Raw genomic sequence first — 72,089 nt, 5'->3', positions numbered from 1 at the left:
TCATGCGTCCACATTCTCTATGGACTATGATTTTCTCCTTCTTTTTTTCACTACTATGTTCAATTCAATATCTGAATGAATATTTATGAATGAACCAGTTTATATTGACATATAGAAATCGTTATACTAAAAAAGAAAAAAAAGTGGAAAGACTGAATGAAAGAAAGCTAGAAGAAAAAAAAACCAAGTAAAAGAAAGAAATAAAATGAACAAAAACGTTAGAATGAAAAATACTTTTTTGATCATGTCTCGTCCAAAAACCTGCTACTGTTTTTCTGGCTGAAAAAAAAATTGAAGTAAGAGAGACAAAGAACTTTTGTATTCACGTTCAAATTCAATCGAACGCTCCTTCTTCAATTTAGCGTCAAATATGGTTGCAGTTTGCGAGTCTAACACTAGAGGTCAGTAGCTTTTATATCCCACCATTAGGAACTGACGTGATGTTCATTCACTGTTGTATACAGCACTAAAGAAAACAGTGAGACAAAAAACTTGTGGAAATAATGGATTCGTACAAGTGAGACCATAGTTCTGCTCCATGGGCCTTGACCTCTCATGGGAATTTGTGATCAAGCTATGCCACTGCATAATTTCACTCTCATCATCCCCCCCACACACAATAGCCTCCGACACACGCAGGAACCTTAAGGTCTTTTTTTTTTTTTTTAATCAAAACCAAATTCCTTCAAAGCTCTTCAACAAAGCTTGAAGCTCTTCAGCTCTTCTACAACATTTCTTTTCACAATTTGACCTGTTTGAATATGTTTTCCTTTCAGGCAGGAGTATTGAAACAAAGCAGCTTGTTTTGATCTGACAAGGAGATTTAATGATGTAAATATATGGAAGGAGAGTTTGATCCTGAGGTCAGGAATCCTCCAGGTGTTGGTGGAAACACAAAGTGGCACAAGACGGACACGGTCTGGCAGAGCAGACTGAAGGTACAGCGAGGGGTGGTGGAGTTGTGGTGTCTGATGTGGTGGGATTATATAAACAGTCCGTCCATTGTTATTGTCAGGTGTGACACATAAGACTAAAGCAATAACAGTGCAACATTTGGAACATTAAATCAATGTTCATCGGGTCGTGGCTCCTTCAAAGGCAGCAGCATGTGGAGCTCACTGAGGTTCTCTAAATGAACGTGATCATGCTCTTTTCCAGGTCACAGTGAAGTATTAGTATCCATTTGTACTGATAGTGGAAATACAAGTGACTATAGCTTCTTAAACTGAGGAGCATATTCAGTGGAAGGTGGGATCACAGTCCCAGATATCTGGGGTGAGAGGCTGGTGACAGCCTGGACAGGCAGGTGCATCAAAGGACACACACCCGTGTGCTGCTCCTTACACATATAAACACACTAACACACCTTTGCTCACACACACAAGTGGACACGTTTAAATCTTTATCTTTGCCATAACCCTTTCCCCAGCCTCTCACCCCAGACCTAACCATCCAAAACACATGGCTCACCTTAACCAGGACTCTGAACCAAACTAAAACCCAGTTAGTTTTCATCCTCCAATTGTGGCTTAACCTCGTGGGGTCCGGTCCTCATAAGGATAGTGTTTTGTCAAGAATTGGTAGGATACAAAGTAGGATAAGCAAGCCCACAGACACACACACACATATGAACAAACAAACCTGTGTGCGTTACATTGTTTAGCATTAGGAGACACTGCTAATATGATGTCAGGTCTGTCAAAAACAGGTTCTTCCCACTCAGATGTCCGTAAAGTCGATCACTAAAACAGAGTTGACAAAAAAAAGAGGCTATCTGAAGTCGCGACTAGCATCCCATCTGCTAGCAACCACTTTTGTTTTTTCCAAAATATTCAAACCCACTTCAGCCTCAAGACGAGGACGTCTTCACCCATTTCAGTGGAGAAATGTTCCACAGACTTTGTCAAAGCGCTAGCCTCCCAGCCATTAGCGCTAAGTGTGGACTGACCGCCACATTTCCCCGACTGACAAATTTTCCGACATTTAAGTTGGGCTCGTGACAAAGCATCTCAATAGCTCATTGTTCTGAGCCGCTAACGTGAGTCGGGTCTTAGGAGACGTGTTTCTGCCTCCTAAAAAACGGAGAAGATGATCACCTGTAATAAGAGATGCTGCACCTCTAATCTTCAACGGCCATTAACTGTAATTACCTTCTGCACATGCTCAGTCGGCGCTTTTCATGCGGCCGAGTAGTTAAGAAAATGACGACGAAAAGGTGTGCTGGCTCAAAAAGGGCACTTTACATCTATCACAGCGCCAGGAACTTGTTTATCATTGATTTTTCAAGCCAACACAGGGGAATCCTCCAATGACAGCCATCATCCCTCTGCTATTGTGGCCCTCAGGCGGGCCCCTCCCCTCCCCTCCAGGCAGTTTTCTGGACACCTCGGCGTGATGGTTGACGCTAAGTGATCATGTTCCTGCCTACTGGAGGCACAGTGTGGCTCTTGCCAGATGGCAGAACTGCTCTCCAAACATGCATCTGTGTGATATCATACAAATCCTCGGCCTCCGCCACAATCGCGCCGCACATCTGGTCATAATCACATTTTGAACACTGGTTATGCAATAATCTGTTTTTAATGTTTGAGCACTTTGGGCCAAGCTGCGACAGAGATAAGGAGATTTGCAGGCGCAACATTGGGAAAAGTTTGAACAGATTTTAATGGATCTTTATTGAAACGGATGAAACAGAAAACGGCTCCTGAGGTGAGTCAATGAATGAACGCGTTTCATTACTGTGTGTCGGACCCAGGTGACATGTTCACGACAAACCGAGATATTATCGCCATTCACTTTCTCACACTTTTTTCCATTTGTGTCAAACTCATGGCCCAGGTGCCAAATCCGGCCCACCGGACTCACATTTCAAGTGGCCCACAAACGTTTTCACCTCATACTGACAATTCTCAAAGGCATTGATAAAGTAGGAGAGAAACCCAAACTCGTCTGGATAAGGGCCCCAAAACACAGAGTGGATTCACGTGTTTTGTGATCTTCTCACGACAAAAACTCCAGAATAGAATAAAAACTGCGAAACCACTCTCAAGTATGACTTGCTCAAATTTAGAAATCGCCGACTCAGACGAGAGGGAGCGAGAATGAGCACCGGGTTGGAGCCCGACGAGTTCACGGTTGAAAATGAGTTGTAAAACATTGTGCTGGTTTCGACCATTGTCATGGTGACGCATCAGTGCAGTGTGTGGTTTCAAAGTGTTGGAGAGTGTTCAACCAAACTATCTAGAGCCTTCTAATTATATTTATACTGTATTATATAATGGTAAATTGCGTTTATTTATTATTATTATTATTTGGAAAGCTAAGTTAGTTCCTTCGTAATTTTATCCAATTTATTTAACTTGGTACCTGCTTTTAAGGAGAACACGTTTCCATTTTTATGTACTCAATACTAAACTTTCATGTATGTAAATATGTTCTTGACTATTTAGGCAACATTCAAAATCACAAATAGTAAAAAAAATAAAAATAAATAAAAACATAACTACATTGGATATTCTGTATTTGTCCAATTGCTTCAAATTTTGTTCGGCTTCAGCCACAAATTTTCAGTTCGCATCACTAAAATACATTTTCTTTTTTCAGAATATCTAGTGATAATTCCATTCAAATTGCTGCACGGTCAAGTTGAACGCACAGCGTGTTTATTGTACGACTGCTACTGAACCAAATGTCTCCAAGAGCCTCTTTGGCTGTCGTGTTATCCTTTCCTTTTTACATTCAAAAGGTCTTCGTGCTGAAGACGCCGCCGAATCTTCCGAGGAGGAATGTCTTGACTGCTGCTATTCAGAGTGTGAAGGTGAAGAGTGTTAGGCTCAAGAGGCTGCCATCTCCACCAGGACTACAGCCCGGGGTCGAACACATGATTCATGATTCCAGTGATAACTTGAGCTGCGGTGTAGGTGGGACTTGATCTTTTGTTCTGAAATAGTCTGAGTTTGTCATGGTGGCTCAGGAGAACAGACCCAAACATTGAGATCGCTGCTGGTTTACAGGGGACTCGAACAATGAGGGTAAATTTTACAAGGTTTAAGACACCGAAATTTACAGAAAACAGGGCACAAACCAGAAATGAGGAAACAAAGGACATTGCCACCAAAACACAGAGCGAGGGAAACACATGGGGATGGGGGAAAAACCTGTAACAGAAAATAGGCGAATTAAGTCAAGCCTAAATAACGGGTACAACAAAAACGCACTCGGATAAACTCACGAGGCCCAAACAACGAAAAGAGCTCGGTGGTGGAATAAACACACACACACACACGCGAGGAAGAAAGCCAACAAGTGGAGTTGCAGAAACTCTCACACAAAGCTAGGGCAGAAAACAAACAAGGAAGAAACCAAAAAGGCGGCAGAAAAGACGTGCAGAAAAGTTATCAAACACGCCTAGGAACAAAGTCACGAGAGGATGAACTTTACCGGTGGACAGGAAGTAACCATCTGGCAACACAGTCTGGAGACCAAGATGTTGAAATCAGTGGAGCTTGATTAGCGGATGGGTTCCAGCTGCGCTGTTGCGAAGGTGGACAGAAAACAGGAAAAAGAAAGCACAAAAGAAAACCAGAAGTAACAAAATAAAAGGACATGGAAGCTGAACATAACAGAAACAAAAATATTTTCATTGTACCCCTAAAGTACGGTCCTCTATAAGAACCATGTAAAGCCCCTCACAATCTGTTGTCACGACTAAACCCCATTTCACTTGGCTTGTAAGCGGACCCCTTTATTCCTGCTCTTATCTGGGAACAAAGTGGATCAGCCGTCTGGGAGAGCAGTCAAACAGAGATCCAGGGAAGCACCTGGCTCTGCACTGCCATCTGATTAGAAGAGGTTGCAGGCCAGACCGAAGCAGAGCAGGCCGGGCAGCAGATCTGGCTAATTCTATTGTGCTGCTGGCCTCCCCTCCCTCCGAGGCTTCTACAAGCAGGTTTATCACTCAGCGATGCCACAGCACAGCCCAACAATCCCTCATCCAGTCATGAATGAGTCTGCCAGAGAAACATGAGCTTCACTGCTTTGAACACGTGATGCATTTCAAGAAGACCCTCAATGGAGGAGATGCCAAGAGCCAGATCGATCGGATACCGTTGTGCGGACACTAGCGCTGCGTTGAAGACATGGAATTCTGCCTTATTTTACAGATCCTTAAAAATATTTACTTGTGCACTCGTGCCGACCATGAAGTTGGATGGGTGGATGAATGGATGGAGAAGATACTGAGTGATAGAGTCTTCACCATTACTCCTCAATGAACAAGGTGTCAAACCCAATCAGAACTGGGCAAAGAGGAACATCTATTAAACTCATTTAATAAGGAGGGCTAGACTTGTATCTTTGGCTCTGAGGAACTTCAACTGTTGCGGTGTTTGATCACAAGCTAGAACTATAAAGGCGTTGGGTCAGTGCATACCTTCGCCTAACCTTCGCCTAGCCTCTCTCTCTCTCTCTCTCTCTCTCTCTCTCTCTCTATATATATATATATATATATATATATATATATATATATATATATATATATATATACACACACACAGTGGTACCTCGGTTTTCGAATGTCTCGGACTTCGAACAAATCGGAGTTCGAACAAGAATTTCGAGATTTTTTTGCTTTGGATTTCGGACGAAAATCGAGAACTCAAACGCCCACGAAAAAAGCCGGAAAAAACATGACGTGCGCGGACTGATCAGCTGGCCCATGATGTGCTTTGTTATTGTGTATAACGCAGCCTCTGTATGCAGACGTGTCCCGTTAGCTGCATTTACTGACTGTTTTTTCTTCATATTGAGGGGTAAAACCTTTCCTGTCTCCACACTGGACCGTGGTAGAGAGTCACAGGGGAGGTGCTCACTCTAGGACTTGACTCCAGGGTTTGATGTCCTGTTGTGGGCTGGAGCTGGGACAGGGATGAGGCGAGTCTGGGACAGAGCGTGACTTGGTTTATGACTTTGTCACAGCCAAACTGCACAGAAGCGCACATTCAGAGCTGGACACGCACCGGGCACCTCTTCACTTCTGGAGAGACGTCACTCACTCGGCAACCCCTCCCACATGCAGCGGCCACACACATAGAGGAACAGCGCACCTGCAGCAGACACTCTACATTCACTCCTACAAAAGCCTATTTTAAGGCTTGGAACGCATTATTTCTTTTTCCATTCATTGTAATGGGAAAAATTTATTCAGATTTCGAAAAATTCGCTTTTCGAACGGCCGTCTGGAACGGATTGTGGTCGAGAACCGAGGTACCACTGTATATACACATGGACGAAGCCCTGTTATACTATTGTACATTAAATACATTAAAAATTAAATTCACTTTTGTCGTAAATGTGCTCATGACTACTGGTTATGTGAGGCCAGCAGAGAAGGCCTTGCTGGCCCTGACGGCCCGCCGCTGCTAGAAAGGCTAACAAAAACCTTCATAAAAATATTTTTGTCAGGTCAGCTCTTTTTGACAAGGTCAGGGTGTGGCGAGGTACCGTCACAGATTCCCTTTATTGAGCGTGACGACGCTCTTCAGAACAACATTGTTCCCTTCTGTCAACAGCATCAAGATTTGCAGTCATTTCACGGCTTGTATCGTCACCACATTTGTCTCCCTTTGATCACTTGTTCGGCCGACGCCTCTCAGATCGCCCACAGATCAACAGCCTTGGGGAGCAGCTAGAGTGGAACGCAGTGCCTCAGGACATTATTCAGAGAGTCGTCTGCTCAATGAGGAGACGTTGCACTTCTTGCATTTCTGCTAAATGGTGGTCATACATGCCGCCAGAGCACATCTTTCTTTCATGGCCAGCTTTTCTTTTTGCCGCTTCCTGCAGAATCACACATGGGAAAATGGATTGATCTGCCCAGGCTTGTGAGACTAACGTCAAGAACTCTGCAACAGTCGAAACTGAAGGTGGGAAAACTCACCCGGAGATACATGCTGATATATATAACATGCACATGAATAGAAATCCGCTTTCATGTCACTCATGATGAAAACATTTTGGAGGATGAAACTTCCAAAACACAACATCCCTAACAAAGACACGTGTGTCGATTGTTGACTCAATATCAACACCGCTTGCACTGAGGAAAAAAAAGGGGCAGAAGGAAGGCAAATATACAGTATATAAAATAACATGGCTGTTTATACAACAGGTTCATGTTTCGTTCAGGTGAAGACATGATAATCCATGAGTTAATATTTGAGCTGTTGTTTTCACTCCCATCGGTTGTGGGCTATGAAGTGACACATATTTTTTTGCCTATTGAAAAAAAAAAAAACTGTTACCTAAGTGGCAACCTTTAGATTCAGCGATTGTAAAAGTGCTACAACAGAATCAATGCAGAAGCAGCTCGATGTTCAAATTGGAATATTTTGTTTTTACAGTGCGAATCCGGAGCATCTATCAGGCTCTTTGTGCTGTGCTGAGTCCCATTAGGCTGTTTAAGAGGAACATTTGTTGAAGGAGTGTAGCACTCAGAGGCACGTCGTAGCAGCGCAGTTGTTTTATAATGTCACCAGCTGTTATTTTCAGGCTTCATCCACAGCTCCTGTGTTTCTGCGATGATTAGGTGCATTTCAGACCGATGAGGACTGGAAATTGTATTGAAAAAACATTTTGAGTCAAATTTGCTTGTGTGTTAATACTTCTTGGATCTGATGGAGCATTTATTCACTTGTCAAGGTCGAGACTAGAACCCAAGTGCAGTCACTGCAGTCCACCATAGGGGCCCCAAATCTCAGGTCGTATAACTCATAGTCATCCAGAGCAGGAAGTGATCAAAAAAATCAAATTATCTCGTTCAAAATGTCCAAAGCCTGACTGTAATCCAAACATGGAGAGAAAACATGAAACAGAACTGGACAGTGAACGGTGATGGTCAGAAACATAGGCACTAAAATGAACCAAATAGGTCAAAGTCAGACACCAGGGGTGAAAAACGGCAGGCTATACATTAATACTACCAATAACGTGACCCTATAGCTCTATGGATATTATATATTTTGTCAAAATAACTAAAATAAATGCTATAAATCTGAATAGTGAATACTTTATTCAATTTCAATTTTCAGAAAACTTGGGGCTCTTAACCTTGTTGATCTCGGGGCCCACGTTTCCCAGAACAAATGAACCCGAGGCCCATTCAATAGAACTGATTCATAGCTCTTGATTTCATTTGTGATCAACAACCATATTTAATCTACTTACACGTAAACAAACCAAAACCTTGTGATCCTCGCATGGATATTTATTTGTCATCGAAAAGTCCAACTAGCAGCAGAACCAGGTGCAAGTCATGTTCATCAAATTTACTAAAGAAAAATTAGAACAAAATTAAACTGTTGAGAAAATTGAAAAAAAAAAGAACTGAATAAAATAAATATAATAAAACCATGTCTAAATATCATAAAATAAAAATATTTTATTTAAACTCCAAAGAAGGTGAAGAAGTAAAGTGTAAGTCAATTCAGTGACACACTACTGGCACCATATGTGGCTAATGTATAAAACTGAGCGTCTCACGGTCCTCACGGCCCAAAGGTGTAATACAAAAAAACCTCTAGCGGCCCTCTAGGAGGCGCTCATGACCCCGGCCCTATGGTTAAGAATCACTGCTCTACAAGTTACACAGCGTTTCATCAAAGGTGTCTATGATCATTTTATTTATCTTTGATTTCAGCTCCAACTCCTGCGACTTGACCTGTCAGTCAGCCACACTTGACCCCCGGCTGTGTCCGGAGACTCGGTCTCAAGGTGGAACGGCGGAGACATGTAAATGCTGCACAGTCGAGAGGGCCTGAACATGGTCCTTTTTTGGAGAGTGAAAGGTAAAGAATCCTGCGCCCTGAGGCGGGTGTACTTCAGTGATACGACCCAGTGATGATCTTGCTCCTCTGTAAGTACCAACACATGGCTCAGAAGGTCATTTTCACTCTAAAACATATTTATTTAAACATTTTCTAATGTCGCCATGATTCCATATGAAAGTCTTTGTGCATGAGGGATCCTCAGACAGAGAGAGCAAGGCACCAAAACAAGGAGAACAATAAAAGCTGGGAGAAGATCTACTTAAATCATCGGCAGGAGACTCGGCTCAGAGCAGCTGCTGCCCCAGGATTATAAGATTTAGCTGCTTCTACAATTGAGAGGGAAATGAAAATGAACACTGTGTGTGTGAGCAAGAAGGTTATTGGTTAGAATCCAGCTTTTGAATGGGTTTGAAGGACGGCTGCAATGGCTCATCAACTATGGAAGTAGTTGTCAATGAGTTTATGAGCAGACTAGTCGTGACCTCATCATTCTCGTAGCACAGACCTGGGCAAAGTGCGGCCCGGGGGCCAAATGCGGCCCTTTGACTGTATTCATGTGGCCCTCCTGGAGTCAAACTATAAAACCGACATTGTTGTTGTCCCTGGCATTTTTTGTCTTGTGTATTGTTTTTTGTTTATTATGATGCTACTGAAACATAACTTTCTCCTTTGATTATTTTTCTTAACTGTTCGTCTTCTCCGAGGGAGTATTTCTTGTCCCCTAAAATACATCAGAATTGAAGGTAGATCTTGAAATCTATGCGACACATTGAGAATCTGTGGTTTAAATGACATAAAACGCAACAAACCAACATTTTCTGTGCATTTTCATAATTTCATAATCACACATGACGTCACTGTAAGACGACTATCAAAATAGTTGCTAGTTTCCGCCCTAGTTCAAAGTGATTATGGCGCCTTTCTGGTGTTGTGTCCTCCCTCAGAATGTGAGAGTTTGAGTGTGTAAATGGTCGCATGGCAAATAAGTGCCCCTTCCAGGGTGCCCCCTGCCCTTCGCCCTGTGTAGCTTGGATTACATCCAGCTCACTAGCTATGATCCCTGGGCCTCACTGATACTTGGCCAACACTCCACACTGCCAGTTGTAGAAGATGAGTTAACTGGCACGCCATGTTGACATTAACTGTAGAGCTTAAAAGACGTCAATTGCTGGTTATCAAAGCTTTAACCCATGTTTGACAGCTACCCTGCAGCCAACTTTAAAATACAGACTTTTTGGTTGATGTATTTGCTTTATCCTACGAGGAAAAGCAGTTTGTTATAGTACAATGCACACTTAATTGAAATGGTGGCTTGTTCTAAACAATATATGACAATCGTGAAACATCTCAGCAAATGTCAGAAATGGAGGCATTTATGTGTACTGACAGAGAAGTATGAAGAACATGGCAAACACTGTGCTGAACATGCACAGACTGGTGGTGCAGGTGCCGATAGACGTCTGCAGAGGCAAAGTCATTCATCCTCGTATATCACTTTCTTTTGAGGGATTTGGTGTCAAAACATTGGCTGCAAATAGATGACTTGTCCTGACAGGTCTGGCTTTTCTTCAATATCTCCACGAACTCTCTGAGTCTCGGCCGCATGGAGCACAGCAAGGATTGATCACAAATAAAGCTTATTTGCTCGTGAAAAATATTGCAGGTATCAATCATTAAGTACTGGATAAGAGCTAATGACGCCAGGGTCAGACCCTCCCCTCCTTCTTCTGGAACTTACCGCCAAGACCCTGCTGCACTTCCAGCCTACAAATCCTCCTTAAAATCTCTGCATGGAAAATGGAATTCAGATAGAGAGAAACAAATTGGAAGATCACTTAGATTGACTCCCAGTTGTTGCAGGAATGGTTGGCAGCTGCATGTAGTGGTTATTGAGAGGATTCACTTCTGAAAGTCTTTAGTGGTGGAGTTCACGGAGTTCAGTTCGCAAGTGATTTGATAGGTGGTGCATCACGCCAAGGCCTTATCAGGCTACAGGGGTGAAGAAAGAGCTGAGCCAAAAGGCAAACTTTGTCCCTCTGAAGAGATACTGCTGATCCAGTGACCTGACCTTGGAAATGGTGGTGGCGTAGCAAAATGATAAATGGATGGAATAATCTCTGTTAATGGAATATTGTTTGTCCATCCATCCTTCCGTCCATGCCTTAAAAATCCCAAAAAAATCCTGGTAGTTTTCTCGGTCCTGGGGGGAAATGAGCATGTTGGCATGACGGCTCAGAAAACTGAACAATTGTTAGTTTGTGCAAGTTTGGACGATTAAAATGCGTGTAAACAGCTTAGTCCGACTATGGAGAGAACCACATGACCTGGATAATGCGGTTCATAGCTCGACCAAGCTAGCATGTAGCCGAGTAGCTCGACTACAATGAGGGTGATGTTCCCCAGCGCGAACCTGAGCTATGCAACCTAGAAGAACAAACCCCTAGACCAGCAGATGACCAACTTTTTATCAACTGCGAGCTACTCCAAGGGCACTGAGTGACCCGAAGGGCTACCATAGGTTCTGTACTCACTTCTGAAATCACCATATATAAAGGACGATAAATGATATTCCTCTCAAATACTCGAGTTTTCACAATAATTACCATTGGAGTAACAAAAAAAGCAAACTATCTCACACGCAATCTTTCCGGTGTGAACCCAAGATATTCCTCCAAACATTGTAAGACATTCCTCTCTTCCTATTCCTATCTTTCTGAGGTCACCACATTGACCTAATAATAATAATAATATTATTATTAGGTGAATGTGGTGTATAATATTATGTAATTATTTACTTAAATAAATGTATGGAGAAAGTAGCCCAGCCATACCGAGAACATGCAAACACCATAAACAAAGCTTTTATGTGAACCACTAAACCACAAGCAATGTGTGTGAAGCGACGCACGAAAGGCATACTGGTTGCGTTCCAACAAAGTTTGGCAGACATTTTGCTCTGCACTACGGAGGATTTGCATTAGCTGTGGTGCATGATACAAGGGTTGGAACTAGGCTTAACTATAGAGTACAAAATTTTCTGATATTACCAACAAAGTTGGTTCTGTTGAATAAATGTCAAGCCATTTCTATGTGAATGCTGACTCAGCGCAGTGTTGCACTGAGTGAGATGCTGGGACGCACCTTGATGATGTCACAACAGGAATATTCTGTCCGTGTGGTGTCACTTTTAACAAGCTCTGTCTTCGCACCATCTTCGGTACTCTGCCTCTGTCTTTGGTTTTCTGACAGTTTTAAGGACTTACCTGAATCCTGGGGCCTGAACATTTGTCACATAAGCTCGACTGCCGTAGCAACACTTGTCAAACGGAAACAAACTGCTTGAGATGATATCAAAATGGTGGCGAGAAGCGACGGTGTCTAATCCCGTCCGAATGAGTCCCTTGTATTCTGGGCTACATTCTGTACACATCAGCAAGGCAAAACAATTGGGGGATGGTTGTGTTACAAGCTTAAAACATCAAATTCAGATTTTTTTTTGGACACGCGGGCCACAACTTCTGAAGCCTGTAAACCCACATGCATTTCATATCTATTACCATTCAGTGTTTTGCCTTCTCTGAGCTCGGTCTGTCTGACCCCTCAGCCCCTGACAAGCACAAGTCATCGCTTCCTGTGGTTCAAATATACAAGGCTGCAGTCATTCGGTAGCATGAACTCGCTCTCATCAAAAACGGCTCAAATCTTCACTGATATTCCTCACAAGTTCCTGCTCTTCTGTGCATGCAGCCAAGCTTGTTTACATGGTTCTTCTACTGTAACTTTGTCATGAGCTGCTGCAGGTGTGTGACACAGTTATGACAAAGCAAGTCTGCATCACTGTGTCATTTATGGTTGAAAAAATGTGGACACATTTGGTCTACACATCATAAAAACTGTATTTCTTCTTTTTAATTCCTGCATTGCTGAATTTATGTCTGATAAAGGTTTTGCATAAAAGATTTTGGAGAAGCGTACACTTTTCCTTTCAGGTGCTTTTAATAATGTAGTGATTGCACTACAGTTTGTTTTCTTTAATGGATTACTTTGTAAATCATGCGCCTCCCTCCATGACACATTCTTTCACCAACCTCATGCTACTTCCACAACAGTAAATAAAATCAATTTAATCTATTTTTGTCAACAATATTTTTATTAATGGTTTATCAGCCACAATGACACAGCATACAGTCATACAAAACACATGCACATTTTGGGTGTAATATTAACAATTAACAATGAGAATAATAATAGCTAGAAAGTTAGGAAATGGAGGATGAGCTTTAGTGTAAAGATTCAATCACTTCACAAGCACAATTCAATCACAAGCTGGTAATGTGGCTGTACAGTGAAGAGTTGTGGTGAAAACAAACACGAGATCAACGAAGAAAAAGATCAACACAATCAACTGTATTTTCATTCTAGTTATGTCCCCATAATAACTGTTTAGCACTATTTCCTGCATCAGAAATTCAAGTGGCGTCTGACTGCTGTGGAGGCTACAATTCCGGAAGCTGCTTCGGGTGTTCGGCTCCACTTCGGCTGTTCGTGCGGGGTGACGTCACCCATTTGCTCCGCCCCGTCACAAACTCGCTCTTCGCGTTCATTTCATTCCTCGTCTCATTCCGAGCATTCTTCGCATCTCTGTCAGTACGATTCACCTACATCTTGTTTTCCGGCCCAGAGAAACTTGACATATCATTAAAAAAACACCAAGTAACATCACACTGGCAAAAAAGGGGGACATATTAGATGAGATATCAATAACGAGGTAAGTTTCAATGGCAGTTGCAGGTACTCCAACTGCTCGTAGACTTCTGCTCGTGGAATTCTAGTATGTGCATTTTCTCAGTGTTTTTACTCGAAATTAGACCAGTGAGAAATGTTTACAGTGAGTAGGTCGTGTCCTCGCTCGCCGAGTCTGGTCGCTATTGCAACAGGCACTTGGAACATGGAGCTCCGGCTCTGACATAGCAGCGAAATCTCTGACATTTTTTACATGTTTGGAAAAGTCGCCCGCTCAGACGCCCCATATATAATCTCCCGGCTCCGCGTGCGCGGTCTCACAGCCTCGTCGACTGCTTTTCGGGCGAAATAAATCAATATCGACGGCGGAAAAGAAGTTTTGTGGAGGAAAAATGACGTTTGAAAAGCTCGCTGTTCTCCCCCTTGTTCTCTCAGCCGGGAGTTGGAGCATTTTGGGACCATCTCGACGGAAGCCCAGCCCGGGGACTTGTTGCTTCAACACGCTCGACTTCGCGTTTTCCAGCTTGGGTCCAAGTTTTGAGTGAGTATTTGAGCGTTTCATTCGCTGCTTCTTGTATTGTTCCCCACCCGGCTTCGGGGGAAGGGGACCCCGAACAACGTTCCCAGAAAACTACCGATATAATCCCACGAGCATCAAACTCAACTGGTTGTTTGATGCAAACAAACACGTTTTTAGACAACTTGTGTCAATATATATTTTAAATCAACACGCGAATACTAATACGTCTTAACCTAATACAAGATAAATAGTTTGATTTTGAGTATTTCCACCTAGTCACTTCATGTTGATTTTGTTGTCGTTTTACTGAGGTCAGTGCTAAAAGTCAACATAGTAACAGATAGTGTTGTTTAATGAAGTCATATTGGTTATACTTGGGTGAGTGACGACCAGGGGAGTAGAAATAGCAGTAATGCCTGTGCTGTGTATTTATACATTAAAGATGTCCTCCCTTATAATTATCAAAACCCTTGCTCAGCTCAAACTACAGACTCTAAAACTGCATCCAGCTGTGAGAGCATCTGCTACACCTAAATATTTCACCCCTCACTCAGTCTGTTCTTACACTTTCTTCAAGTCTTGTTGCTTTTTATGTGTTAAAAAGGTGATTACTGATACAATATTGGTTTCATGTAACCTGTAAAAGGCATTAACATCTAAACATATCTAAATAGGAAGACTATCAAATCATTTGTTGATAATGAAAAAGTTATATTGCACTGAATTGCTTCGAGAAGATACCTGACTATTCGATTGCTCTATAAAAAGTGAGATCCGATGCCACAGTCGTGTTGAGGATTTCCCACCAGTTCTGTTTGTGTGGTTATTTGGTTTTCTCTGAACAAACAGCCAAGTCAGGTCACGAGGTCACACACCTTGCTGATGTGATTGAATCAAAGTGTTCACTCATTCATTAGTGGAGACCAGGGTTCATGTTCATATAGTGCTCATGGTCCATTTATTCCATGATAATCTCTAATATTCTTTAAAAAATAGTTCTATCTTAAATGAGTTCCACTGTTGTTTGTGTAAGTGATCTTTCTCTTCATTAATGTTTGACTTGTTATGTAACCTGGTGAAAGCAAACGCTCCCATTAACAAAACAAAACAAATAGTTTTGTCTTACAATATTTTTGATTCAGCTGTCATGAAGGTTGTTGCTTCAGCTTAAAATGTGCATATGCAGGTGTAACCACAAACTTGTCACCAGGGGAATGGAAACATATCATGTCGGCTTTATAGCTTTGTTTTTAGTGAACGCAACCAGTGGACGAACGTGAGTGCACGTTGAATTGTTCTCTCACCTGCAGCAGCCACGGTTCATTCTAAATTTAAACTAACTATAGTGATTTATTCTATTTTTTGTCTGAGTTGTTAAGTTTAAAATAAGCACAACACTATTAATAAATGTTGGACACAGGAACTGGCATTTTATTTCATGATAGATCTGTGCTAAAAAGATTCAGGAATCAGCAACACTTAATGATGATTTAATATGGCTTAAAGCACGTGTCTAGTTCATTTCTTGAGAAAGTTTTTGTTTTTAAAGCATGAAAAAAGGACAACCTTTATGGTGCAGAATTAGTAAAACAAAGCTAGAGTTTAGTCTGCTATGAGAAAATGGTGAAACCTTGATGCAGAGTCCGTTACTATGGCAACCAAGCCAAACCATGTCAGAATGTTTTTTATTGTCTGAACCCTTCATTTATTTCCATGTGATCGATTTCGAGGCGGATCATACATTTCCTCGCCATTTTATTTTCATCCCCGCTTGATGTAAACTGTGTTAAATTTTAAATTCGTTTTCTTTGAGTTAAAAATGTCACCTCGCAAATACGCACTTAAAATCTCTTCATACATCCCATTGATATTGTGGTTGTGTGGACATATTTGATTCACTGTATGTAAATAATGAAATGAAAGTCAGTACATCAAAGATAGTAATTATATGGAGTTTAACAAGTTACTTCATGTATTTAAAAGCAAACAGATTTATATAAACTTTACAAAATACTCGACCTTTAGCTGCTGATTTTATTAACCATACTAATACAAAATTACTGGACACCTTTTCTCAAATAAGTGGCAAATAACTCAGAAGACAAAATTATTGTAATCTGTAGATTATTTTATTCAATTATAGCAACAGTTTGGCACTCAATTGTTGGTCTTGTTGTTTGGATCTTTTCTTCTGTCAGACAGCCGGAGAGCAGATCGCATGTCCACAGGGTGGTAGCTTGTTTTAAAAGTCTTTCCTCTCAAAATCCTGATGATGACGTTTGCTCAGTTGACGACTCACATTTGCCTTCAATGAAACTACAAAATGTGCTTCATTATGGGTCTCACGTTTCCCTCCGTTGTTCTGCTATGCTAATTTATATATTTCAGTGTGCTATCTCTGAAAACACTGTTGTTGTCGTCCAAAAGAAGGACATATACAGTATGAGCACATGGGAGCCTGTTGTTGTGTGCGGAAAAATGCCCAACAGCAAGTCAATTCCCACTTGACTGTTAAACAAAGGAAATCCTTGTCATTTTGTGTGTGGCACAATCCAAAGAAGAACGCTAAACATGTTGAATATCTGTAATTTGTGGTGCTTTGGTGCTTTACAACATGAGAGGCATGTGAAAAATGAAAGATATCGTCGGAAAATTCTCGCTCAAGTTTTGAATCGTCTTCGTTGCACATCTGTTGCTGAGCTGTGGGGCTGACACCGTCTGGTGGCACGCGCGTGAAAAGGGATGCCGCAGAACCGTTTTGGCGATTTAAGTAGATTCCTAAATATGTTAAGGTAGAAAGAAAATGTTGCTTATATTAATTGCAGTTTGCTGACTCAAGCAAGCATCAATTTTCATGGATGCTTTGCAGTGGTTTCCCTGTGAAAATGCATTTTGAGGTTTGGAAAGAGCTCATCTGAATTTATCATCCAACCTTTTCCTTTTTCTCTGAACTGGACAACTACTTCATTGTTTCAGCTGTAAATGAAGTGCAGTGGTGTTATTTTTTATTTTTTCCCAACAATAATAGTGTTTTTCATGTTCAGGGCTCGGAAAAGATCTGCGGTGTGTAATTTGTCACAAAGTGACTAATTGTGTAATTGGACGTGCTCTGTGGCAGGAGAGAATCACAATACCAGTGCTCCGGTCCTCGGAGCATGCCGACTGTTTGTGCCCTGAGGTAAACCCTGGTCTAGAAAGAGAATTTTAGAGTGCGCACTGCTGCTCAGCAGTTTGAACAGGGCCATTGAGGCCAAAACACAGAGCCACCCAAAAGGAAAAGCTGGCTCAATGCCAGTGACGTCATCTAAGTAAATCTGCTCCATTCTGCAGCCATAAAATGACTGCCAGCTACCGAATGCACTTTGCCCCTGTCAACCACCTAAATGGAAGCAAGTTTGTTTTTTTTCTGGCCCTGTGCATATTTCCAGAAGGCTGGCAGGGCTGGAACCCACTCCCACTTGACTTCAGTAATGCTAGACCTTCATTCACGAGGCCCCAGTGATCTATGGACATTGGCTGTTTCACATGAAGTACCATATGATTACACATCTCTGATCTTTGAAGTTACACCACTTTAATGCAGCAGCTCTGTAATAGCCCCCAAGTTGAAATGTTTTCTCTGAGAAGCAGAGGACTGGTAGAACACAGTCTTAACCGCTCGTCATTAAAGGGCCGTTGTTGGGGAACATTTATTTAGACTTTGTCCGTTCCCTTTTCGTCTTTTGATAAAGCGAAATGCATGAGCCACTGAATGATCGCACAGATGGAAACCATGTGTACTCCGTGAATCATTAGATGAGTCAGACTCTGAAACCACTTTAAACGTTTTTGCGTTCTCCTCAGCGTTATCAAACTTGACCACAATGAAAGCAGGAAATCTGGGTTACAACTACTTCCTCTCCCTCTGCTGGCTACAGTCATGCTAGTTGTGTTCAGCTTCACAAGAGAAAGGAAGTGGTGGAACAAAAGCTCATCGTCATTCATTTATCTTAACTGTGTTGTTTGTATCCCACGTTCACAAATATGCTTTATTTCGTGCCTTAACAATTTTTTTTCCCTGGCCGACATTAACGGATGTCTCACATGAACCCTATGACTATTATCTATCTAAATAATATTCTTGGTTGGAGTCTCAGAAATGCTTAACATCAAGTGTAAACATGAAATAATCAGCAATTTTGCTGAGCATTAACAGTGTCCCTACTGAACGGTCTTTCCCAGACATGATTTTTTTCACTTTGTGGGGTTGCGTTAAAATGTTTAGTTCGCTGTGTTCTGTTTTAATATTTGCTATCACACTGAAGAACCTGCCAAACCACACTGTGCATTCACACAACTTTGTTGACATACAGACTTTCACAAGGTTTTTAAGGGGCCCAGAAAAAATAATTGTCGGGCAACAAAACAATAACACAATGTTATACACAATAAATTGAGTTGACATTTTATTATTTTGTTATATGGAAAAATATTTATATTTAGCATATAAACAATAGTAGATAGATTTTGAATAGGGTTAGAGATGCATTGTTCTGTATAATGCAGCCAAGTAAACACAAGTAATAAATAATAAATTACTTTTTAGATCCTAACTGTGGGCGATGTGGAAACAGTACCTTAAACTGTATATGGAACCTTTGTCGACAAAGAATTTGGTGGTGTGAGAAGTATGTCAGTGAGGCGTTGGTGGCTCTCCACGCAGAAAGACGGTATGAATTGGCAGAAGCAAATGCAAATGGCGGCCTTCATACTCATCTCTGTGATTTGTTTTTTCATGCTCGTTCGCACGCGTCCTGAATGAGCCAGTCGACAACCGTCAGCCTGCTCTGCTCTCATAACTGTCAGGAGATCCTTTATCTGACGGACCTTTATTTACAGCTTTAATTTCCTGAGCTTTATGTGTTCAATTCCACACCGCTGTGACATAGACATAAGCTGTCAGGAATGCACTGCAAATTTTTGATAGGCAAATGTCTTCCCAGCTTTTATTACATCTTATGTTTGAATGCTAAACCCTCTAATGCGTCTGGTGCGACAGCAGTGTTAGTCTTTTAAATCTACCGTCCATTTTCTCTGCGTTGTTTATAGTGAATGACCTGCAGCTATGCCTGATTCTATCTGATGTGTTCCAGGTCATGTTGTTGCCACCTGTTTCAGAGTCAGAGAAGAGAGAGGGCTGCTTTGACAGAACCTGTAAATCAATCCCATTCTCTGGCAAACAAAGATTGATCTCACAGTGGCCTGATGGTGGCTGGTCGCTGGGATCCAGGTCTCACATTTAAGTGTGATGTTATTAGACAGATACATAGCACATAAGCCTGTTGGTTTATAAAACCGCATGAAATAAACTCTTGTTTGCATGAAAATTTGAACTCTATTAGTTAGGCCTTAAAAAGGATCCTGAAATATAAACAAACACACTGAAATGCATTCAGAAAGATATATCACATTCATATACAGTTGCACATATGCACACCCACCGACACACTCGATTCAGAACCCACATATTTTCATAAAATCAAATACATCTCATATTCCTCATATTCAATTCGAATTTACAAGCGCTAGTCAGCTTGAGTCAGTTATTCCATTATGTTCATGTAGACCTTTAAAAAGCCTTTAAAATTATAGGTCACCTCTGGCTTGACAAAAAAAAAGAGATTTCCTGAACGTGTTCCAAAATGTGTTGGGTATTCAAATATTCCCGTTCAAGAAGAAATTGAATTTCTGGAATATATCATTATGAATCTAGGCAGTTGTTTGCTGTTGCTCCAGATGAAGCACCTTGACATGGGTGTTATGATTACGCTACGGCCTGGATAGGTCTTTGTAACAAGCACAAAACATTGGCACGGTAATTATAGTTTTACACACTGTGGCCGTAACTACTGTGTGCCATTATGGGGTGCACAAAAGTCATTCAGGGAATCATTATTGAGCCCTCCGAGATAGTGGCACAAAAGAAATCCACATGGAAAATTACATTTGAGACCTCATCTGCTATTTCATTACCTTGCTGTGTCTGATGGGTGAAATGGCTTCTCTTAATTCAAGAAGCTGGATTCCAGCTTGGTGAGTGGTTTATGTAATCTCACAGTAAGTCTAATTTCCCATAATTCCATGTAACAGCTACGAGTCTGCTTAGCTACCACATTCACTTATGGCACTGCACACCATTTCCACCCCATATTTTACAAAGAAGCCCATTTCTATGGGGAACACACTGCAAACGTAAGTATGCAATTATCCGTACACACCAAGTGTTTCCGTCGCTGACATTCATGCTTGGAGCAGGGAAACATTATTAGTCCAAGGATTCTGAGAGGCGGAAAGAGAGGGATGCTTAGTTGCTCATGGCAGAAGCATCAATGTGGTTCAGGACTTATTGTCAATGCTGCTATTGTTGAGTAGTAGAGGTCAGCAAACAACATTTGAACCTAATGTGTCTCTCACCTCAGTTTCATGTGATACGGTTTTTGGGTGTTCATTGCAGAACATTTTTAAATCGTAAAATATATTAAAAGAGATTTTTTCCCCTCTATATTTTATATAACTTTATTGATTTGGGACTTATTAATTTCTACAGAAGATATAGTGGAGCATTTGCATGTTAAAGCAGATTCAATCGGACCAAAAACATAAAACTAGAATAAAAGAAAAGAATGTACATTTTGAATCGTCAAAATTCAAATTGTGGTACTTATGTACCATTGGAAAACCGAAACATAAAGATTTGTTTTTCTGTATTAGTTTTATATTTCAATATTTTTTTAATATAGATAATAATAATAAAGGTACTGTAGGTGGTTTATATCCCTTAGCTTTTTCCTTTTTTTTATGAACAGAACCTTTTTATTTCTCCCTAATGATACAGATATGTAAAAGGTACTCGGATACAATGTAGAAGGTACTCGGAACACAGATGTGAAAGTTGTTTCTAACAGTGTTGGAAGAAATCACTCCTCACTTCACTCCAGATGTTTGTGCTTAAAAAGAACGACTGCTGTAAAAATCTGAGTGAACTGATCATCGGTGGTTCATTACTGGGCTTGAATCAGAATAAACACTTCTCCAGTTTCAGCCGTTGTGGTTCACATTGGTCCCCCCCCTTCCCTCCCTTGTCATTTTGTGAGTTAGTTTTGCAGTGTCAGCAGTCGGCAGACAAAAAGGGAATTCAGTAAAACCACCCTCTGCTCTCTGGGAGTTTTCCCCCTTTAGCAGTCTGCTCCCATCCCCCTTTTACCCTTCATGAACTGACATGCTGGAAGAAACATATGCTTCCATTCTGCTTCCTGACGGCCCAGGCGGCTTGAACAGGATTTTTCTCAGAAAGGAAGCAGCTATCTGGAAGGAGATTAAGTTCAGGGGAAAACCTCAGCAGGCTTTTCAATTATGAACTCAAAGTTAGTGGTTTACTTTGTAGGAAAGTCATCAGGTGGTGGAGTTGAGAGCTAATATTCTTAAGAAAATATACCTGTTGAATGTTGAGTATGCCTAAACTAGTTAATCATGAAAAATAGTTTTCAAAATTGATTTTGGATTTTGGTAGTTTTTTGTTCCAACCGTATTTGCTTGGGTGAACTCTCCGCCTGCTGCAATGAATTCTATTGAAGTGAACCACAACCGCACTACAAAGAGAGGATTTCATTTCACTGGACCTTGCTACCTAAAATATTCATTTTAGAGCAGATATGGGCAAAGTGCGGCCCCAGGGGCCACATGTGACCCATTCCCTGTATCAGCCTCCTGAGGCTAAAAGAGAAGCTGTTAAACTGATGATGAAGAAATATTCCACTATTGATGTATCATTTGAATGGTGTTTTTTTTCCAATATCATTCATTACTATTTTGTAAATACATTTATTTTTATGGATTCATTTTCATTTTCCAGTTTTATTTTGTCATTTTCCACAGATGGTTAGCTTTATATATATTCCCTGACATTAAAAAAAAATATTCTTTTCATTTTGCATTCACCAGATATTTGCCTATCAAAATGAAAACATTGGCATGTATCTGATATAGAAAAATGAGAAACCTTTTCTTTAGCTTAGTTTGGGAACAATCGGTGGTTGATACCTTTTCTATTTTTGCCCATCACATTAGGCCTTTTTTCCTGTCTTTTAGCCCAACAGTCACAGTACACCATGTGGCCCCTTAAAAATGCCATTGCCCATCCCTTGTGTAGGGGTTTCATGATTGATAAATGATGACTGCTAGCTGAGGCTATGAACAAGTCATCACATGTACCAGCTTTTGACTCATTAAAAGGGTGCGTCGCTCTCAAACGTTTTTAGTTGGTGCACCACAGTGTTTCCCCCAGGTTTTTGTGGTTGGAGGAGGCACCTTACGATTGGTCGTTGGCAGCTATGGTGACTATTGTAATAGTTTATAAACATTCAAAACAGTGATGGCAATTTAGCAATTGGCATAAAGACAGTGGCTTTGAGGAATGGAAAATGCATAAATTAAATATCACCTCTTAATACTCTAAAAACTGTAATGATTAATTTAATAAATGTTTAACTTAATAATAGTAATGTATTGTATCGACAATGTACGTCGAGAATCGTCCTGTACAAATAAACTGTTCCAGCTTGATATTGACATCATAATACACAGCTGAAGATGCTGGACGTCGAAGAACTGAGAGCAACTTTAACATTTTTATTCTTTCTCAAACTTGATGGATTGATGGACCTCATGAATCCATCTATTGTGAGACTTAAATTTTGTCCACTTGAGGCCACCGTATTGCGACATCCCTGTGTTGTTGAGACTAAAATGACTGATGTGTCATTTACAAACTACACTGTAAATTCTTTGAGGGAATTGGGCCTGGTGTTATGCGCCTGTCTGTGTCTCCATGTCCGCGTGTTGATTCGAGACGCTGAGAGCGACGGCAACTGAGTTTGGGAGAGGAGACAGAAAGTAATGGCAAATAAATGCCAAGATTTTTTAACTGATTTCACAGAAAAACAAGCTAAAAAGCTGCTTGACAGGAAAGGGAACTTTCTTACGCATTGCGCAATGTTTAAAATGAAATTGGTGATGTCCTCCAGAGGTGGTGAGCCGAGCCATTGGGTGGCGCAGCGCCCGCTCTGGAGCATTGTGGTCAAAACACTGCAGCATTCTCTCTACATGAACCTCCTCCTTGGCGGCAAGAGCCACACTTTTATTTTCTCATTTCTAATCTGATTATTATGGTTTGAAGGGCAGGATATTCACTTGATATTTTCCGTTGAATCTAATTTACGGACTCTGGACTATACAACATTTCTCACTGTCCACCAGCGTCAAAGAAGCGCATTAACTGTGAGGGATTGTAATCGAGTCACTTGGGAAATCTAATAATGACTCGTTAGCTGGCTAGGTAACACCAGTGAATGATGAGGTGAGGATAAGTCGTAACCCAGATAAAGGACGGCATTAGTTCCTCGGTGAGTTTTTTTTAAGTTGCAAAAATCACGTGCAAGCAAAAACCGTTATGAGACCTTCAAACCTTAACCTCCATTTTGTCTTAATTTTGTGCTTTGAAGCCTGTTTCTTGATCATGATTCCACAATGTTTTTTTTTTTTTTAACATGTCCTCTGATATGTTGTTCCTTTGGGGCATTCCAGGTCTCACCCTAGTCTAGACCAAGCTTTGGCTTGGGCATCCCTACCGCCACCATTGATCCCAGCAGCTGGAGCGGCAGCGAGAGCCCTGCCGAGGACATGGAGAGGATGAGCGACTCCGCAGACAAGCCGGTGGACAACGATGCTGAAGGCGTGTGGAGTCCTGACATAGAGCAGAGCTTCCAGGAGGCTTTAGCCATCTATCCTCCATGTGGACGCCGGAAGATCATCTTGTCCGATGAAGGAAAGATGTATGGTGAGTAAACATGCGGAATTCTGTTTTTTGTCAGTCATTTTTGTTAAAGTCCCTTAAGAAAATGTGTAGCCATTCCAGAGGTGTACTCAAACGGTCAAATAAACCTGTGGTGATGTGGCCATGCAGATGCTAATCCCACTTTTTTAAAAGGAAAAATTAACTATTAGTCATTGACAGATGGTGCTGCTGTTGCCACCAGCTGTGGCCTGCCACTGCTCCCCCCAATCCTGGCTGAATGATGTCATGGAAAGAAGGAATCTTTTCTCTCTGTAGTGTTGCAGCTTGTCAATGTCAAGTGAAAGCAGAAAGCCCCTCAGAGCTTTCACTTGCAGCTGTCATGTGACCTTCTCTGACCAGAAACACTTTGAAACATCTTTCAGTGAGACCTTTGTTTTCGTCGGATTATCTTGCTCTTTAATTCTTTTGTGTTGTTTTGCTTCAGATAACGTTGATTCTTAGACAAACAAACAAAGAACATCATCAGTTTCAACAAATTGTGCTCGCTTCATGTGAATATTAAATCATGTGATTTACAACATTTGAACCATGCTCTTTGAAAAAAAAAAAGGTTGTTAATTGTGTCTGATATTAAAATATATAAACCCAACACTGATAAATGAGGTGGATATATAATCATTTATCGACTCAACATTGCACTTTGTTTTATTTTATCATCTCCTTCATTTAGTTAATCTGTGATTCAATCCCTTATTAACTTGTGCATGTGCTGCAGGACATATTGGACCATGAAAAATGCTCTCTAAGGATTTAATCCTCCAGAATACTGGAGAGTGAATGCATCCAACCGTGGTGAAGTTCAAAATTACAATTTCATCCAGCTCTTCCGTGTTAACACAGAGACGCACAGCACATCTCATGGCATCTCTGATGAATGTTGGCCTCAAGGAGACAGGTATTTTGTGCCGGAGAGCCCCAAGAGATCTCACAGTGTTCCACACACAGCTAATCATAAGGGGAGCTGCTCTGAGTGCTCTTAAGCCCTTTGTCGTCCTGGGGTAGGGTGCAGTTAATTAGCAACAGTCTCTATAGCAACTGTGTTGATGTTCAAAACAATTTCAGCTTCTTAGCCTATTGTGGTGTTTACCTGAAGTGTTTTAAAAGGCTGAGACAAATGTTGATTAGCAGGCTACTTCTTCTTGCAGGCTTATAGCTGCCGTAGAAAGGCTGGTTATTCATACAGCGCAAATGAAATGACAGGGGTTCATTTGGCATGCATCACTTGCTGCTGGCTGGTTTTATAGGAAGTGTGTTCTCCCTTGGGTAGAAGCCTTAGCTAACCCAATCTCAGGTGGGCTGTTTCATTCATGGATACAGGGAGATAACTTGATAATTAAGTTGTAAGAATATTTGCCACTAGAAGCCACAGTTTTCAATTTGAATGAATTTGGTATATTACTGAATCAAATGATGGACCCATACATATATTTAAACAACAAAATATTGCTTTTTGCATCAGTTTGACAATAGCACAATATAAGTAACATCTGACTTGCGACCGGAATCGGTTCCGACCAACCGGTCGTAAGTCAGATTGGACGTAAGTGGAATGCCATTCACAATAGCCAACAGGTACTGCTGTAGTGTGAGAATGAGCTGCTGGGATACTGTGCTGCCATGACTGTCGTACGTGATGCCGGGCTGCTACGTGCTGTGGTGCCAGACATTGAATAAAAAAAAAAAAAAGCATCTGCTGGCCGTGGTCCTAAGTGCGGGTGGACGTAAATCGAGCAGGTCGTGAGTCGGATGTTATTTGTAAATCACAATGGTGGCTATATTCAAGTTTTTATATAACCTTATTTAAGCTCTTTTAATGTCTTGAAAATATTTGTATAAGAATTTCAATGTTATAAGAATTTCAAATACATTCAGAGTCGTGGAAACCCTGGCCATTGTGTTGTATCCCTGAACAAAAGCAAACAGGCTGCTTTGATTTTTTTTTTTGATTCCTCCATGTTTGTTGTTGTTGTTGTTATCATCCTAGCTGCCACGTGTCTTGTGCATCAGTGTGATCAGTGGACCAGGAACTCCTGCACTTACAAAGGTTCCCTGTTGTCTGGAGAGCAAACTGTTACATTAAATTTAAATTATTTTTTGTTGTAATTAATTAATCGTAATAATGCTGTAATGAGTTAATCGTAATTAACTGGGTTAAAGTCCCACCACTATTAATAATTAATGAATAATTGAATAAAAAGTGCTCAAATTGATACCAGTTCTATGAAGTCACCATTGAGCCTTTGGAGCCAGAGTTGACTGGGAGTATTTTGAAAAATGAAGGAAATGGCACTGGCCGAAGATTCTGCTCTCACCTGCTGGGCTCGTCTGAATTCATTTGTGGCTGAAATGGACTTGATAAATGAAACAACACGCTTCACTCAAATAGTATGTTTATTCATTGAATTTTGTGTTTTCTCGTGCCCCCACAAGGCGAACGACACGTAATGCTGGCTCAAGCTATCGAGTGGGCAGATGTACATTTTAATTTGGGGCCTTTATGACCTTCAACATTGAAGCCAGAAGGAGAAAGATGGCTAATTAGCTCCCAATACTGTTTTCAGGATGGTTATGAGAATAGGTTTTTCTTGAATTGGTATTTGGGGCTATTAAGGTTTGCGATCTGATATCAAGAAAAAAACATATGTTTGCTTGACCTACGGGCGCTTTACCGCCCCTCTCATTCATGTGCGTTGCGTGATTTGAACTCAGCCGCTTAACTCTCCCAGTGTGCCAGTGATGCAGCCCAGAACCCTCCGGTGGGAACTAAGTGGCAGTTGGTTTGCAGAGATGCCATGGATGAGTTAGATATAATGAGCAGACCTGGCTTGCCCCCGATGGCCCGGCACTATGCTCCTGGGGTTCGTCTCACCAGGCCCAGAATGCTCCTGAAACAGAGCGAGCAGACCTGATCCTCCCTGCTGGGCAGATAATGAGGAATTCTGGGATCCGCTCAGGCTCCCCCAGTCACCTGCATGCACTCAGAATAGAGTGTGAGGAACTTCATTGCAGGAAAGGCATCACACACCTCCAGAATAATCCCCTGTTTGTTCCAGTGCCATTGTCAGAGGAAGACTGCCATGTATTTTCACAGTGATGGTAGTTAACAAAGTCCCATTATTCTATGTCCTTTTATCAGGACCTAACTGTTGAATGGGGACCTAGCATAGATGCAGGTATGATGAGGGAGTTGAGTTGTGTTTGACTGGTTATTTATCCTTTCCGGTTGCTATGGGGATGCTTTGCTCTTACAGTGTGACATGGCATCTGAGACCAAACCTAACCTTGGTTTTCTTATCATCATGCGATTTTCATTCTTTTAATCCATCTGCTATTATTATTAAGGGTTTTGCACAATTTATTTGTCCTGTTTTTTTTTTTTCTCTTGGTGTTCGTAGGAGTTGAGATCATGACCTCAGCCAAACACCTTTCGAGCTGTATGTTTTGTTCGTACCACTGTGGACTGCTCACCGGGACTTGACACGCAAGCTGAGCTGATGATATTTGGCAACCGTTTGGTCATTCCTCATGGTTTGTAGTCTGTAACTGGATGAATTATGCTGGTGTATTAAATACGTATTTTAAAACGCTGACTTAAATATGTGAGGACTGATTCATTCTCGCTGATGTGTTCAAGTGTTTCCTCTCAGCTGGCTGGTATCGGGCCATGGCACTGTTCCTGCGTGGCTCAGGACAAGATGGGGTGTGTCGCTAATGCTCCACAGACTGTGTGAGGCCAAGTGAGTCAGGGCTTCTGGTTTCAGGTTGCATGCTCCCAATTGGCTGCTTTTGTTTGACTAAACACAGCAGGACTGTGTGCTTCTTAAAGATGCAGTGTCACAGTAGAACTCTGCGATGATTACATCATTTCTGTTGATGAAACACTTTGATACTGATGAGAACTGTACTTTCCAAAACGAGTCTCGCTGATGGAAGTGTTTTGGAAAATAGCAGATGAATGGAATCCGTATGCATGAGTTGTTCTGTTGTCAAGCACACAGACACGGCTCTCCAGGGCTGACAACGGTTGCTATCTCTTTTCTGTAAATCAGAGGATTGTTTCAGAGTCTTTTGGCCACAAAATCAGACTAAATGGTCCAAACCTGTGCTTAGTAGTCTTGCTATTTGGAATTCTTTTTGTTTTTGTCTGTCGATCAATGTTGCTGTCAATAGCCCTGAGTATCTGTCAGTGTGTGTAAAAACACAATGCTCAGTATTTGTTTTTTTTAAATCCTTCTGGGCTTGTGCTTAGTAAATTGATGCCAAATGTGTTGCGTTTGTTGTCATATTCTGCTACTCATTTTTGCTTTCTTCCAACTCGCATTCATTAATACTGAATAATCGCTGTTTTAATTACCATTCTCATAATTTACAATGATCTAAAAATATGGCAAATAGAAACTTGTGTTTTACAAGTCAAAAGTGGACTATAACCCGATGAGCTCAGGGATCACTTTGTCCTGTCTCTTGACGTGTGAGTCCACTGCAATCTTTAAACTATGGGCCCCTTATAAAAGGCATAATAAAACAATAAAGGCACTGGGACAGCGCGCACCTCTGCCATACTGCTTATTTCCACCCACATGGTGATTTAGGTTTTATTGTTCTATATTATCTATATAATTTATGTTAAATATTTTCTGAGGGCAATGCATGCCAGCAGGAGGCAATAGTGTAGGGAGATCTGTAGACACTCACTGCAAACAGCGAAAACTGAATGAGAAAAACTTCAAAACTTTGGTAAATGCACATTTTATCACCGGAGACCAGTGTTCGAGCACTCGAGACCGGTGTGTGTGATGGACTTTTGGATGTGAAATTCCTGTGTTTGATTTAAACGACATGAGTCTTTTGTGTAAAACAGTTGCAACTTGCCACTTATGGCACTGGTCATTATGCTCCCATTTTACGTTGTATAGAGGAGAGAGAACAGAGAGCTATTCATAAAGAGTTGCATGCGCAGCGTGTGTCGACTCAGCTTTAAGTTAGGTGGTGTAGACACTTGAAAGTTGATGTTGCTGTTATGGTCCTGATAGTATTAACAGGATCGGGATTGGTGCATCCCTATATTTGATTGTATGTTGTGGTATATAAATGCAGGATTTGTGCTCTTTTTTTAAGAAAATCAGAGCAGGTCACATGACCTCGACTAAAGGAAAGAACAAAACCTTTGGCTCAAAATGGAACCACTTGTGATACGTCAGAATGCTGTCAAAATCTGACCATGACTTTTCGAGTTACTTAGCTCCACAAAATCGACTGTCGAACAGAAACCTCACTTTATTATCTTGTGTGCTCTACATACAGTAATGATATCATGGCCTGGTTGTGGCCCACAGTCCTCGAGTTTGACATGCCTGGCGTAGAGCCTCCTCCTGTTGTAACTTTTTGAAACTCATTCAACATAAGAATCTAATGTGAACCATTATGGCGTCTAAAATGTGTATTTTTCGGAACTGTCCTCATTGTTTGGTGGCTTCTTTAGTTTGGATGCAGAATTGATCTTGAGAGATTGAAAATATTGATTTGATTCTGCCCTGCTTTACAGAGCAGACGAGGTCAGCGCATCCATACCTGCTTTCACAGGTTGGACCTGCCACACAGCCAGTTCCTCGAGAGACTCATAATTACAGCCGTCCTTTCGCATTAGTCCAGCTGCCTGTCCAACTGTGGCTTCACTCCCTGGCCATTTATTCTATCGCCTTCCTCTCCTAAGAGACACACCTCGACAGAGCGCCCTGGCTTGCCTCTACAATAATGTATGTAGTGATAAACACAGTGGCTCCTAATTGATAGAGTGATTCAGACAAGAGCTGGTTCTACAAATTGGTCCCCAGTGAGTCCAACTGGCTGTTTTTTCTGCTTTGCTTGGGTTTGAGAGCAATACGGCAGAGAGAGAGAGAGAGAGAGAGAGAGAGAGAAAGGAAATGGAATGGTCTGGACCCGCTGGGTGATAAACAGGCTGTCGCCGCTTCCTGGGCCTGGCACAGTTCAGCAGAGGTTGGCTGCTGTAATCCTCTCAGTGTCTCCAGGAAGCCTCAGGTTAGCGACCTGCTGGTTGTGATGTCTTGTAAGATTTTGAGACGACACCTAACCTTTAATCCTTCACTGTTCAACTCACACATTAGCTCCGCCACTCCTGACCCCGCCTCCGCAATAAAGCCTTTTATCCAGCTCAATAAGGTCATCTAATGTTAGCTATCGATTTCTCTGTGTGTCCAGAGAAAAATGGATTTTTAATGAGCTCTTAATTACAGTTGAGCACAGCATTTTAAAGACAACTTCTATTTTGGCCACCAGTTGGATTTTTAACCCCATGCGGAACACATTTTGAATACATATCTGAACATCAGAGAACAGGTGGTCAATAGCGCTGCGTTTCACTAGAAAGAACCATGCATTTATTTGCATGTGTATAGTACAGTCGCATCTCAGTCTTTTATAAGTCCCTCCTCCTGTCCTCACAATTTTCATTTCACTCCCTTCTTAATGATATTATTATTCGTGTTTTTTAGAAAAAACAAAATTGAAACATCAGCCTCATTTTTAAAAACGTATTTAAAAACAACCAACGGATGATGTTTTTTTGTCTGCGATAGAACGTGCCACGGATTCATTGCTTTTAAATGCATATAAATTGAGGTTTCGAAAAAGATGAAAACAATTAATGTGTGAAGTGTATTTCAGTAATACACAGGCTTCTTTGGTGTCTTTTTCCATTTGTTAACTTTAAAAATAGTTATCTTTTTCCACAATTGTGACAGGATCAGCCTCCAGTAATTTTATAACCTCGGATCATTCGATGGTGCATTTTATTCATATTTAACATGTTGAAACAGACAACAGTATGCTTTGTAAAATATGAATACAATTGTTTTGGATGATATTTTGACATGTTATTGTAGTCCAGTTTATTGTACAAAGTGTTAAAATCAAGATTAAAAAGATTTATAAAATGCTATTTCACACTTTCTACCTTTAATGTGTGCTCAAAACTGAAGACATGTTTCATCTCAGTAGCATTTATTAGTTACATCCCAATATTTCTTAATTCATGTGGTTGCAAATGAAGACTAATAATCTTAACTCACAAAAAGTCTGCTGATCTCTTGATTTGACTGTAAACATGCGATGTGACTTGTAAAAACCCATAGATCCTAGTTACAAGAAACATGGTTAAAAAGTGTCAGCAGTAGTAGAAAGTACATTAAATGGCTCTTCGGCTGGCCTCTGCCCTCTCCCAGCAGAGTGCTGGTCCAGATGTGGCTGTGGTCGTCTGCATTAGAAAAAACAACAGGCGTTGTCACAGGAAATGGACCCTTCTAAAATAGAGGAAAAGAAAAATCCGGTGTGGCGCAGTAAAAGTATTGTTCTCGTGTAAAGGATGTTGCCTCGGTCAATGAAATGGTTTAATATGCAATCACCTCAATAGAATTAAATGTGTGAATGGGAAATTCTGTTTAGAAATTATTCTACCAGAGACAAAACAATCTGATGCTCAGTACCACTACCATGGTCTTAATTTGTGACTGTATTAAAAACAATTATGATTGAGAATTTAAACAGAGATTCTTTTCTGGATTATTTACAAAATGCTCCATGTGGATGGATTTAAGAAAAAGAGTGCTGGTTTGTAAATACTGTTATGTATTGTGTTGAAAACTACAACCAGACACGAGGTCATGCTTGATAAAGATTAGATCCTCTGCCATATAATGAATAAGGGTTTGTTCTCCTGCGTCGCATGCTCAATGTGATTTTCCGGACATTATTTTAGTTTGCATCCTAATTTTCTTTGATGATTTGCGGCATAAATCCTCAGTTTTCATCATCTGGACAACACATCTGTATTGTCTTGCCTTCCAAGAGCGTACCCATTGAGCCTTTTTTCTCCACGCTGGTGAAATAAATGAATAATTCAACAGTAAGCACGCTTTCAGCTGCCCATTTGTGCGCTTTGATCTATCAATAGGGAGTTTGCTTGAATGCCTGTATTGTCATGCTTCCACTGCCCGTGAATTATTGAAATCTTCACCCGTCTGGTTAAGTTTACATGTCCGGACAGCTGGAGTCGTAAATCCACACATGTTTATTTATCTGGCATGTCATGTGACTGGGTGCTGTGAGGCTGACCTGGCATGAACCTTCAGTGTGAGAAGAGCGTCAGGGTCAAGCTTCAACACTCAGCTCGGCAGATCCACGGGGTCACAAATGAAGTTTCACAGTTCTCATTGAGCATGTTAGCAGCATGTGAACAGCACAGACACACATGCACCAGCAACACTGGGAAAGGTCTGTCTAAGTTCAGTTTATTTTAATTTTATAATGCAAGTATCAATGAGTTAGATGTGGATATTGATGATCATTTCATTAAGCTACAAATGTGTTTTGTAATACAAATGATGGAAATGAATTAGTCTGTTCATTTGACTATTTGTATTTTATCTCTGAGCCCAAAATTAAATGATATTAAATTTCAAACAAGGAAACAACAGGGGTAATTGCTGAGACTTGGACTGGACGATTCCCTCGTGATTCTTTTTGAGCTGTCCAAGGAATCAGTCTCCAAGGTTCAACTTTCACCACACGGTCTGAAACTGCTGCAGCTCTAGCAGTGGATTATGGGTCTTGTAATATATGTAGAGTGCTTTTCCCTTGCGGCCCTCAGATTATAAACATGAACATGAATGCGTCCATATACGATTATGTCCTTGACTCTGGTATGTTATTGATAAATGATATAAATGATCATTATTAATAACAGTTATAATGAGTCTGAGAATAATGAGGTCTCAAACAAAGCGAAGGCGACCTGCCCTGGCAGAGAGCATTTTCTCTTTTTCTGAATTAATTACAGACCTTTGGTAACAAAGTACGCAAACACAAAACTGTATTGAATCTTTGACATTTCTTGAAGGATCCCAACGTTGTTTGGCTACTGCTGGAAAGATAATTAAAGTGCCTCCTTACCTACATTTTCTCTAATAGTTTTGCTCGGCGGCTTGTTATTACCATATGAAAGGGCTAAACAGAGGTCATGTGTGTTGCCGCAGCAATTAGAGCAGCACTAAGGCCTGAAGAATGTTTGAAGCTGTTGTTAATTAAAAATCTCCACAAAGCTATGCTTTAATTATAATACAGTCTGAGTTGATGTTTTAAGCTTGGAATATTCATTTCCTATTCTTTTATGGTGAGAAAAGGCAGGTCTGTTTCCTTTCAGAGCTTTGAAGGGAATAAGATTAGATTAGTTTAATTTGTTACTTAATGTGGGTAAAGTCCATTATATGCCTGCGAGAAGGACACACTTTATATTCCACTGCAGGAGGTGTTTATGTGGGGAAGGTAGGAGAACTGTGTGGAAAAGATTATGCTTCAGTTGACATTCTGGTAAAGCTACAAAAACAACAAATACAGAAAAGAAAAAAAACAAAAGCACAGGAAGATGGTGAGTTACAGGGCATTAGAAATGTTAACATGAGCTACCTATGGACATGTAAAAAAAAAAGCATGTTAAAATACAGTTAAAAAGTATCAGCATTGTGTTTATTAGTACTGACCTGCAAATTCAACATCTGTAATCATTTTCTTCTAATAATAATTTAATGTTCTACTACTACTACTACTAATAATAATAGCAATAATATAGTTTCTTATTATTTTCTTATTTCATCCATGAAAAGAGCAAAGCCTGTTCATTCTTGGAAAAAATCATTTTTTGCATTGTGTCGAGAACGCCAACCTAATTGTGAGCTCTGTTTTAGTCTTGTTGTCTAGCAAGGCAATGTAACCTTTTGGCTGAGAAACAATGTCGATGGAGATGGAGGAAAGAGCACATGAGATATCGCAGATCTATTTATTCAAATTCTCCCTGTTCCCCGCAGGCCGAAATGAGCTGATCGCCAGATACATAAAGCTTCGGACGGGGAAGACGAGGACTCGCAAGCAGGTAAGATCATTTACTTTCTGAATGTCAGACGCTCGCAGACCGAACGAACACAGCGCTCGTCTGTCGAGGAGACTTCTGAGGCTGATGAGTCTCCTGTCACCGCTGCGTAGCGTGAACAGATGTCCGAGGATTATGTCGTTCCCAAAACCTCACAGTTCGCACCTAATAATACACATTGGGAATTTGTGAAAGATGGCCTGGCTTCCCTTTCTCTTGCTCAGTATTCGAGAAACTGAGAGTTCTATTTAGCATCAAACATGTCGTCTTTTACTCCAGACCCAAGTTGATATGTCATTGGAAAAGAAAGGAGCTACTATGTCTCATATAATTCCAGCTCAATCAAAGCAATCTGGTCTGTAGTGGAGTAATTCAGGAGAAGTGCAGGCATTACGGAAAATCAAAGACTTTTGAGTGTCAGTGGCAGACTGCTATTGCCAAATGCGGTAAAAAGCTGGGACAATAACCCTGTTTACTTGTGGAATATTGATGCCCATGGCTCGTATGATGCCACTCTGTGTTTTGAAATTCAACGTATGATCTCACGTGACAGTTACACGTTTCTGATCATTTAAGGCTGTTCATCATTATTTTTATATGTTTATATTTGTATGCTATTCATTTATTTTTTCATTAACCCTTGAAATTAATTTAAAGACATTTTTAAATTTATAATAATTATTATTTATAATACAGTATTTGTTCAATTAAGTGACCTATTTTCTTATTATTTGTATTGATATTTGTGGTTTTATTCCCATTTTGCTACTGTTATGATGAGTCATTTTTTAAATTTGCTTTATATGGAATATTAAGTATGTTTTCCTTATTGCACCTTTACGCACATCTTTACATTTTTATATATTAAATAAATAGTAATAAAAACATTATAATTGTCCCTTTTTTACTCATTTTGACTTATTAGCTTGAATATTGTTGTTATAAACTATTTCAATATTATTAATTTATTTTGGATCAACAGCAGAGCATGATCTCAGTGTCCCATAATATTCTCACACAATTTGTTTTCTTGCATTTGTCTTCCTTCAAAAGTATATCAGCTATTTACTGGCGTAAAAATAAGTAAGGAATGACTGATAGCAGTCGAAAGTTAAGCCACTGTTTCAAATGCAAAATACAAAATTAAAAAAAAACAACAACAAAACACAAAATGATATAAATTAATGGAGCCCATTTGACTGATGAATACCAGAGCTCAGAAAAATCCTGTCAAGATGAATTAATATCTGACAGTGTGATAATGATTCTGCATGGTTACCTCTATGCTGATATGATTTAGTTGGAATGTGGTTAGAGAATGCAAATGCAATGACTACACGATGACGTCCTTGAAGCCACTGCCTGAGAAATAAAGTTGAGGAATTATAATTTCCACAATTTTTACCATCAATGGATCGCATTTGTTCAAACATGGCTCAGTTGAATTGGCTTTTAATTCCACGTGGGAAAGATGGTGGGAGCAGAGCCTCCCTTCACTCACGATGACAAGAAGGACAGTGATAAACAAGCTGGTGCCTAAAGTGACAGTCGATCACAGTGTGTGAATTGATCAGTCTGAACCAGACGTGTTTTCTCAGCGACCCCCATCTGCAATACAGACTTGTCGTACGAGACGACGGTGTGAAAGCTCTTCACTGAAGATGAAAACCTGAGCAGCCCGGCTGTGTGAAGGTCTTTGTCTGCTTTGGTCAGTGTCTCCGGGGTTACACAGAATATTTAACTGTTGTGCACCATGCAATTTCATTTAATTTTGAACGTCATCCAAGTATATATATCGTCGTTTGAAAAATGCTGTCGGACAAAAGGTGAGATCCTGACAGAGATCACGGGCTTCTATCTAATAATTGTTTATTTATTCAGTTATTGATTTCATTTTTTTAAAATACATTTGTTAAAATACAAGTCTCACCATTTGTGCTTGACTATGCTTGTGAGACCAAATAATAATAATACAAAAAATATAAAGGAAAGGGAAGCCATGCCACATAGTCCCATGTTTGTGTGCTCAGATGGAGACACGCACCCCTTCTGTTTTTATTATCAAGTGGAAGGGTGCAAGGGTGGATGTGCAGTAGCAGATTACTTTATTGAATATTTTAAAATTACATAGTTTGTTTTTCATGTCAAATGTGGCTTGAAGGAGGAAAACTGTGGAGTCACCTACTTTGAAACTCCCTAAAACCTCCGTTAGGACCAGCATCATTGGTTGATGGTTGTGTTCCTTGTTCTTCCTTGAGCTGACTCCACAAGAGTTTTCAATATGAATCCTTCTTCCCATGAAGCCAGGTATAATAAGTCAAACATACTTGATTTTATACTCGGAGTGATGGTATTCGCTGCAGCAACAGCAGGCATGTCAAACTCAAGGTCACATTCACATCTACTGTGTAATTATAAGACACAGTCTACCTATCATTCATCTATTATTAATGAGCTGACAGTCAAGCTGGCTCACACACCTTGAACTATAGGTCCCATAATGCACTGCAGCAACTGAAGCTATCTTGGAAGCAAGGGTTTTAATCCAATATTTATTCCTCATTATACGGGTGAACTTAGAAAACGTCAAAGAAAATGTTGAATGCTTATTTTGTCTTGGCTTGTACATTTTAAGTATGAACCCCTGTGTGATGAAGCTTGGTACCTCTGTTCCATGGTAGCTTTAATAAGAGAGAGAGAGAAAACAGAAAGTGCCTTTTTGGTCCTTTCCATTTGGTACATTTTGATGCTGTTTTAACATCTTATTGGTCACTGCTTGGGTTTTCCATGGACACAAACACTACTTTAGTTCCGAACAATTACATATACAACGCCGGACAGCGGCGAGCACTGGTGTTTGTATCTGTTAACCATTAATCTGGCTGTAATGTTATCCATTAACAGGTACAGGCTTTGATAGGTGTAGTGCCTCCTAGCACAAACTTGGGTGCGGTATTTCAGCTTTATTACAATAGACGCCATTATCACCTCCAACACCCACAACCCCCGTGCCGGGACAAATTATTTATTAGGGATGCACCGATACCAGTTTTTTCCAAAATGAGTGGTGTACGACTACTTTTTTTTTTCCATATATAGTATTATTTGAAAAACATTCCTCAGTGTGTTTTGCTGGAACATGGGTTCCGGTCTCAAGTTTCAGTACAAACACAAATATTACAAAGTTTTCATAAGCAGACATTCAATAATCGCTCGCTGCCGTAAAGTGGTATTGGTTTTGTAGTATCGGTGGCCATTACTCAAGCCCGGGATCGGTGCATTCCTGTTATTTAGAATCTTGCTCTGTTGCGTCTGTTTTTCAATTCATAGTAGAGGTATTGGAGAGGTAAGTGAAGAACCTGGCAGTGGACATTAAAAGAACTTTCATTCTTTCTGTTCATGTAAAGCCTCTGTCAGCAGAGAACCCCCAGGAGTTCCTCTGTCACACTGAGTCCACCGTGCGTTTTAATTCTCACGGACTGATCATTGACAGTGAACTTGCTCGGTTAAATGTCTCGCTCAGACCCCTGAAGGAAATCAGACCAGTCAATTGAGATTCAGCACACAGCCGCTCACATCTGTGTGCTGTTAATATGAACTAAAGGGGCCTGCATCCTCCTTAATCAGTCCACTTAAGTGACGCAGAACACAGCACCGTGCTTTATCAGCGGTCGACGATTGGACGATGCATAGTGGTCGCCCCCGTCTCCTCCATAGTTTTAAAACAAAAAGAATCTCATCCAGTCGTTGTGCGTTTTATTTAGGTTTCCTTGTTTTTTTATTTTCCCTTTTCTCTTCTTGAATGGAGGTGTCTAGTCACATACAAGTCTTAGCAAGAAAGAAAGTTCGAGAAATCCAAGCTGCCATTAAGGTACGTCTGGCTTTGCCCAGTTGCAGGGGGCTTTTCATTGCCATGGTTACAGGCTCTTCCTTTGTTTTCCTCCCCTCCCCAACCCCCCAGGTGTCTAGTCACATTCAGGTTCTTGCCAGAAGGAAATCTCGTGAGTTTCATTCCAAGCTAAAGGTATGCGCTTCTCTGCGATGGCTTCTTCTTGCTGTGACTTCTGTTTCCTGAAAGTCTGACGCTCTGAATTCCCTCTAACCCAAATCTGCTGCCCACTTTAATCATGTTTCTAAGCTCTTTTCACCTCATCAGTCTGTCCCTCCGCCCCCTGACATCTCATCCGTCTGGTCCTAATTTCTCTGCACTTGTGCTCTGACATGTCTGTGTTTTTGTTCTTTAACTTCATTGTCGGGACATTTAATATGAACCCTCTAAGTTAAACTGACACTGAATTCCAATGCAGGTACAAAAATGACTTCTAAAATGAATATAGGTATCATAAACTTGTGTAACAATTGTCAATTGAAGAGAAAAACACAACCCATGAAAAGGTGATGACGTTTTGTGTGGATGAAACATCAGAGGAACACAGATCGGAGCTTCCTAGTGTGGCACAAGTTCAGTTTTTGACCCAAAAGTAGTGCTGTTTTTGTGTATTTTTTGTGAATACACAAGCTTAGAGAAAGAAATATTGTTCACTAAAAATGAACCTTATATGAGCCTTACTTGAGAGTTGCTTATGTGCGACATGCTAGTGGTTTTTGTTGCTCAAAATATCTGACTTAACTTGTCAGCGTGCCTGTGTGGTCATTCATTCATGTTACTGACCCATTTCTGTGGACCATGACAGACTTTAGCAGTGTAAATACAATTCTGTAGAAACAGAATATAATAAAATAATAGTCACAGCCATAAAGTGGCATGTAGCTTTCCAAAATGATAGGTAACTGAAGCACAATCATAATAAGCATAGTGCTGTAGTATGCATATAATAATAATAATAATAATAATAATAATAATAATAATAATAATAATAATAATAATAATAATAATAATAATAATAATAATAATGTTTTTTTAATTTCACTCGATGTTCCATAATTTAATGCCATCCGTCGAAACCTTTTAGAATCAGTTTTCCTTTCACATGACAATGCCAGGCTGAAAAAGATGGCAACTAAACTGAAAGCATGAATTGGCACTGGCTGCTGGTGAGGAGCTGAATCTTGTGTTTCTGGACAGCATGGCTGAAGGCTCACTGAGTTTGAGGTCCAAATCTGACCCTCCCCGTATTCTCCCTCTCCTTGAGCTCTCTCAGCTGGTGAATGGCCGCGCAGCTGATTCTGTTTTAATGTCAGCTAACTCTCTTGGACTCATCTTCTTTCATGCTATAGGAGAAACATTTTTGGAAATTAATTTTTATAAATGGAATGGTGTTTACATGGTGAAAGAAAGCTGTCATTTTGTTTTTGATGAATGCCCTTTGCTCCCTCCCGCCTCATCCCCACCCACCCTGTTTTTTTTTTTAACCAGAATTAATGACTTTTCAATAATCTGTGTGTGAGTGAGTGAGTGTGTGTGTCGCTGCAGACAGAGTCAGACAGGCTGCCAGCCGCGTGAATGCCTGGTCTTTTCATAGGCACTGCCTGCTCTCTGAGGAAAAACAGACAGCTTTTGTCCGAATCCCTGTCGTGTCTCATTTAAAGCAAATTAGACTTCAGTGGTAAAGAGAGTGTGCCCTTCAGTTCGGTGGGCATCAATGAAAACCTGCTGCTCATAGTCATTTCTGGCCAGAACAGTCGGAATGTTTAATTAAAAGGTCCAGCTGGCTTTTGTAAAATAATATAGATCTTTTTTTTCATATAGAAGAGACACAAAAATTATTTATTATAATATTATTGACGTGAATGTATTATAACTTGCACACTCTATATTTACTATACTAATAGATTTTAGATCACGTTGTTACGATCTACGACAGCATTACAGGACTATTGCGACCAAGTGAAGATGTAGGTCGGCATGGTAATGAAAGCCCTGAAACGTTTGAAGGCTGTGCTGAAATGTGACAGGAAATAGTAGCCTTCGACTCAACGGCTTTGGCTCTGATTCATTGCCATCTATGATCAAAATTGCAAGCGTTCATACGTGAATATAAGAAAAGCTTTGGTGGTTCGTATTTTCATTGTGCATTGAAATTACTTCAGATCTACAGCAACATGTCCATGTCATACATTTGTTTTGGTTCTGCATAGAAAAAAAAACATCTTTATTAAGTCTTTATTTAGTATTGAATTAATGAACACATATGATATATGTGATATATGATGGAAAACGTCATTAGCACTTTTGCTTTATTATGAATGTGTAATTTCTCAAACACATGCAACACCAGGTGTGATGTTTTTCATGTTACCCTTCCTTAGAAGAAGCCCATTTATTTATAGTTTTACATGTAAAAACTAAAAAACGCACAATTTTGAAAATATCACAAGATATGATGATATCTTGATTTAGATTTTTTACTTCAAAATCAACTAAGAATCTGAAATGTAAATGCAGCTTTGTCGAGTGACGGCTGGATGAGTTAAAAATTGATTCAATAAATAGGTGCGTCGAGGGCAAAACACAACCAAAATAGAATTCAACCGATTCAGTGCAAGTGCAGCTGTGTGTGTGTGTGTGTGTGTGTGAGTATGTGATGTACAGTGTATGTTTTTCTTAAAAATGATGGCATTGCAATCCTGTTTTTTTGTGTCCAGGTGACGAGCATGGTGAGTATTTTGATTTGTGTGTTGTCGTTTCTGCTTTGGCTGAGCTTTTCTCTGAGCCGCTAGAGTCGCTTGTTCATAGCCACACACCAGGGAGCGCTGCATGTGCTGTTGCTCGTCCTCTTCTTGTGCTTGTCTGCTTATCATATGTTGACAGCATGCCTCTAAGTGGTGTTTGTTTAAACTGTTTTCACTAAATACTTGTAGATTTATTCTGCTAATGTAAAAATATCTTGTTCAGGGACTAAAGTTTACTTACAGGAAGTTCCAGAGAGACTTTGCTGAGTGGTATTCGTGTCCTTCAGCTTTTCAAATTCTCTGCAGTGTTTGGATGCTTTTGATATTCAGGCAATTGCAACCTTGGTTAAGGTATTTTGGTGGTAGATTAGTCAACAAGTGAATTTCTATTTGCGAAAACATACCACAGCGAACCATTGTGCCTTGGAATTCAGTTGTCATAGTTTAGCACATTCCTGCTGAAAAAGTTATCGCTGAAATATCGATGTTGATGCGTCTTCTATTAACCCGGCTGCTGTTGCGAGAGGTCAATAGAGCTTTCAGCGCCTTGTTCAGTCTGGTGATGTCTTCCATGGTTTCTCCCTCCTTTGGGAGCGCTGAGCCTTTTGTGATTGTTGTTGAAGGACCAAGCTGTAAAGGACAAAGCCCTCCAGAGCATGGCCTCCATGTCTTCCGCTCAGATTGTCTCCGCCACAGCGATTCACAACAAGCTGGGCCTGCCAGGGATCCCACGCCCGGCCTTTCCCGGAGCTGGGGTAAGAGCCTCAGCAGCACCATGCTATTGATCAGTCTTGTCCAGATGCACCCCTGGCCCACCGTGCCAACAGCCTCCGCCAAATCACATTACACACTCCGGCTTTGCACCACTGTTCACATCAGATAACCACACAATCAAGAGGAGTGGTGGTGGAGATAACTGCATACACTCGGCGGATCTCACTTTCATCTTGTTGCTTCTAGCTACTCACCATCTCAATATCCTTTTTCCTAGCTGTGGCAGGGAATGATATCAGCTGGTCAGCCAGGATCCTCGCAAGAGTGAGTAAAACCCTTCAAAGTCTTGAAATTTCATTTAAATTTCACCTGTAGTTTTCACCATCTCTTTCCACACCATACGCAGTAATAAGTACAACATCAGGTCTTAGAAACAACAGAGAGGTCATATTGCTTCTCTTTTTCAGTATCAAGCCTTTCTCCCAGCAAGCGTACCCCATCCAACCAGCAGTCACCACCACCACCATCACAAGTAAGGACTCACACATTATAGCACCCTTAAAGAGAACGGTGAGTGATGGCTGTTTGTGTGCCTGCAGGCTACGAGCCCACAGCAGCCGCCACGCCAACAGCACCGGCCTGGCAGGGCCGCTCCATCGGAACATCAAAACTTAGACTCGTGGAGTTCTCTGCTTTTCTGGAGCAGCAAAGAGACCCAGACTCGGTGAGTCAGGCACTTCTGACTGGTAACAATCAAACTGAAGAGAGTGGAGACAAGAATCATTCATTGGTGGCAGCAGCTGCTTCACTCCTGAACCTCCTCTTGGATGAATCCAGAGGATTGAGGGTGTGGATTTGGGATTAAGATAAAAAAGAAATAATAAGATTAAAGGTTAGGGGAGGACACTCAGAATGTCGACACCAAAACATAGGTATTTCAGTTCATTATCGTAGTTAGTTAGCATATTAGTTATCATATTTTTCACACAGAAATTGCGGGAATGCTGCCTTAGTCGTCAACATAGGATGCAAAAGTAAACTTGAAAGCAGTCAGTATTTCACTGTGGACTGTCACATTTTACTCTGGGATTATTTTGCATTTTTATTGTTATTGAGTTTTTATTTTGATTCATAATTTTCATACATAGTTTTATATCTCAAGATTTTATTTACACCTTAATATTGCTCCATCCTACCGAGGTTATTGTAGTTAACGAAAACCAACAAAAGAAACGAAAACTTGAACTGAAAACTAAACTGTTAACTCAAATAAAAATAAAAATTGTCTGTTTACGAAGCTAATCAAAACAAACTTTTGATTATTTTCTATTATGTATTTATATCTATATATTTTGCTTCGGCTGGCTTTACGACTGCTGTCGGCCAGGTGCGGCATGTCAAGTCCGTGACCTGACCTGACAACGCTGACTAGTGTGATGGTGGTATTTGGGCAAAAGCTTCATCTTTATAAACTTAATGTTTTTTACATGGGGTCTTTTGTTGAGTTTTTATTACTGACTATTTTTGTGACCTATTTCAGTCTACAATCCTGTTCCAGTACCCCATAATATTGAAGGAAAAAACAACAACAAAGAGCTAAAACGAATAAAAACTAAACTGAAACCAAGCAGCTTTAAAAAAAAACTGAACTAATTGAAACTGAATTTGAAAAATGAAAACTAATGAAAAGCTTTGCAAACTACAGAAGATGAGGAGACGATAAACCAGCTGCAGCGAAAGCAAGTGAATGACAAAAAAGCATTCTGCTTAGGGAGTCTTTCTAAGTTTGGATGTTTTACTTATGGCTGCAGAGGTTTGTGCTCATATTTATGGAGAGTGATGTGCACCTTCTGCTACTTTTTCTCCAGGGATTAATAAAGCCATTCCGATTCTGATTTCACGGTTATTGAGAAACGTGTCTGAACAAGGCTCCAACTTTGGCATTTAACTACAAACCTGTTTCAAAATTCTTCTCTTCTCTTTTTCAGTACAACAAGCATCTATTTGTGCACATCGGACAAACGAATCACTCCTACAGCGACGCTCTGCTGGAGTCGGTAGATATTCGACAGATCTATGACAAATTCCCAGAAAAGAAAGGAGGACTGAAGGAGCTGTACGGAAAAGGCCCCCAGAATTCTTTCTTCTTAATAAAGTTTTGGGTGAGTGTTTGATTTTCACACTCCTTGTCCTTCTGAATGATTGATGTCAGAGTCCGGGTCCAGGTTGATCAGGGATTAGATGTAGTCAGCCCACATGGACAAGATTGCTCTCTTAATGTTTGCAGAATGTGTGCGGCTATATTTGGACAAGCATAGCAGGAGAGCTTTTGATCAAAGCACACACTAATTCAATGTAATCTCTTCAAACAATGGAGTGACCTGGTTGCTCTCCTAATGGCTGTTTAAACATCGCATGTATTGCCTCCCTGATGCAAAATGCTAACTAGCGGCAGCCAACAAAGTAGCGGGCATGCACTTGGTCCGAGTCGCCTTGAATTCCGTTTGATGTGTGCGACTGATCTAAATTTCAAATGCAAGAGAGGATCTGCACAATAATGGACGTACAACTGCTTTGCTTAATGAAGGAGACTGTTGTGGGAGGACGTTGTCTCCTTTGTCTCCAAAGCGAACAGCATGTTCAGACTCAGACGGAAGCAAACTCATTCAACCTTGTAAATCCCTCTTTATAGGAAACTTGGTTTAATCCTCATCTCCATGTTGTTTCCTAAAGGACTCATTAACATCAGGACTGTTGCCGACACCCTCATTCATGTCCAGTCCGGCTGTTTAGTCCATTTCAACGTGCTCTCTAAAGCAATAGTTAGGCGCCTTGAGTCCAAGTTCGTGATACATTGAAGGCAACTCTTCATATTAGCGTTGTATATTGAGACCAACAAACCTGACCGAGATACATTCAATACTGAAGAAACTATTTGTTTGTTCCACTGAAAGCACTTCAATTCCTTTTTTTTGCAGTGAGAAATAAATGTGTTGATATGACTGATAGAGCTTCTGTATTCAGTTTGATCTCGACTCCGACTCTTGGTCTCTGTAAGCTCACTCTTTTGCTCACGTTCTCAGGCGGACTTAAACTGCAACATTCAGGAAGAATCCGGATCCTTTTACGGCGTCACCAGTCAATACGAGAGTTCGGAGAACATGACCATCACATGCTCCACTAAAGTCTGCTCCTTTGGAAAGCAGGTGGTGGAGAAGGTTGAGGTAAGAATTGGTCTGCTGATGTTTGGAACGGTTTCTCTAACAGTCCACGTGAACACATCTCTGGCTGCTTCACAGACCGAATACGCTCGCTTCGAGAACGGACGTTTCGTCTACAGGATAAGCAGATCCCCCATGTGTGAATACATGATCAACTTCATCCATAAGCTAAAGCATCTGCCAGAGAAGTACATGATGAACAGCGTGTTGGAGAACTTCACCATCTTGTTGGTAACTACCACAATGACCCGAGCGGGCCACATTCTTCTTCTGTCGGGGGCGTGTTGGTGCATCCAGCTGACATGTAGAGAGCACAAAAGGAGGGTTTGACTGAGGCTGGAGATGTTGCTAGACCCTCATTCTTCTCATTCCTGAGAGGATGAGGCGCAGTGTGAGGAGCCTCATTATCTGCAGGGAGGAGGAGAAGAGGGGGCGGCAGTTGTTATTAGCCGTCACATGGGGTCTGTGGGAGTCGCATGGTAGCTCGGAGAAACAAGATAATAAAGACTGACAGAGATACACACCAGGGAGTCGGCAGCCCAAATCAAATCTGAGCAACAGTGGCCCTCACTGAATTAAATATTTACTGTGACGGATATGATAAAAACTAGGAAAAAGGATTTTTTAAATTGGTACATGTTTTGAAAGAAAAAAAAATCTATGTTTGATGGACACCTAAGTGAAATGTAGGCATCATCAAAGTCAAACAAGCTCAATTGGACAGCAGGTGGCAGTAGAGTCCTGGGACTTGACAGCTGGTGCCACACTGGCTGTCTGGTTCACAGAATCCACATGGTAGTGCGGATCACCACCAAAATTCAGGTATCCGTTCCTTTCCCCGCTCAAACGTCCCCTAAATTGAAATCCACTCATCCGTTGTCAAGTCTTTTGCTTATTGACAGGAAGACCAGAAAAATATAATTGCTCTCCTTATGAAATGTCTTTTTTTTCCATCTGAGCCCGACCCATTCTTTGTTGTTTTCGAGTACTGTTGGTCACCTTTCACCCTCCAAATGGTCCATATTTTTGTGGATTAATTTCAGATTAAGATCAAAACTGTTTCCACAGTTCATTTGATTTAGTGAGTGAACTGCAAAAAGCTAATGAAGGATGTGGAGCCCTCGATCATCCGCCAGCAGTGCGCAATATTTTTAGCGCATCATTTTTGTCTAAATTGAATTTGTTAAGCTTCAAACAAAGAATTACCAGTCACAGTGCTCAACAAATGCTGTCATTGGTTGTTGTCTGTGCTCAGTGGATGTTCATTTTCTTAATAATTTCCTCAATAATATAGCAAATTTAGATGTTAGCACACGTGAGAAGTTGACAGCGTGTGGTTCAGATCAACTCTCCTGGGGTCAAGCTGGATCACACATCGATTAGAATCTTGTCAGTGAGGCTCTGCTTTGTCGCCCCCTGCAGGTGGTGACCAACAGGGACACGCAGGAGACGCTGCTGTGCATGGCCTGTGTGTTCGAGGTGTCCAACAGTGAGCACGGAGCGCAGCACCACATCTACAGACTGGTAAAAGAATGAGAGGATCCAAACTCGCATAAACTCTCCAACCTCAAAGTGGCAGTGCCTCCAACACAAACTCCCACCCGCGACGTATTTGTGTCAGTTTGAATCTGTAACTAGAAGATTTTGTACGTGAGTGTTCGCCTGACTGCAGCTGCGGCACAGTTGCTGTTGTTGTTTCCATGTGGGTCGGTCTCTGTGGGGTGTACCTGTGGCTGTAGCGAGAGAATTCCCCCAGTTCTTTTTTTTTAATTCTAAACAAACCACAGTGAGCTGTTTAGTTGTGTTGAAAAAGTCAGATCCTGATGTGGTCTCACATCTCTCAGTTTGCACATGCAGCCATTAAAATTCCCAAAGAAACCAATTGAACAGTAAAGTAGCTGAGATCAAGTCGCCATCATCGTCCTTGTTCCACGTTTGCTTTCAGTGATTTTGTTGCTCGAAGGCCCGACACAGTGTCACGCCGGGACTCGCCAACATGTGCGGTATCTCTGCCGGCTCACAAACACCACAGCGCTGAGACAATCATGCTTGCGGTGAGAATGACAACACTTCCGTGTGCCATTCAAAGCCCTGGAGAAAAATGTAAACAACTGTCACACAAGCTGCCAAACTGGAGGCCTGCAGGCCACACGAAGCACATGGCCCTCAGACAGTTAGCATTCCTTAGTGTGAATGACCCACCTGTATCTATCACAGGCCAGAACTGCAGCCCCATAACAAACTGCGACAACTCAAGTTCCATAAAAGCCAAAAGTTTGAATCGCGGATTTATTGGTTAGTTCACTCTCTCAAATGTCATGGGTTCGAATCCCACTGTGGACCCGCGGTTGCCATGAGATGGTTCTTTTCAAGACTCTCTGGACAGAAGTGTGATGTGGTTTAAGTGAAACTATGTTGGACACACTAGAAAATGGTCAAACTAAACATGTACTGGCTGTTATGTGTCACCAGTGTCCATAACAACCACACACACACACACACACACACACACACCCCTCCCGTGGTCAGGGGCTCCCAGTTTACATATGTTGAGAAACACACTAACAGGAAGTGAATCTTTGAAAACACTAGTGCCGAACGTCTCCTCTCTCCATCAGTACTTGGGAGAGATTTTCACATTTCAGGCAGAGCTGCTTCAAACACTCCTCCTTTTCAGAGGCACTTTTCTATTGTCGAATGTTCTGTGGTAGGAATCAACAGTGAGAGTCCCAGCTCCTCCTCTCGGGGATCACAGGCTGCCTTTGTGTGTCCGCGTGGCCTGAACCCACAGTCGGCCTTAAACCCCTGACCTGCCTCTCTGGTCAGAAGTGTGTGCACGGTGAGACGAGGTCACTGTGCAACCCGCCAAAGTTGGAGAGCCTGCTGCCTTAGAGTGCATCCACATCCGAGTCTGTGGCGGCCATCTTCACTTCAGGTGGAGCTACAGTTGGGCCATTATAAGACACAGGCAGTCAGCGGCACAAATAATAATAACAATGACACCCTTTAAAGAGAACCTCTTGGTCTCTGGCTCCTCCCACTCTAGCTCCACACTACAGCAGTTGTAATATTTCTCAGGTGAGCGCGACTGGCTGGTGGACAACATGACATCAGTGGTGCCCGACAGAAGCAAATCCCTCATATAAACATGGTAGAGAACGGAAAAGAAGCAATGATACGTTTGACTGGCATCAGCCGTCACTTTTCAAGAGGGTCTAATGTGTTCTCTCTACCTCGCCCTGTTTCATGTCAAACGTCTTTTTCACTCTTTATTTTCAGACAAAAACAAATAAGTCATTGAGGTCTGACATTGTTTTCATTAAAACAATGTGCCAGCGCTTTTCAGTTCAATTTTACGCTTTATTTCATGAGAAATCCTCATGATTCAGTGTTTATGCAACTTAATCTCATCTTTCTGTCTGGTTTAGTGACAATAATTGAGATCAGGGCGTCGACAAGGACTGTCATTCGTGTTTGCTTCTTCCCTCAACAGGGAGTGATTGGGGGAAGCGCCACTCACACACACACACACGTGTTTTTCTGTCCTTGTGGGGACATTGTGAGGTTTCTCATTGCCATGACCCTTTCCCCAGCCTCTCCCCCTAAACCTAACCATGTAAAACAAATGGCTAAACTTAACCTTAAAAACTGATAATAAGGTATTTTGTAGTTTTAACCCTTAGAATGAGACTTGACAAAGGCAGGACCAGCCAAAATGTCCTCACTCTGTTCATTCAAAGCACATACCGGTTCTCACAAAGATAGAAGTACAAGAACACACACGCACACACTCCGAGACTTGGTGAAACAAAAGTGATTTGTCCTCATAAAACACTAAAAGACACTGAAGTTCTGTTGAAGTCTGACTGTCTGAATCTCGGGCCTGTATGTTGTTCACCGTTGCCACACCAATATACATATATATATACAGTACATATTTATCGTCTGTGAGCGTTCAGTGTAAAGCACACGTTACTGCCTTGTCCTGATCCGAAATACCAAAAGAAGTTGACACCGTGGATCTGTTTTCCTGCCCAGCAGCAAGAAAGTGCCTTCGATTTGAACGTCCTACTGATCAAACCACCGACTCGATTTACAGTTGACTGACCAAAAATGAAGTGAAACCAATCACCACTTTGCCTTGTTAAAGGATTGTGCAGAACATTTGTCATCTTTTTTTTCTTTTTTTTTGTTCAAAGATTCAGATTTGCTGTGATGATGTAACGGTCGTCTGCGCAGTCAAACCCTGCAGTCGTCTGCTGTCTGCGTTCACTTGCAGGTTCAAGTGCTCAAGAGCTAGATTCAGTTAAAAAGAAAGAAAAAAGACCAGAATCGACTCCTGGATTTACAGATGTGAGGATTTAAACACGAGGCATCTCTTCTGTTCTTCAACGCTTCACACGACTCCTTAAAGTTTCAGTATTTAGTGGCAGTCCTGCGGACCAGCTTGCTCTTTACTTGTTCCTGTGTCTGTTGGCATGAATTGGCGACATCGTGAACCTTTTCCTTGTTGTGTTTGGTGATGTATTTTGTTAATGATAATCATGTTACTGCTGGTTCATCGTGACGTGTCGTTTTAACACATGAAAATATAAACAGCGGGACTGAAGCCTTTGAATGTTCGAGTCATAAGTCACACTACCATCTGCTTCTTTTTGGGTTCTTTTCCCACTTGTATATTTAGGTACTGGTACCTTCTTGTTTGATAACCAGGCTGTGTTTTCCCATCATGCTCCTTCTCCTCCCGTCTGTGTGCTGACTTCCGTGTTAAGAGGTGCTTTGTACCACGTGATATCTTGGCTTATATGTTGGGACAGATGTGTCATATCTTTTCAGAAAGATCTCTGCTGTGTTTGTGTTTTTTTTCGCTCTGTAACTTTATGATGCCTTCATCACTATAGTTGATATTTTGTAGCTTTCTAGATACTTTGTATGTACGCAATATTAAAAAGAAATACATATGGAACTATAAATCTGAGTCAGTCTTTTATTTTTTTTTTAAGCCAGAGAAGAAACAGCTGTGACCTATTAAGTCCGCCTGTGACGCCGATTAAGAGCCTCCAACAAATACACAGAGCAGAGCCTTGTTACTGCCCTACTTTCACCACTAGGGGGAGACCGCGACTCGAGTTTGTCACAACTGTATTGAAAGTTATCATGAACTTTTCAAAATGACATTCCAGAACTTTAAGTGTTCTTCATATGAATGGCTCAGAAGGTTGAATTTGAACATAAATATTTACATTTTATGAGGTTTTTAAATGAACCAAAATGATTGAAGATTTGATCGTTCCAAAGTGGGTAAATAGCACCACCATGTGGCTGCCACTGAGCATCACCACTGGAGTCAGGAGCGTCTCTGTTCCTGACGCACACGACGTTTAAATAGAAGAGCTTTATTGTATTGTTAAGTTGCGTTTGGACGGAATTTATGTCTTCTGAATTGTAATGAAGCTCTGGGAGAAGATCTGCAGATGCATCTTTTTGGTCTGAGATTGTCTTTAAAATAAATAGATAAATAAAGAGGAAAAAATGCAAAAACTCCACACATAAAAACAGGAGGCCAAAATCCCCTTTTTGGAAATCACAAAACTGCAAAGTGATTTCTATTTTTACTGAGAATGAAATCGTTGAAGTCTCCACTTTACTCTCTGTTTACTCCAGCTTTTGGCTGAGCTGAGCTGAAAGACCAAACCAAAAGAGTGATCGACCCTAAACCAACCACTTCTGACTGTACTTTTGACTGGCGACAACTTGTATTAAAGTGTTTAAATCATGCTTTGGAATGTTATTACTGGCCGTCTGGCATCAGGAGCTATGTAACCCAACATGTGAAAACTTTTTATATAAAATATAAAACATCACGCTTTCACTGCAAACTTGGACGTGTGAGTTTTTGTTTACCAGTGCTGAGTTGAGGGCCGCAGGGGCCCCTCAGAGGCGCGTGCACCGGCCCCACCTTCCCAACAACGGGCCAGCACTCGCTCCCCAAGCGGGCGGTCACGTGACCCGTGTCGGGGGGGCGGCAGAACTTTCCTCGGGACTCCACCAACTTTCAGACTCGTCAGCGATGGAGCGGCGCGCACTTTTGCCCCGGATTTCCGACTATTTCGGGAGTGAGCGCTGTTTTATTTAAGCCCGCCTGAATTAATGATGGCGCGGGAGCAGAGCCGGATCTCCGTGTGGCTCTGCCGGGAGGAGAAGATTATCCTCGGCGTGTCGAAGCGCACCAGCTGCGCGGACGTGGTCAGAGCGCTGGTGCAGGGCGAGCGCAGCGCGCCGCAGTCCTACTGCATCGTGGAGAAGTGGCGAGGCTGCGAGAGGATCCTGCCCAGCAGAACCAAGATCCTGCGGCTGTGGGTCGCCTGGGGAGAGGAGCAGCGGAGCGTCAAGTTCGTGCTGGTGAGGAGCGAAGCGTCGCTGGCGAGCCGCGGGGCGCGGAGCGCGGAGGCGCGGGTGGTGCTCAGCAGGGGTCCCGCAGAGAGAGAGGTCCCCCGCTGTCCCATGGCTGGCATCTCCACCGAGAAGCAGCGGCGAGTGGTCAGGAAAGCCTTCAGGAAGCTGGAGAAGATGAAGAAAGCAGCGAGAGAGGAGCAGCCTGCCGCCGAGAGGGTGGAGACCCTGGTGCACCTGGTGGTGTCCCAGGACCACACCATCAGACAGCAGCTCCAGAGGATCTCAGAGTTGGACGCTGAGATCGAGAAGTGCGAGGCCCAGGTGCACGTGGACAGAATGAGGAGACATGGCCTCAACTATGTGCAGGACACTTATTTACTGGACGCTGCCGCCGCCACAGCGTCCAGTCGGGAGGAGGCAGAGCAGGTTTCATCCGAGACTCTGGACAAGTTTGAGGAGTTTGTCCTCAAGTGTGAGGAGCTGGTGCGGCTGCAGGAGCAGCTGTGGGAGCAGGAGGCGCTGGCGGAGGCGATGACGGGGCAGGTCCAGGAGGAGCTGAACCACCGCTGGATGCAGAGGAGGCAGGAGGAGCTGCAGAGGAGGGACACGCCGGAGCTGCTCCTGGAGGCCGAGAGAATCCACACGCAGCTGGACGCCAGCGCCTACATCGGCCTGCGCCTCCACACGGATTTAGAAGCTATTAGGAGCGATTTAGAGCTGAGCCAGGAGATTTGTGAGGCCAGGGAGAAGGAGATGAGGGATTTGGTGGAGAAAGTCAACACTTTGGACATAGATGAAGGAAGGAGAGGCGGCCCGGATGATCAGGAGGGGATGATGAGCACCGAGGGGGGGAAGAGTGAGTGGGTGGAGCAGGCCAGGGGTCTGTCACAGTCTCACACCATCCGCGATGATGATTCGGACACGGGCTTAAGCTCTTTGCACAGCCAGGACTCGGACTGCCAGCCTGGCTGGGAGTCGCTGGTTTGAAGTGGACTGGCTGAAGAAACCTGCTGTCCTAGTTTGATACCTCGCACTTGACTCCTGTCTGTACAATAAACCTTCCGAGAGCCATCGGGATGTTTTCTTCACACTTTGACCAACTGCTTTTACAAATCTTTCTGAACTTTTCTCCAGCTCAGGACGCACACAGGTGAAAGTGAACTCCACAGCCCCGTGTTCTTCCATGCAATAGGCAGTATACAGTTCGTACTGAGGTCTCTGTGCCTAGAAAAATGACCTTAACATGCGGTGCGTGGATTTATTTTGAGCAAAACAAACAGAACCACGTCACATCAGTGCACCAGAGCATCTTTGTCAGTGTTTCAAAGCATGAGTTAGTCTTCAGAAAACATTGAGAAACATTGAATTTGTCATCTCTACACTTAGTCCACTATTGTATTTAGACAGAAACAAATTTCATCATAAAACAGTTTCAAGGGAGACTGTAGTGTCCAACAAATATATTCATCATGATAATTATTGTTATCGCCGAAATTACAACATTTATCGCGATATTTTTTTCTGTCTATATCGCCCTTCCCTCATGGAAACTTGAGTTAATAGTTTAGAAGGCGGCTCCCTTCTGCTCACATGCATTTAGAAATAACTAAGGATGGCTCTCCACTTCTAGCATCTCAATCTTCCTGGAAAAGTATTGCAACAGAGGCAAAAAAAACCATCACAAGAAAACGTGTTCTGCTGCATGAGAGAGAGATAAGGCTGAAATCTCAATGTTAGTCACGACAGAGGAAAGAAAGCCCTGTGGCATCACTGCTGCCAGGTATCGTCTTCCATGTGACACCATGTGAGACACAGAGACTTGCATTACCACCCAGTCCCAAGAGCTTCATGCTTATTGGGCTGATTATACAACGCTTTAATAGAACAACACAACATGAACAATGTGTGTCTTGACTTAGAGGGACAGAACAGAGGCGACTCGTATGTGAGGATAAAGACAGTTGGATCACTCTGGCACTCTGACAAGCAGTCGTGCATTAATATTTGATATCACTGGAGACAAACGTCACACGGGACATTTGTGCCGCTCGGGTGTCACAGGCAGTGTTGAGACAGACCTTTAACAACCTGACTACAACTTTTTTTTTTGACATCACAACAGCCCTTTTGAAGAACCTGTCAGTCAAAAAACATGTTGCTGCGATTGACCTTTTGCTGCAGGTCTACTGTTCTTGATTATTTTGAACAGAAAACCTAACTTTATAACAAAATATGAATCCACTTGGAATCCACTTGACACCACTGAAAAGATAAAGGTCGTAACGCAGAGGTGGGCAATTACATTTCCTGAGGGGCCAGGTTTTTTATTGTGACCGTTGAAAGGGGCGGTCAAACCCAAAGAAAGGAGGGTCAGAGAAAATGGAAAATAAAAGTCAAGTGATGACATCATGTGTGATTATGAAATGACACTTTAAAAATGCACAGAAAATGCTGTTTGTTGTGTTTTATTTAATTTACTACTACTTGCTACTTTCAATTCTGATGTATTTTAAGGTACAAGAAATACTAAAAACAAATACTAAAATAGCCAACTTAAAATACAAACAATTACGAAAAATAATCAAACAAGAAGGTTATGTCTCACTTGAATCATAATGAACAAAAAACAATGCACAAGACAAAATGCCAGAGACGACAATGTCAGTTTTATGGTTTGACTCCAGGAGGGCCACATAAATACATTCAGTGGCCGCATTAGGCCCCCGGGCCGCGCTTTGCCCAAGTCAGTCTTATATATGTAAGAAGAAACACAGCTATGACGGTTCTAATTCTACACTATGACAAAGTGCTGATGCAATATGGACACGGGATCAGCTTTGACCGAGATGGTACGAAGTACGAAACAAAACAAAGCACTTCCTAAACTTACAACCTCCATCTGAGCTTCCTCATCTGATGCTATCATTTGGAAGAGAACACATCCTGATGGGGTTGGACAAGAGAAAACTTTTATCGTGTTTGTGGAAACCAAGCATCAATTATAAAATACCCGATACATTCCTCGGCTCGTGTGTTGTGAGAGTTTTTCCCAGCGTTCAAGCGGCAGAAATCTCCGGCCTGATTATGCCGAGTGTCCTGGAGCCACTTCAGAAAGAAGACAGGAATCTCAAGGGTCCTCGCGGAGAATGTTCCTTCAGCAAGACGGTTGAGCTCAAGAGACATGAGAGAAATACCTTCTTATATATCTCAAACACGATTTAAGGCTGTTGAGGGGCGAGTAAGTACTTAATCCTTTCTGTTTTATAATCACAGTCTTCCCTTCCAAGTTCCTGACATATACTTTAACAAGCACAACTACCATCTCTGTGCAGCCTTTCCCAAAACATGTCAGACTCCAACAAAGAAAATGCCAGAGTCTTTGTTGCCAGGTCATCAGAGGGTTCGCAGGTCACGGTAGCAGAGGTTAAAGTTGGGCTGCCATCCGAGTCAGGTCGCGAGGGGTCACAAAGGTAAGCGGTGAGAAGGTCAGGGTTGATGGAGGAGTCACTTGAGCGAAGGCTTTCCTGGTGAGACAAGAGCGTTCAAGCCCACTGGGAGCAGAGGTCTGAGGCGTCCTCTTCATCTTTATGTCAGCATCAGACCAAAGCTTACTCCCGTTTCAACCATGGCTCTCACTAGCTTCTAAACAGTCACTACAAAAGTGGAGATTCCTGGTGGCCGTATTGCACTTGCACGCGGCCTAACAAGACTCCGGTACGAGGGTAGGTCCAGGCACAAGTGGGTCAGCGAGTCCTTTCAAGTTAAATCACCGTTAAAGCCGAAGTCATTAAAACTCAGGTCACTATAGTTCCTACTGTCCGTCCAAATTTCTGGGGTTGAGGTTAACTTTCTTTTAATAGAGCAACCTACTGGGCTCCCTAATCCCAGGAATGTGTCACTTCTTGATCCTGGGAACTTTTGTTGGCCCTGAAGAAAGTCACTAATGAAGGTGCTGAGAGGAGAGCGGAGACTTCAAGGCCCGTTTCGAGGTGTCAGCCACTTACAAAGTACTTGTCCTGCTGGTACCACACTGGGACCACCAGCGTGTGCTCATTAGACCTCATTGTACTGCGGGCAGGTGTGTTAATCCGGCTGGTGTCCTTGGACCCGGCCCATTCTCTGCCAGCATCTTCGAAAGCCCCGGCCTGTCGCCTCTTCTGGGAACGACACGGCTAAGATCTGTCAAACACAAACTTGCTCCTGACTCTTTAACTCGGAGGCATCTACTATATTTCTATAAGAATTATCCTTGCCTCATGTTTGTATGTTACTATGCTCAGTCTTCACAGCTTTTCTAGCACTGAGACTTGGATGAAAACAAAAACAACCCCCGCTTCTGAACGACACGTCCGAACTAGCCTTCAGGAGGTTCATGCACAACAACTTTCCAAGTGCCAGTCACTGCCGCTGAAAGGTTGTGTCGGACGCCGTCGGCTGCCACTTGTTCTTTGAACTTGTTTGACCCGTCATGTCTTCACTGATATTTAAGCAGAAGAGCTTGTTTACGTTGACACACCACATCCGGCACGTCCTTCACATTTCAGGATCCGAGGGCTGAATTTACATGAACTTTTTTAGCGTTTAACAGAACTAAACTCAGACGATGGCAGATAATTCCAGATGCACATTTATGCATAGGGTGCAACAGCGGCGCATTGGTTAGCACTGCAGCCTCTCAGCAGGGTCAGGGTTCAAATCCAGCTCTGGACCTTTTTGGGTAGACTTTGCATGTTCTCCCTGTGCCTGTGTGGGTTTTCTCCGGGTACTCCAGTTTTCTCCCACATCCCAAACAGACAAAAAATTGTATAAAACTCAACCTGAAAAGCAAGCAAATAAACAGAATACTATAAGTGTATAGCTCATCTTCACTGAGATTTTATTTTCGTCATTTTGTGAATATTTGGGTGAAAACTACTTAAAAATTGTTAGTGCTCAGCAACATAATGTGACGGTAGCGCAGCAGGAATTATGGTTCCAACACAACGGTTTCATCTATTTTTCACTACTCAAATTTCCCCTTCATAAACAATTCAAATGGATGAGAAACAAACAGCAGTGTTTGGTTTGGTTGACTGAGAAGCGCTAAACATTGAGTGGCTTGAAGGATTGTCAGTTGTTATATTTCTTCCCAAATATGTTTTTTTTTTAAAAATGGGTCAGAAACTTGTCATGTAAGAACAAATACTTGGAAGGAATTCTATGTTGGTTCATTCACTGTTTGCATGGTAAAGTGTAAAGCTGTAGTGAACACAGCGAAAACAAGATTGAACTCAAAGCAGAAGGTGAGCTTCTTAGTTAACAACCTTCCACCCAGCAGCTATATGGATTTACGGCGCAGTAATCAGCGCCAACATTCCCTTATCGTTCACAACACAGGCCATCATGGGTGTGCTCGGGGTATCGCTTTCAGAGGGAGCCGTGAAGGCGTCTGGGCCTTTCTGACATTGGTGGAAATGAATCCCTGGCCATGACCGGGAACGAATCCTGCCGGAGGCAGGAATCACAGGATCTAGCAGCAAAGACTTGTTCACACCCTTCTCTATCACCTAATGGGAAAGTTCCTCTCTCACACAATGGCAGAGAGTCATGTTGCAATACCTTGGTGGGTCACGCCACTTCTCATTTTTACACTCAGACCTACACCAATACAAACAAACACTCGGTGGAATTTGAGCCAGCACTGGGGAGAAAGTGGTGCTATATGATCCTGCATTTCCTTCCTGTAAATAAAAACATTTTACAGTACTGGAACTGCTAGTTCATGTTATTTCATAAAGCAGCCTCAATATTGAGAATGAGAGAAAAAGCTATTCAAGTAAATGGCTGAAAATGACCTTATCTTATCTCTGATTCTAGCGTTTACGAACCCGCTTATCGTGTTTTTTTTTAAACAACACTCACGTGTCTTCAAACAGGAATGTCTTGATAAGTTTTCCTGGAGTGTGTGTTTTAGATAAATGTACACTTTTATTACCAGTAGGGCACCACAGATCGATCGGCCGGCCGATTTATCGCTGCCGATATATGAGCCGATTATTTATTAATTCTTTTAGTGAGATGCTATTTATATATGATACACGATGAGAAATGTTATTTCGCCTTTGAATTTTACATCACACTGTAAAAATGACAAAACAACCTCCAGCCAGCCATGATGGCTGTCGTTTGGCAATACTTCTCTGTCCAGGGAAATGAACACCGAATTGCAGTTTGCAATGTGTGCACCCACGTATTCAGACGCAGCGTTAAAACAAGACACTTGGCCTCAAATCATTGCACTGAATTCAAGCACTACCAAATCTCTAAATTTTTGTTTGAACTCCGATTTGTTCGAAGTCCGGGACGTTCGAAAACCGAGGTATAATATTCAGCCCTACGACTATACAATTTCATCATGGAATAAAGCAATATACTGTATTTGAAAATCAAAACAATTAAAACTAGTACGTTCACAAAGTGATGTCTAATGCATGCAGTATATTATGATATGATTCTGTTTCAATAACATCAAGGCCATATACAAAGTTGGATTAAACCATACGAACTTGAGGGGAAGTTCTTAAATAAAAAATTGTTCAAAGTGGTGATGAAACAACTGCAACCGTCTCCTCGAGTCCATTCAAACAAAAGTAAGCATTTATCATACAGAGGTTTTAACAAATCTTGACTCACCATATTTGAAGAATAACCAATGACCCATCGCAGCACATGCAAACGTTATCCTTGCGAACTTCTGGTTGCACGACGCCATCTTGACAACAAACACATATTTGGGTCTTTTATTGAGCATTAATGTGACTTATGAACCTGAAAGGTTATTGTATAGAAAAACACAGAGACAATGCGCATTGTGTTTATCTCTTACGTGTTGCATGTGAACAAGCTTGCCTTTGTCTTCTGTTTCTATCATATCAGACGAAGCGATTCTTCAATAAAAAGCGAGCAGATGGTGAAAACAGGGCTTGAGTTACAACTCCACATTTTAGTCGAACTATATTCAATTACAATTTTTCACCAGCTGTCTCGTGCTGGGGTACAAAGACCTTTAGTGCAACATTTTCTCATACAATATAAATAGCAAAGACATTCTTGAGTTCTTGCTATGTTTTAGTAAGTAAAGTGATGATGACAATGATAATAATGATTTTAAAAATGTTGGAACTTGAACGTTGGGTCAACTCATTTCTCCAACTAAACAGCGACACCTAGTGTCCATAAACGCGTGAAGAAAAGAAATTCTTCTCATAATTTTAACGTCATTTTGGAAGTCTTTTAAAACGTTCAAAGATTGTTTCAACTTTATTTTATTGATTTTACCCAGCGTCAAAATAGTCCTCGGACAGTACGTAAAATAAAATAAATCCCATGTAAGTGCAGACCATGCCATAAATAAATAAAACCCACACAGCCTTAAGTTTCAGGATAATCTTTTCTAGTTGTATCTTGTAACGGTTAACATGAGCCCTGGAAACATGTCGGCGCTCATGACACATTGCAGGTTAAAAATTAAATAGCGTGAAGATGATGGTCACAAAGACTGACCCCAATCGACACAATACATTTGGTTTGCAAAGAGATTATCCGATGATATCTATTGAACTACATCAAGCTAGAAGTGTTATATAATGTTTTAAAAAGTTGCCATCAAAGTTGAAACAACTAAAAGTCAAGGATTATCTTGTTTGAGGATGGTTTAATCCCAAAAGTGTTGACATTGCTAAGTAATGACTGGGTACAGTTGGAATTTAGAGAGAGCAGATGTCATGCAATATGCATCCTTTTTTCTCCTGCTTTTCGGTGAAATTGAATGCTGTTGAACGCGACAGTATTTAGCTTTTGGCACTTGCTTTACGAAACAAATGAAAAATGACACACTGACCAGGTGAGGGAAGGAAAACCAGTGAAGGAAAAACACCAGTATTTGGAACACTTCAAAATCAAGGCTCAAAATGCACTGCATTTCTCATGTATTTATTGAATGGTTTTCAATTTATTTAAAACAAAACAAAAGAAAATTCAAGCTTTGCACAGAGATTTGAACAAGAGCCCGTGCTCTGCTTTGTATATCGGCTGCACACAGAGCATAACATCACGAATCATATCCAGCCAATGACTACATTCCCCATCACAAGATGTCAGATGAGATCATCCAGAGAATGATGGTACAGTGGTGATAACATTTTGTCCCTCTTACTCTTAAACAGAAAGGTTTTTTTTTTCAGGAGTATTGTATAGTTTCTTCAAAGCACATTCATTTAGGCCACCCAGGAAAACTTAAATGATCCTTGAAATAAGAGTTGTTAGTGTGAAGAAATAGTAACACAAGAGTGCTCAACACAACTTAAAAGTCAAAAGATACAACAACATTGTAAATAATAATAATAATAATAATAATAATGGTTATTAGCCCGTACTTTTTTATTTAAAAAAAACAAACAAAAATAAAATAAATTCCTTTGGTCAAGTAAAAAAAACAAAACAAGAGTAAACCTTTCCTTCGATCAGTCTTTTGTCCCTTGCATGTCATTCTCTACAGTTCTTGAGGCTCTAAGGCTGCAAAGGAGGTGTCAAGGCAATATGGTAATGGTGCCCCTGGCGCTCCATGCTGCAGCATGCTGGGAGGAGAACTGGAGGATGAGGAGAGGGGCCGAGGCAATGTAAGGGGACCGCTGGGTCCTCAGACGGCAGGTGAGGGTCCGTCGGGGTCAGGCTCGTTGTTGTAGTTGTGGCTGTAGTGGCTCCCAGTGGGCGGATGGTTGGGAAGGATGTCCAGTTCATCCACCTGGGGCCCCGGGTGCATCACCACCAGCTGGTCCTGGGGGATGTCTGCTGCTGCCGCTGCTAGGTTGGTGATGGACTTGGACTTGACGCACTGGAAGTCGACATGTCGACTTTTGCCCTCTTCCTTCTCCCAAGACATGCGGATGAAGGGCCTTTGGACGTAGTTGTAGATGACCTCTGGACGACCTCCGGGCCTCTTCTTGACCTTTTCTTTATATGTTGGATAACCTGACAGACAGATTGTTGATGCAGACTCGAATATAAACCATTTTCCAGACAAAATATGTACCTTTCTACCATCAAAACAAAGTGTACCCAACACTGGTGTCCCTTAACAATAGCTTAAATGAAATCAGAGGCTCAAGGGACCTTGACAACATAATGACCCTCCTCCTCCATCATCTCAGTTTGAATTCGATTGCACACGTATTCACTTCTTCCTGATTGCACTCACCTTCAATGCCCAGGCGTATTTTCTTTAAGCCCCTCTCCTTCAAAACGGATTTGGCAACATCTCTATTCTCAATATACTTGAAAAATCTGTACAGTTTTGTGCTGTAGATGACTGCGAAACAGAAGACGGGTTTAGCTGAACATCTTCTTACTAAAGACAGAGAGACAAGCGCATGTGTCATGGTCTTACTCTGCGAGTATTCCTCCCCCATTTGTGGTGGATACTCTTCATCCCAGTCCACCACGTCATCATCCGTTAAGACTACAATGTGGCACTCCCTCTCTCCGCTCTGGGCGCTCGCCACCATCAATGGCAGAACCATTTCCTCCAGGTAGAACTCGAACTGTCGCCGAGCCCCGTCATTGGAAAGCTCATGCATCAGGGCACCTGGTGACAGAAATACAGCGCCATTCAACATCAAATAACAAGCAGTTCACACTGCTCCAAAACAACACAAAACTGAATTTTTAACCAAAGCAATTTTAAAATAAATGCTTTCGTACTGAAAAATATTGAGGCACATTGTAAGACGAGTCGTTCTTGGTCTCAAGAAACATGTAACCTTGTCAGTAATGGAGCTGTGGTGGAGGAGAAAACTCACTGAGGTCTCTGCATTTGATGGTGCTGTAGTCAAATGAGATGCATAGATAGTCACAAGCCTCCCGCAACTCTGGGATGGAGATTCCATCAGGACACCGGATGATTCCAGATTTATAGTAATCCTGTCAAATCAAACAAGAGAGGTGCATTTTAAACAAGCAATTAGCGTTTAAACAAGCAACAGCTCACACATATTGAAATGACTCAACATTTCAGTTCACGACTCTGATGACTAAACCAGGGGATCTTAACCTTTTTTGATCTCGGGGCCCATTTTTCCCAGAACAAATGGGCCCCAGGACCATTCAATAGAACTGATTCATTACTATTGATTTCATTTGTGATCAATAACCATATTTAATCTACTTACACGAAAACAAACCAAAACCTTTTGGGACCATGGGATCATCGCAAAGATGTTTGTCATAGAAAAGTCCAACCAGCAGCAGAACCAGGCGCAAGTCATATTCATCAAATTTACTTGAGAAAAAAAATAATTTTGATGCAAAAAAAATAAATAAATATATTAGTGACGTGTAAATGAAAATATTGCCAAAAAATGTTCCAATTAATTTTCAAAACTGCTTCAACGGGTGCTTTTTCATGAATAGTTTTTACTTTTCAAGTACATAGTTGGTAACTATCACAGATTTGCCAAGTCAATGCAGCCACCATATGTGGCTCATGTATTAAAAGACATGCAACTTGCGGCCGCCCCCAGCCCAGAAGTGTAAAAACAAAAAAACTTATCGGCCCTCAGGAGGCCCTGGTGGCCCACCCATGGGCCCCGGCCCTACGGTGTAGAATAACTGGACTAGACCACAACACAAAAAAACAATGATGTTTAAGACAAATAAAAAAACGGAATAAAACTAATTGTAGCACAGGATTAATAAGACGAAAAAATAATAACGGATTCCCCCTAAATCTCTCGAAAGTGATTTGCATTGACTTTGTGGGACAAATACAAAACTCACCAGAATGGCTCTGAAAACAGTCGAGCTGATTCCCTCTGCCACCTCGTATTCTCCCTTCTCATTGGGCCGTGTGAAGTTATGCTCCCGCCCGGACCCGAACATTCTGGAATGAGGAGACCAGTTATTTCCAGGGTTGAATGAAGCTCCTCAGTTGTGGATCATGCGCTCTACCTGCCCAACATGGTGTTGGGTTGTGCGGTAAAGATGGACGGATCCACGACGAAGCGCGTGTTGTCCACGATCAGCGTGACTCTCTCTGAAGCCCTCATGTTTCGGCTGCTCACGGTGGCACACGCTCCGCCTTCCTTGGGACTTTCGTACACGAAGACCATCTCGCCCACCGCCAAGCTCTTGAAGGCGCCTTCGGTACTGGACAGGCTGCTGTTGCGACTGCTCACCACTCCGCTGCTACTGGAGCCGCTGGGAGAAACTCTCATGGGTCTGGGACTGCTGGGTCTCGATGATGTACTACCATCTCGCTCTCGGTCTACACAAAGTCATGGGTAGATGCTAGTTCAGAGAAAATCATGGTCGAACACAGCATTATTAGAGTAGGATACTGTCAGTGTTGCTATAAAAGAAATATTGGCTCCAGTTTCCTGTGGCCTCACGGACCAAACAGTGGTTAAGGGACGGATGGGCCAACATTTCAGGATGACTCATAGATAATAAAAATAATTCATTCATTGATGGAAACAAATGGTCCGGAAAAAGATAATTGTAGCAGGGTCATGTGTTCATCTGAATTATTAAAAAAAAGATCATGAATTTAAATGGAAGTTTGAGGTGGAAAAAACATCTTTTCTTAACTGGAAAATCCAGATCCAATGAGGCGAGGCTTGTTAAACTGTTCAAAATTCTTTTTAACTCAAAACTGAGAGACAATGTTTAATGCATGCCAAGTTAATCTTTAAATGACTTTTCTTTTGAATCATTTAAAGCCAAAGCCACATTTGCTGTCAAACAAACATTCTGCTTCCAAGCAAAAACGGCTTCTCCACAAGAGGCAGTGTAATCCAAGCTTCATCAACGCACACTCACCGCCGACGTGCTGGCGAGTGGGTGATGTGACGTTGCGTATGCAGGGGGTGAGCTGCCCTTCTCTTTCGTGTGAGGAGTCCCTGGAGCGATCGCTGGAACGGCGGCGGTCACGTGAGCGGTCACAGCCCCCACTGGCACCATGCAGGCTCATCTTCCTGTGTTGTGCCTCCACTCGAGATGCACGGGTCTGACTGCTACTTCAAGAAAAAACAAGGGAACAATTGACATTGTTCTGTCATAAAGCCTGCTTTTGCTTTGTAGTGAAGATACTACAGCAGCCACACCTTAGGTAAACCATGACGACACAACACTAACATTAATAGAGCATGTGTGTTGACACAACAGCTCTCTCCCACTTCCGTCATGATAACAAAATGAAAAAAAGGGTGGTGTGGTGGTTGTGAAGATTGCAATGACATGAAAAAACAAGTTTGGCAAAGTCAACTAAACTAGGGGTTCTTAACCTTTTTGATCTGGGGGCCCACATCTCCCCGAACAAACAGGCCCGGGGACCATCCAAGTACTAGAACAGATTCATTACTCTTGATTTCATTGTGTGATCAATAACCATATTTAATCTACTTACACATAAACAAACCAAATTCTTGTGAAATGACATGAAAGCATGTGGTCATTGCAAAGATATTTGTCATCAAAAAGTCCAACCAGCAGCAGAACCAAGTGCAAGTCATATTCATCAAATTTACTAAAGAAAAAAGGAAAAAATACACTTGGTGCAAACTGCTGAGAAAATTGGAAAACTGAATAAAATAAATACAATAAAACCATGTCTAAATATCGTAAAATAAAAACAATACATTTTATTTTAACTCTAAAGAAGATATGTGAAGTGTAAATAAAAGTATCGCCATTTCAAAACAGGTCAACAGTTGCTTTTGTGTACACTTTTTACTGTTTGGGGCACCATCACTTTCTTTCATTTTTTTTCTGTTTACTATCACAGATTTGCAGCTGTGAAGTCAATTCAGTGACGCACTACTGCCACCATATGCGGCTTATGTATTAACTGAGCATCTCACGGCCCAAAGGTGTAAAACAAAAAAAATTTTAGCAGCCCTCTAGGAGACGACTGATCTATGCTGCATTTAACATACTGGTGAATTTGTGACAAAATAACCTCTATTACTCAAGGTAATCAAAATACATCCCACTATTCTCATATTTTGAAAACAACCAAGAGGAAAGAAAACTCCATACGAGCAAAACAACAAAAAAAACTTGAAATGACGACCAGTCAATCAACTTTTCGGCAACAAAGGACTGGCAGACATCAACTTGACAGTTTCATTGCGCCTGAACTTAACTGTCACGCAACAGGAAATACCAGTGCAGAAAAATTTGACAAACAAATCGAGCTTGACCTAAATTCTTTTAACTATCTTTGAAACTTATTGACTGGTTGGGACAGAGGAAGAGGAAGAAGAGAGATTAAAAAAGTACACATCAGTGAGCGAAGGCAAGAGTCATGAGGGTTGCAAAACCACGTCATTCAAGATTAATCATTCTTGTGTAACTTCCGCAGTGTCTCCCAAAATTCTAGCTACTGTGAGATAAAGAGTTTAAGCGCTAACAAATCCTTTAACATTCAACAAGCAGTATACTCATTCTTGGACTCTCTCATCCTTTGACTAAAACATTCAACTTGAGTTTAAAGAGCTTTACATATCAAGAGATCGCAGTCTGACACCATTTCCCCCAGCAGTGCCGACAACGTTGCTGTCAACATAATAATTTTCTTCTGTGCTTATGACATCTACACTGCATTTCTGCCAATCTGGTCTGACCAGAAAACGTCTGCTGTCAGAACTGAAAATAGCCAAAGGCCCAAGCACTGGTTAAAAGCGGGCATGTTAACCTGCTATGGGACCATGAAGCTGCATTAAAATGAGTTATTGTTGATACTAACACCTAAATAGATTAATTTCTGTTTGGACCTGGCAGTCCAATAACAACAGCGAAAAACATGACCAAGTAACTATTTTTAAGAGCAACTATTTAACACATCATTAACATCACAATTATCACATCTTTCAAAACTCAGACTACAATTCAATCTGAAAACTTTGAAATGACGTCAATACATTTTCAGTGTTTGACAAAATTTAAGAGCAATTTAAAGTCATCGTCTGCTCTTGAGAAATGGGTTTGTCAGATAGTTTCTTTGATGTCTGAACTTCATGTCTTTGTCTGCTACAATCATAAGATTCCATGGCTTCCACAAGCACATTATTGAGCCTCATGTGCACATTAGGTTCTACCTGACAACATACTCTGTGAGGGGAATACGAATCTCTCATGACTTATAGGTGGATTGAGAACCAAACACTCTCCCTACTCTTCTCAAAAGAACTGAACTGAATCTGACTTCAACCACCATTGGCACAAGCGTAAAGCGTGTTATTGTCGCACCGAACTCACCCCGAATGCCTGTAGAGTTTGCGAGGTCGACTTGAAGATTTGACTTCCCAGTTTTCGGCGTCACTGGAGTTGCTGTCATATGACTGCAGACGCGCTGCCATCACCCGTCCAGAGCGGAGTCCGGTCTGGATGCTTCAGCGCACATAATCTGGTTAACGGCGAAATCAACAAGTCAGCACGCACCTCCCGAGAGTCCCCAGACAACAGCCAGCAACTGACGAAATCAAACGTCCACACCAAACAGTGAATTACGACCGCAGGACACAGCTTTGTTCCTATTAAGGCAGACCACCGTTAAGGTTAGCTCATCTACACAACTAGCATTAGCCTCCGAAGCTAACGGTAGCTTGCCACAGTAGAATAACCCAATATTCGTCAATGTCGTCCGAGTATTTCTACCCGTCACACGACAAGCAGTATTAGCGGAGTGGCTAAGTTATTATAATGAAGCACATAGCTACCAAAACTGCTTCGACGGTCGCTGAAGTGTAATCCTTCCAGCTCGACAGCTAACCAGTCACCTCCTTTCAAAACACTCACCAGCTGACGTGACGCCCGCTGCTGTCGTGACGTGATGACGTAGCCACACGGTCGACGTCCACAATATACTTTTTTGAACGCGGACAAAGATTGGTTGAATTGCACGCATAATTGGATGTCGTTTTGTTTATAACGGATGAACCAGTATAGTTTTAGTCGTTGGCAGAACTGTTCTGTCTAAAAATACATTTACTAAACCAAATTAGGAGAGGGATTTGGCACTTCTTTATTGGGGATTTTATTTTATTTTTTGACATTTTGAAATTAAAATAGTGCACATGGTGTTTCTTCACTGAGTGCAACACATAGAAATGTAATGTTGATACATCTCAAAGGCGTCGGTGTTTCATGTTCGCAGACTGCATCACGTAAGAACTGCACTCATTGATATTTGGGAAGAAAAACAAAGCGTCAATTCAAACAATTGATGCCATGACTATTTTTCCCTCAAAGTGGGACGATCATGGGAAGAAAAAAAATATTGCCAGATAGCAAACAACATTTCTACAATACATAATTGACTACCATACATCAATGTAAGACTAGCTGTTCACTTGGTCCAAGTACCTTCTTTACAAAATAAACATATGGACTGGAGCTGTTTGTGGGACTGACAGTGCCATTAATATTACCGTGGTTTCTATAGATAAAAGAAAAAAGGAAAAAAAAAAGAACTTTACTTATTTAAAACAAAAAAGTAACAATGGCTATAGCTTTGGAAAAATAAATAAAATATCATAAAAAATGTACAATATAAACAAGGTACAGAAAATAAATAGAAATGAAAAAAAAAAGTTCACTTTTAGATTGTTTTAACTTCTTATCCAAAACAGAGAAGAATTCAACTACGCTTTAGGTTGGTTCCGAAAACTCCATTTGGTAGAATGATTTTAGGATTGACTGAATTTCCATGGTGGGGTTTGACACTGGAAACGATGATGTCCTTTAACTTCTCCTGAAGCCAGTCCTGTCTCTCGCCAACTTGTTTGTGTTCCTGGATGTTGTGCATAAACTGCACTTCACCGATGGTTCTTTTCCTGGAGGACAAATAAAGTCACAGTCCTTTAAAGTCAACCAACAAATGATACATAAAAATATATAAAATAGATCCAAATATGATTTCACACACAAAACACACACTGTACCTCAAAGATTTAGCCTGGATGTGTAAACTGAAGAGGAGAAACACCAGAATCAGGGTTTTCAGGTACTTCATGGCGATGACCTGGGAAAAAAAGTGCTAAAATGTAATTTTCATCTAATTTGTTGTCTTGAAAGTGATATGTTGCAGCATGAATTAGTATATTTGTTAACAAAAATACCTTCCTATATGTACAGTTATTCTTGCCTTTGACGTGCAGCCTGAGAATTGTCTTGCGTTTCTTACCTACTTTGTCTGTAAATCCAGGAAAGTGGCTGAGCCGACGATGAGAGAAACTCCACGTCAACTTGTTGATCAGTCTTCGGTGGCAGCCGGCGCCTCTCCTTTATATACACACCACGTAGCCCTCCCCAAGTCATCAATGAGCAATTTTCACTGTTGATGCTGCTTGCAAATCCATTGATGGGAACAGGCATCTGCATGACACCACCTCCACACCACTCACGACTAACTCATCTGTCAACACCTCCACAAAGAGCCACCTACCTTCTTCTCTGACCACTGACCACCAATCTGCGCCCTGCACAACTTTGTATGAAGAATGGTTGTCCTCTTTGCTCATTTGATCAAACTATAATTGTTGTGAATTATTTAAAATTAGTAATTCGTGCAATGGATGGCCTCAAAATATCACCCTAAATAGTGGAAGAATTCCGTAAGATTCTGACACTGAAGTGGCGAACAGGAAACCCGATTGAGTCTGAAGGGATCAGTTGTAGCTGATGATAAATCAATTACAATAAAAGCAACAGAAATAACCTGTTTAGTTTAAGTGGTGCATCTTATGTTTACTCCAAGAGCACGTATCTGACATCACAGGTGTTAAGATATCTGATTTTGGGCATGTCATCATACGATGGGATTGCAGTGAAAACATATACTCTTTGAAAAGCTCATGACTGTCACTTAAATTTATTAGCAATGCAATTGACTTTAATGGTTTGGCCTTAGTCGGGGGAGCATCCCGGACAAGTTATCCAACTCTTGGAAGCCTGACAGAGCTCGCTGAAACTATTAGGAGCAGTCACGAATTTGGTTTTACTCTCTACATAAGTTGCTGTGTTTCTCTCAGCTGGACCAAAAAGGTATCCGATTCAGCAATGTCTGCCAGTGTTGTGACCACACCTTTACCAATAAACTGTACGCACAACTGCAACACATGTGAATTATTGCTGTGCACAATGAAGAAAAACACTCTTGACACCTATTTGGAATATGCACACACACACACACAGACCACACTCATGCATGATGTATGGGTTGGTGGATAACCTTGTCACATTGTCACAAGGTGCATTAGGTAACCATGAAAGACATTTTCTAAATGTGGTATAGGAATGACTATGTGACGAATGAAGAAACAGACCCACACAAGGAAGTATATCTTGCTGTCATGAACGTTCCCACCCAATGTGCTGTGTATGTTTCCGTGTCCTCTAGCAAATATACTGCCTCTTCACCTGTAGACTCTTGCATGTATTATTTAAGTAAGGGCTCAGCTGTTTTGTGTTTCTATGAATGGCTTCTGTGATACGTTATATCGCTGGAGAGTTTAAATCATTCAAATGCACACACACACACACACATCTATATAAGGGCATGGGCTTGTTAGCAGGACAGGCAGCAGGGACAGAATGTCAGTAGCCCATAGAATTGATGCTGACCTGCGTCCCTGTCACACCTCCACGTTCAGCTTTCAGCACCTCCCAGCGGTCAACTGAACTACATTTCTTTGTACACGTGTAGTCTGTTCAACTGAGTTTCTCTCATTACCTCATGCAGCGGCTATGTGCGACGTCCCAGGGATGGCATGCCGCTAGTGTGCAAGGGGACTTGACAGGGACTGATGTGAAGAGCCGCATGCCAGTCATTTCCTTTGGTCACCTCCGTGCCACAAAGAAAGTAATGCACATAAAAAATGACTCATCTCTTTGAACTATATTTAAATGGCTGGCTGTAAATAGGTTAGCGTTTGCTTGCACCAGATTTAAAACAGCTTTCATTGAATTGCGGGAGGTTAAATTCAGCGTGCAGAGGTTTCTTCAACGTCATTACTCATCTGCTTATATTTTCAGATGTCTGTCAGAGTTAATGCTTCCCTGAGATCTATAAATGCTGTTACTTTTTTATGAAATGAGGTCACTTCACTCGGAGGTATCACGTAACGAAATGGGATAAATTTAGATGCACGACATCATCCCTTGTTAGCCTCTGAAACCAAACAAACACATAAAGTATACAGCTCAGTAATGCGGCTTGGATTACACTTTTATAGCGTCTGAATGTGCTGGAATCCAATCCAGTATTAAGTCCATCAAATTAGAGCTGCTGCCATGTATCTTATGACTTACTTAATAATTTCCTCAGCAAATCACAGCTGACGTTCCTGCTAGAGGTTAGTGAGGCTGCGCGGTCGTGAGACGGAGTTTATGTGGATTCTCACGCTCACATCAATCTATCATGCGGTCGTTCGATGACCTCTGAGCACAGGTGCTGCTGGTGTCATGTGAGCAGCTAGGACCTCTTACACAGCGCGCCATGACAGAAAACGGCAAGATAGAAATAATCTGCTGCAAGATTCTGCTTAAAAATCGTGCTCACTTTTTCTTTAACTGAAACCTAACAGAGTAATCGACAGCGAGCAACCACCTTTGCTGAGCAGGGCCACTCGAGGTCTAAGTTCCTCTTAGTTGTTGCGTAACTGTTGAATCTATCTATCTATCTATCGATCTATCTATCTGTCTGTCTGTCTGTCTGTCTATCTATCTATCTATCTATCTATCTATCTATCTATCTATCTATCTATCTATCTATCTATCTGTCTGTCTCTCTTTCTGTCTGTCTGTCTGTCTGTCTATCTATCTATCTATCTATCTATCGATCTATCTATCTATCTGTCTGTCTGTCTGTCTATCTATCTATCTATCTATCTATCTATCTATCTATCTATCTATCTATCTATCTATCTATCTATCTATCTATCTATCTATCTATCTGTCTGTCTCTCTTTCTGTCTGTCTGTCTGTCTGTCTATCTATCTATCTATCGATCTATCTATCTATCTGTCTGTCTGTCTATCTATCTATCTATCTATCTATCTATCTATCTATCTATCTATCTATCTGTCTGTCTCTCTTTCTGTCTGTCTGTCTGTCTGTCTGTCTATCTATCTATCTGTCTATCTATCTGTCTGTCTGTCTATCTATCTATCTATCTATCTATCTATCTATCTATCTATCTGTCTGTTACCCGGGGGCCACATTGTGCCCTTTGCCTCCACTAATGTGGCTCTCATGAAGACAGAGTGGAACTTATAAAACGATCATCTAGAAATGTTTGCAACAATAGTTTCTTGTTAAGAAATTATTACTTTTTAAAATGATTTTGAATTTATTTATAATTTTCTTTTTCCACACTTTATTTTCCGCACCATTTCAAGGACGACTTATGTTAAATTAGTTTGACAAGTAATGGCTTCAAAAACCTTTTTTGCACCTTGAGTTGAATGAGAAGTAACTAGCTGGCTATCATACTTTCATCTTTCCTCATCACTCATATTTACGACTTCAATAATACTCACATATTTATTGATTTACAATTCAAACGTTAATAAAACAAATTAAGCGTTACATTTGTTTACATACATTTGTGTCCGTATTTATTTCCTTTATCTTAGAGTATTTATATATATTTTTTTTCTATATTCTTCTACATTTTCTGACAAATCTCTTCTGTCTTCTGGTTTAATGGCCCCTCACCACCGTCCCAGTGTTTCTTATGGCCCCCTATGACATTTAATTGACCACCACTGATTTAGACAAAGCAGCAAACCAAAATGGAATAAATAAATAAATATCAAAGCTGATATTTACCAAACCAATACATAAAAAAAGAAAATCCTGAATATTTATCAAAGACTTTCTCTGCTGCTGATCACTGAACGTTCTGTTTCATTTTACTTTTCCCATCATTCATTCCTATTTCAGTTGTTGCTGTCTTTATTTTCTTGCTTTTCACCTTTTTGTGCCTGTTTCTCTTACTTACACTAATTCATAGTCATATTGAATTTTTTTTTTAATGAGTGATGTTCTGTGAAAAAATGAAAACTTGTCATGGTGTCATTATCGTCACAAATATGCCATGCACACCATTCAATGGCACTTCCAACAAAATGTCTCGTGGCGCTCCGTCAGAGATGACGTTCACGACCGTCCAGTCAATAGGGAAATGCTGAATGAAGCACCTCGAGTAGTTGAAGTCCAGCTGGCTGAAGAGAGGCCAGCTGGCTCAAGAGTGACCAGCTGGCTCTCCACATACTGGGCCCACAATTAGACACATTTCCACACCTTTTAACGTGCACTTTGATTCATTAAATGGACTTAAAGAAATCAAACGGGTCAAATAGATTCACATATCATTTGCTGCAAAGCACTGAAATCTCAGTTTTGAAGCTTTTCCTTTGCAGTGTGAGACAATGCTGACTCATGAGGACCATGTGGTGATAGCAGGCTGGCAGCACCCTCATGGTTTAGACTGAGGAGTCTTATCCCATCATTACAAATGATCCCAAATTAATTCTGAACAATCAGACCATTTTTTTCTGTCAGATTTCTAGAATCTCTTGAGTTGTTTGTGGGTTGTCAATTCTCTTTCACTGACATCAAAAGTTATTGTACAGCTGGAGTGATTATAATCTGTATATGTTTGGAACTGAAGCGTTGTTTTGCCTCAATAATCTGATAAAACTCACTTGGACGGTTGTTCTATTGATACACAAAAGTAGATGAACAATTCAGAAATGATGGGTGTACTCAAACTACCATTTCACAAAAAGCCCCTCTAGTTTTCCTACTAAACATCTTGCAGACACAATTACATTTAAATAATTCCTATTTTTCACGTCCCACAAAAACAAAACAAAGCAAACTCCTGTCTACTCCAGTCACCCGTGTGTTGAACTGACTCTTACTCGATCCACCAATGATATGGTCATGAAAAGTGAACTTTTTTTTTTTTAATTCAAGAGAAGAGCCTCAAGAGGGCGCTGTGATGCCGCGGTTGCTCACCTCAATTCTGTGCAAACATTCTCATATTAAACATCCTAAATCAACACATCAATGCAGATCAATACAGAGATCCTTCAAAGCCAAATAAAACTGTGTCCAAAGCTGAGCAGATGGAAGGAAGGAAAAGATAAATGGAAGTGGAAAT

The 72,089-nt window shown here is 41.4% G+C and overlaps 3 protein-coding genes across 12 annotated transcripts; 2 read left to right on the top strand and 1 right to left on the bottom strand.

The window, feature by feature from the left end:
- The first annotated feature begins 13,413 nt into the window (after nt 1-13,413).
- tead1b (TEA domain family member 1b) lies at nt 13,414-49,446 on the top strand. Of its 9 annotated transcripts, XM_053865084.1 has the most exons (15): nt 13,414-13,593; nt 14,004-14,109; nt 23,710-23,962; nt 33,859-33,923; nt 37,729-37,791; nt 37,882-37,944; nt 40,527-40,538; nt 41,177-41,308; nt 41,545-41,591; nt 41,735-41,799; nt 41,867-41,991; nt 43,256-43,429; nt 44,351-44,491; nt 44,567-44,719; nt 45,911-49,446. In XM_053865084.1, the coding sequence occupies exons 3-15, from the start codon at nt 23,806-23,808 to the stop codon at nt 46,022-46,024; spliced, it is 1,311 nt and encodes a 436-aa protein (XP_053721059.1). In that variant the 5' UTR covers nt 13,414-13,593; nt 14,004-14,109; nt 23,710-23,805; the 3' UTR covers nt 46,025-49,446. The 9 variants fall into 9 exon arrangements, with proteins under 9 accessions (XP_053721059.1, XP_053721061.1, XP_053721062.1 ...); XM_053865086.1 differs by lacking the exon at nt 37,729-37,791; XM_053865087.1 differs by lacking the exon at nt 37,882-37,944.
- Nucleotides 49,447-50,638: 1,192 nt separating this feature from the next.
- On the top strand, nt 50,639-52,115 carry rassf10b (Ras association domain family member 10b). The gene has a single exon (XM_053866166.1). The coding sequence runs from the start codon at nt 50,639-50,641 to the stop codon at nt 51,869-51,871; it is 1,233 nt and encodes a 410-aa protein (XP_053722141.1). The 3' UTR covers nt 51,872-52,115.
- A 6,726-nt stretch (nt 52,116-58,841) lies between these two features.
- btbd10b (BTB (POZ) domain containing 10b) lies at nt 58,842-65,730 on the bottom strand. Of its 2 annotated transcripts, none has more exons than XM_053866628.1 (9): nt 65,638-65,730; nt 65,177-65,324; nt 62,738-62,934; nt 61,868-62,183; nt 61,697-61,799; nt 60,721-60,841; nt 60,309-60,506; nt 60,120-60,230; nt 58,842-59,893 (listed from the first exon to the last, which is right to left on the bottom strand). In XM_053866628.1, exons 2-9 carry the CDS (start codon nt 65,275-65,277, stop codon nt 59,562-59,564), a joined length of 1,479 nt encoding a protein of 492 aa, XP_053722603.1. In that variant the 5' UTR covers nt 65,278-65,324; nt 65,638-65,730; the 3' UTR covers nt 58,842-59,561. The 2 variants fall into 2 exon arrangements, with proteins under 2 accessions (XP_053722603.1, XP_053722604.1); XM_053866629.1 differs by having other exon boundaries at nt 62,738-62,931.
- Nucleotides 65,731-72,089: the final 6,359 nt, after the last annotated feature.

This window comes from Synchiropus splendidus, chromosome 5 (genome assembly GCF_027744825.2).
Source record: "Synchiropus splendidus isolate RoL2022-P1 chromosome 5, RoL_Sspl_1.0, whole genome shotgun sequence".
Lineage (NCBI taxonomy): Eukaryota > Metazoa > Chordata > Actinopteri > Syngnathiformes > Callionymidae > Synchiropus > Synchiropus splendidus.
Note: the sequence above shows the minus strand (reverse complement) of the source record. Positions and strands in the feature narration are given on the sequence as shown.

Excerpts from the sequence above, each read along its gene's own strand:
- rassf10b (XM_053866166.1), top strand. The coding sequence starts at position 50,639 with ATGATGGCGCGGGAGCAGAGCCGGATCTCCGTGTGGCTCTGCCGGGAG.
- btbd10b (XM_053866628.1), bottom strand. The coding sequence starts at position 65,277 with ATGGCAGCGCGTCTGCAGTCATATGACAGCAACTCCAGTGACGCCGAA. Across the intron at positions 62,184-62,737 it reads CACTCGCCAGCACGTCGGCG|ACCGAGAGCGAGATGGTAGT; the intron begins GTGAGTGTGCGT and ends GACTTTGTGTAG. Across the intron at positions 59,894-60,119 it reads AATACGCCTGGGCATTGAAG|GTTATCCAACATATAAAGAA; the intron begins GTGAGTGCAATC and ends TCTGTCTGTCAG.
- tead1b (XM_053865082.1), top strand. The coding sequence starts at position 23,806 with ATGGAGAGGATGAGCGACTCCGCAGACAAGCCGGTGGACAACGATGCT. Across the intron at positions 23,963-33,858 it reads CGATGAAGGAAAGATGTATG|GCCGAAATGAGCTGATCGCC; the intron begins GTGAGTAAACAT and ends TGTTCCCCGCAG. Across the intron at positions 41,309-41,544 it reads CGGCCTTTCCCGGAGCTGGG|CTGTGGCAGGGAATGATATC; the intron begins GTAAGAGCCTCA and ends CCTTTTTCCTAG.